Raw genomic sequence first — 72,089 nt, forward strand, 5'->3', positions numbered from 1 at the left:
TTTTTTCTATGAATTTTGGAAGTTAAAAGATCATACGAGAAAGTGGGATTTTATTGCTCGTCATGTGAGACAGGTTGCCAAAAAACAAGTAACTATTACTGCAGAACAACGGTCTCGAAGAAATTACTCTCGAGAATATTACTTCTACATTCGCAATGAAAAACAACGTGTTTGCAAAACTATGTTTTTGCAAACCCTTAACGTTTCAGAAACTTGGATCACTACAGCATTAAGGAAACTGAAAGATGATGGATTATTAGAGGAAGATAAACGTGGAAAGCACACTAACAGACCACATAAACTATCACCAGAACTTATAGACAACGTAAAAAATCACATAAATCAGTTTCCTGTAGTACCTTCCCATTATACCCGTAAGAATACGATGAAGATGGACCTTGAAGAAGGGCTAACTATCCAGAAAATGTACCGATTGTACAACGAGCATTGCGAAAAAAATAACATCACTACAGCTGCCACGTCACGCCAGTATAGAGATATTTTTAATGAACAGTTCAATATTGGGTTCTTTAAACCAAAAAAGGACCAGTGTACTGTTTTTTCTGTTTTTAATATGGCTAGTGATGCTGAAAAAGCAAAATTGCTCGAACAATATGAGTCCCGTATGAAAAACAAAGAAGTTATCAGAAACTTAAAAGACATAGACAAACCGCTTGCACTAGATGATAAGAGCTTGTGTGTGGCTTGCTTTGACCTTCAAAAGGTTTTAGCTACCCCTTTGTCTAACGTAAGTGATTTTTACTACAAAAGCAAATACTCTACATATAACTTTACAGTTTATGATGTTGGAAATAATCAGGGTTACTGCTATGTATGGCACGAGCAGGTGGCTAAAAGAGGTCCTAATGAAATTGCCAGTTGCCTCTGGAAATTTTTAGATCTCAAGGCAAAATAAAGTGTTAAAACGATAATATTCTACTCAGACAACTGTGGGGGACAAAATAGGAATCGTTTTGTGTTTTCGATGTTTGCTTTTGCTGCTGCTCATTTTCATATTGATATTGTTCACAGATTTCTGGAAAAAGGCCACACTCAGAACGAGGGTGACAGTATGCATGCTGTTATCGAAAATGCAAAGAAACGGCAATCGGTTGTATATGTGCCAGAACAGTGGGTTACATTAATTAGAATGGCTAAAACTACAGGAAGAGTTTATGATGTTACGGAAATGTCCCAAGATAATTTTTTTAATTTTAAAAAACTGACTGATACCGAGAATTGGAAACTTGACAACGAAAAGAAATCAATAAAAGTTAGCAAAATACGAGAAATAAAATTTTCGCATGAACACCAAAATTCTATAATGTTTAAATACGAATTCGATGATGATTTTAGACGTTGTGACATAAAATATTAAATCGAAAATGCAGAGGACGGCCTTCCACTACTATCAAATTTCCACCGAAACTGTATGATGCACCATTACCAATTGAAGAAAAAAAGCTAAAAGGATTACTGTGGCTGTGTAATACCGGCAAAATACCCACAATGTACCATGGATTTTATAAAAATCTTAATTCAAAGAGTTATGTACCTCCTAAAGTCGAGCTCGAAGTTGATTCAGTTGAGAGCGAAGAAGAGTCGAATGAGGAAAATTGAATTAAAATATAAAACTGCAAATTATATCAGTAGCTTCTTCAAAATGTAGCATTTTATATAAATAAAGTTAAGAAACAAATAATTCTGGTATTTATTACTTTAAAAATATCTCCATCGAAAACTATAGTAACTCATTCAAAAGTCACTTATGACCATTTCTGTCTTAAATCTGTTTTACTCTTGTAAGATCATTATTAAAAGTATCACTTAATGCTATAAAAACATCCATTTAATAGATTAATGAATTTTGGTAACAGTGTAAATACATTTTTATAATTATCTCAATTACATAAAAAATGAGTTACTACAGTCTTCGTTGGACCAGTCGAATTATAATGTGAGTTTCGTAAATAGGAATTTTCATTTAATGAAAATCAAAACCAGTAAACAACAAATCCTGAAGATATATTGTTAAAAATCGAACTGATATATATATATATATATATATATATATATATATATATATATATATATATATATATATATATATATGTATATATATATATATATATATATATATATATATATATATATATATATATACTCTTTGAGTGGACAGCACAACTGTTATCTTCTAATAACTCTTTTTGATCACAAAAAAAACGAACAGAAATCTCATTCCCTACAACAGATTTATTTCCCGGATTAGATTTTTCTCCGGTTCATCAACGACTTTCTATTGTTTTAGAGGTCGGTTTGTTCTATCCACATCCACGGCCAACTGACGTGATAAATGTCTTTTTAATTGTCTTCTCCTGCCATTCCCGCACGCCAAAATAGCTTTCTGGTAGCCGTTAAAACGTTTACTGGTCCTCCCTTACAATTTACACCGCAATAAATTTTTACGGCAACAAAAATTTGTGTAGTTTTCTACAGTTGAAATTGCAGTGAAAATTATATATATTTAAAAAAGGAACTAAAGATAAATAAACGATTGTTTCTGAGCTACGAAATAGCGGTATAGAGTAAATAAATTATAGCAAGTATGGTAAAATATAAAAAAATTAATAGTATCATTCGAAATATAAATAGTCAGATATATCGCAGGTAAAACTCTACGGGACAGATACCATAATCAAGTAAAAATTCTTTTCGAGGCCTATTTTTTAGTTTAATAATTTTTATTTTTCTTTTTTGCACGCCCCTTCACAAAACTTAGTTTGGTCTATTGCTTGTTCAGTTTTTTCTAGTTTGTAGTTTCTTTTGTCTTTTCTTATTGCCTTTGTCATTGTTTTATTTAGCGTTTCTTTGCTAATACTGTTATCTCCTTTCATCTATCGACTTAGATTTTCATTCGTTTTTTTTGTTGAACCGTATTTAGTTTAAGCCTGTTGCATTGTCTTGACTATATGTTTGTTAAATATATTGATGTCCGTTGTTGTTGTGTCTTTCCATCAATTTATAAATATATTTTTCAAACTCCTGAATATTAAGGAAAAAGACAGTTATGATTTGATTTCACGAACAGTGTGTCTGTGTATCCGCCTTATACGTATTTCGCCCTAATAGGGTTCATCAGAGACGACTATTCACAGTCGCTCTGAGCGTGAAAATAAATCTTTTCTGTCTTAGGAAGCAACTCTAACATGGCTTCGTATAGACGCAAATAGCGACACCTGATATTAAAATCCGTAAACTAATTTTCGAAACCAAATTCAGATTTTTGCTTTAATCTGTGCCTTCTAAGAATTGCAAGGCAAAACAGACGTTGATAAAGATGTTATTAGAGATATGGGGAATCTAAAAATTGCATTCCACAACATATCTCCTTAACTAAGCAAAAATCCTTAACGAATTGGTTTCTTGTACTCGTACAGAGTATATCGGAATAAAAAGGAAAAAGACAGTTAAGATTTGATTTCACGTACAGTGCGTCTGGGTATCCCACCTTATACGTATTTCGCCCTAATAGGGTTCATCAGAGACGGATATTCACAGTCGCTCTAAGCGTAAAAATAAATATTTTCTGTCTTATTTTCAAATCAAATCTTATTTTTAAATAGCGTCTCTCTAGACGCTATTTGCGTCTATACGAAGCCATGTTAGAGTTGCTTCCTAAGACAAAAAAGATTTATTTTCACGCTCAGAGCGACTGTAAATTGCTGTCTCTGATGAACCCTATTAGGGCGAAATACGTATAAGGTGGATACACAGACGTACTGTACGTGAAATCAAATCTTAACTGTCTTTTTCCTTTTTATTCCGATATACTCTGTACGGGTACAAGAAACCAATTCGTTAAGGATTTTTGCTTAGTTGAGGAGATATGTTGTGGAATGCAATTTTTAGATTCCCCATTTCTCTCATAACATCTTTATCAACGTCTGTTTTGCCTTGCAGTTCTTAGAAGGCACAGATTAAAGCAAAATTCTGAATTTGGTTTCGAAAATTAGTTCCTGAATATTAGTTTGTTGTATTCAGTTTTTGGTTGTTGGTTATATCCATTGCTGGTTTTTTTTTGTTGCATCTGCAGCTATCTTATCCGCTCTAGTAATTCTATTGTTATCTGGCGCGAGTGCATATTTATAAGAACTTGACACTATAAATATTCCAATTTCTATGTAAGTGCTCACTTACCTTACTCAGTCATCTCACCCACTCACCAAGCTCACTTACCTTACTCACTCACCCCACTCACTAACTCACCTCAATCAGTCACCTCAATCAGCCACCTCACTCTCTCACATCACTCACTCAACTTACTCACTTCTAAATGCCTATAACTCCATCAATTTTACTCCGATAATTCTGAAATTTTAACTGGATACTTTTGAAGAGTTAGACTATCGATTAAAAAATTTAAACAATGCAAAAAATTACTCTACATTCCCTTAACACATTCGCTGCCACCTATTTATTAGTTACTCACTATCGGTGCCATATACATATTCAGTAACCTTAGTAGGAAGCCAGTACGAAATTTAAAGTCTGTATATTACAAAAGGTAAAAGAAATAATAAATTAGACTTACTCACAATCAATTTAATTTAACTAATCAGACGACCGGTTTCGCTTTCTACAATATGCAAAGCATCTTCAGGTCACGATACAAAGTTAAATAAATGCTGAAAATAATAAACCTATATTAGGGTGTTGTCTAATAAAGATAAAATAAAGATAGATGATATAAATTATATAAATTACAGTAATTATGCCAATATTACATGTCTGTGGTTTTTCAAAATGAATAAGATGTTTAAGCAGACAAGGTAAGACCCACAAATTCCTAAAATAGTCTATTAAACTGTTATGAATTAATAAATAAACAAATAAATAAAACATTACTTACATGCCGGTACTCTATTAATTGATGGTTGAAAGAACATGGTTCAAACTATCTTGTATTGTTGATTGGAGAACTCAAGTCAACTATTGTAATTGTTTAACAGTAAACAGGGAAGTTCTTGACGAGACAGATTTTATCCAATGAAGTAGAGATAGGTGAAATGTAATTGTTTGTTTGATGAAAGTAATGTTCTATACCATTAAGTTCTTTAAAGTTATTTATATTTATTCTGGAGATATATGTGTGGGTGTGCAATTAGATTAGCTTGTAATTATCAAATTTCTTTGATAGAGTTATCTTATAATATGTGGCAAATGGATGTAAAGTTCACTATATAAAGTTAAAAATTAAAATTGAGACACTTTAAAACACACAGAAACACACACAAAAAACCCTTAAAAAACGGGGGGACGAAACAGACATTAAATTTAAAAAAGGGGGAGGATTTGGAAGAACTACATCTCTTACTTTGAGACAATGAGTTTTTTTATGTTATATATATTAGATTTTAGAGGTAAACTTGACAAATGTAGGTTAAAGTGTGACAGTTCTTCTTCTATTTTAAATGCTGTAAGTTAAGCTGTAAGTTATCTAGTTTTATGAAATAAGCTGATATTAATAAATGTATAAAAATTTTTAAATTTTAATTTTAGATATCAAAGTTATTTGATGTGTTAATTAACACTGGTTTCGCCTTTAACTAGTATTTCTTATGTAATATATTTTGGATAATTGTTTCTATTAAGTGTTAGAGTGCCTGTACAATGGGTCTAAGCATCCAGAAGATTTTTTGCCAATTCGAAAGAATTGTAGAAATTGTCCATGTAAACAGCGTGTTCAAAATTTAGTTTTTTCTGTAATAAACGCAATTCTAGATTCTTGTTCCCATTCCTTCCGCAAAAAGATAGATATTGCATATTCTTTGGATTGGTTTTAAACTTGTGAAAATTCATCAGTTGGTAACCATCTAAAATAGTCTAAGGTTTTATTACTAGGCAAAGACACCAGTAACTCTTGATTTTTTGTAAAGGCAATATTCTTAATAGTTGTTGGATTATTTCCCCATTCAGAATTGGCTATTTTCTTTGTACGTGCATATAATCCATATTTTATATTTTTTAGTAGAGGAAATACATGTCAATACTGTCTACTTAGCAGTAAACTAAAAACTATGAAATCGTAGTATTTAACATAATGAAACACTGTTGTGTTCTGCAATTTTTTGGAAGAATATTGGCATAGGAAATGAAGGACTTTAGATAAAAAACCAGACTCAAAAATGTATGAATTGAACCTTATCCTAGGAGCCTGCAAAATAAGAAGTAATTATGCGTAAAGCTGACTGGCAAAAAAACCTATTTATTTCCACAATTTGTGAACGCAAGAAGGCGACAGTGGCACCTCACTGAAGTACGGCAAAATGTTATTTGGTGACAGTGGCAGCTGATTCACGGACGCAAAACGCTTCTTGGCGACAGCTGGCAGCGAATGTGTTGGTTTACCGCATTTACATCTTTATTTATTTAAAAGTAACTGTTCATTTGATAGAGATTGTTTTCCAAAAGAATAGTTAACTGTTAGTTGTTGGCCTTTATCATTTCTGCCTTTGCTTCCAAAATTTCGCAATATTACTTGTAAGGAGTCTCATTCGAAAAATAAATATTCACCTATTTATTAAGAAGTGGCGAGGATATTCCTTGATTGAACATGTAATTTAATTATAGAATATTTGGACTTCTTTGTCTGGATGTCCTGTAGTAGAAACATAAACTACAATGATCTTTAGGATATATCTTGCGCTTATTTTGATGTTTAAATAGACCATCCTTTTGAGATTTTGTTTACTGTAATTCTTTTGTGAATAAAGAAACCGACGACTCCGACGGTTCATTCATTTTCTCCTTTGTAGTACCATAGATAGTCTGATTCTAGCATAACAATACACACAAAACTAAGGCTGGTAAGGGCACTCATGTTTCCCATACCCACATATGCATCCGAAACGTGGACCTTAAAGAAAGCTGATAAAAATAAACTAGACGCTTTTGAAATGTGGGTATACCGCCGCAAGTTGATCCTCCTGGATTGATCATCGCATAACTAATCGATATTAGAACAACTTAAAGTATAGGATAGATTGCTTAAACAAATACAACAGAGATATTTCCAGTATTTTGGACACATTGCTAGAAGAACAGGTACGATGGAAAAACTGATAGTCGAGGGTAGAGTTAAAGAAAAGAGACCTAGGGGAAGATCTCCAAGCCGTTGGGTAGATCAAACAAAAAGATTGATTAACCAAGGGTTACATGAAGCCGAACAACTAGCCCAGGTCAGGGAAGGATGGAGGGAAATCGTGAAAAACTGTAAAGGCTTGATGGTGTCACCACATCCCAAAAGGGATTAGGGCTGAGGGGAGGAGGAAATGGCCTGATGGGAGTGTGATAGGACTCTCTCCGTTTTTTCCAATTTTTTCTCAAAAAAAAGATATGTATCAAGTTAACCTATATAGAAGGATTAAAATTTTATTAAAACATCTGTTTGCTTTTAGGAACGTAATATATTTGTCAAATTAAATAATTACTTTAGTCAGTCATAATAACAACGTACAAACTATTTATCTTACAAATCTAATATATTCACAATTCATTATACAATTTTTAATTTTTCTGCTAAGTATTAATTCTGGAGTAATATCAACGAAATGAGTTCACTTTTATAGTCACAGCGCAATTTACGTGTTAAGTTTATAAACAAAACTATGTACAAAAATTTTTGTGTACCTCTAATAATGATGTATCATCAAGAATAAAAAAATAAATATTAAAATAAAGTAGTTATAACTATATAAATTATATATTATTGCTAAGGAAATACTAGAAATTGTACAAGTACCGTACAGTAACCTTGCTCAACACAAGTCCTAAATGAGATGTACTCTCGATATTTATTTAAAAATTTTAAAAAGGCTTAACAAAGCTATATTTGGTCGGTGTTGTTACATAGCACCGAGACATAAACTCTGAAGGCTGATACAATTAATTGCCTAGAGGCGTTTGAGATGTGGTTGCATACAAGAATGCTCCGAATAACCTGGACAGCAATCCAGACCAAAGAAGCTGTATTAAATAAAGCAAATGCCATTCGTGAGTTATCGAAAACTATCATAATAAGAGAAAAATCATACATACGGCATGTTCTTAGAAGAGATCGGTACAGAATCTTTCAGCTTATCATGATAGGTGAAATCAGTCAGATCAATTCACGATTGAACAGGAATACGCAGTAACGAAAAACTATTCTGGTTGATTGTAGACCGTGAACAACTCCAATATAATTGCTAACATTAGAGTGACCTGATATGGCACCAAAAAAAAAAGAAGAAATAGGCTTATGATTCAATTAACCATCTAGCACTATTGCACAGAAAGATTGAGATGGTATACCTAAAAAAAACAGTTGATATTCGCTGTTCCCATTATTACAACATAGTATTGGAATATACCATGAGAAAATCACTTTTCGAAAATTAAATCCGACATCCCTACTAGGGAGGCAAATATTGCTCTCGATTTTTTCTAAATCAAGTATACTTTTTAGGAAATTTTATGATTTCATTAGTAATTTTTTTTTGCAAAATTCACCCCTTATATTTACGATTTTTACACTTTCAAAAATCTGTATCCTTATCACATTACTTAATAAGCCTTTTTCATATAAAATACATCAATTTTGGTTTTTAATTTTATTTAAATACCCATTTACAGTTGTCGCCAAATTATTGTAGAATTTAGTATCTGCATGTCATTATAAAGTCGTTTTTATTTGATGCGATTACTAACAAAAACAGATAGCAATAGCATTGTGTTCATCTGTAACTGGACTATTTGTTTATGGTAGATACCTCTCGAAATTTAACGACAACATTCAAATACAAATGGCTTTGTAATAAGCTCAAGATAATGTTTTCTGCAATAATTTGTTGGCAATTATAATTCATCTGCTTTTACATGATTTTTAATGAATCGTAATTTAATTTCTGAGTTGACCGTGCAAGAATTATCGCTTTAGTTAAAGAAGGCCATTTACAGAGGTTTGTGGTGGAAAGTGTGGGTGTTTCTCAGAGTGATGTCTCACGTACTTATATGGAATAGGCTTCTGAAGAAAAACTCAATACAGAATAAAGCTCGCCCTGGTAGACCCCGAGTTACCAATACGCAACAGAATATATCAGAATTTCTATTCGAAGAAATTTTTTTAAGTAAAAAGACTTCAGGCATGCTGCAGAAGTTAGAGTGTAGTTGACTACAATAAGAAAAATTTTGGAGTTTGCTTTGCGAGTCGTCGACCAATAAAAGTTCCTCAGCTGCAACCAAGATATATTTTGTAATGCCTTCAGTGGGCTCAAAAACATATACAGCTCCTCAACAGATTTGGAATGATGTGCTTTTTAGACGAGATCAGAACCTGTTAAGGCAAAAGCCATTAAGAGCTGCACAACTAGCATATTCCCGTCCCATATTTTCTTTTCTGCAAGTATTATGACAGGTGGACGCACGGAATTGGTGGTTATTGACGGGACTTTAACAGGACACAGCACATTACTCGGATTTTAGAACTTTATATGATATTATGGCGAGGAGCTGTGAGTGAAAATTTTGTATTTATGAATGATAACGCCCGCCCACGTAGGACACAAGCGGTTATTGACTATCCTGAGGCAGCTTTTCATCATTTGGAGTGGCCTGCGATGCCGACAGACATAAATCCTATTGAAAATTTATGGGATGTACTCTCCAGAGCTGCTAACGCCCGAAGGAATCCTCCTTGAACCATTTAAGATTTTACAATTGCCTGTACAGAAAAATGGAAAAATCTGTCACAGGAAACGATTGATCGACTTGTTATCAGTACTAAAGCTTAGATCCAGGCTTGCATCGATGCCCGTGGTGGAAATACAAGATAGTGAAATTGTTAAATACATTTTAATTAGAAATAAATTTTCTAGTTTTTAATTTTTATTTATTATAAGAAAACAGTATCTCTTTTGAACAAAACATATCTGTCAACGGTATATTTTTTTATAAATGATCTATAATAGTAGTTAATATAGCGAAAATTTTGGGTGATGCATAACTTTTGAAACCATGTGTATATCGTAGGTTACTGTAATTGTAAGGTAAGATTTATTATATTATTATTATTATTATATTTTAAAGGTACTATACCGTTTCTGCCTCATTTACTATGTAAAATCTCATAAGAAAATCCATTGTGGTGAGGGTTAAATAGCTCATCGAATCGTGACGTTTCATAAATCACTGAAAAAAAGAGGGGTAGTAAATATTTTGAGACAAAAAAATACACCGGGTGGCATTGCCAAAAGGGCATTCCATCATTTTTCCGTTATTATTGGTCCAATTTGAGGGTGTGATGCGTTAAATGAAAAGTAAGGATATAACAAATATACCAAGAAAGAAAAAACAAACAAAGCGACTACCAAAAGGGCACTACATAGCATCTTCATTAATAATAAACGTATAGCGACATATGAGATATCACATGACACTATGAATGGTAATAGGCACAATATAAGGTAAATATTCCTTTATTGGGCTAAAGAAGGTCTGTTCTGACTGAGTAAAAAATAAATAACTAGCCGACAAGTAAAATCACTAGTTTTACCATAAATGGCCATAACTTCGAGGTGATCAAAGAATTCTAATAGATAGACGCTACAACCACTAACGACAAGAATGTAGAACGAAAAGTTAAAATGCGAATAATCGCAGGCAAATATATATTTCTTTGCAATTCAAAGTCTAATGAGCTCAAAACTTCACTCAGAAGGTACCAAAATAAAAATATAGTAAAATTACTATAGGATGGCATATAAAAAAGAAATATGCAGTGAAAGAGGATCTGTAGAAAATGAGGGTGAGACAGTGACTGCAGTACCACAGAACCCACAAGAGTAGAAGGCGATGGAACATAAAGGGAAACTTTTGGTGACGTGTTAAAAACATATTGTAAATCTTTGAAAAATAGATTAACAAACTTATTGGTGAATACATACAGTTATTCTTTTAACGAAAGGTACAAATCCCTTAACATGTGTCTTTTAAATGGCTGGTATTTCTTGATTTCCCTAAGATACGCTTTATTATCGTCATCAAAGTGGTTCAGGTCGACATACTTAAGTATTTTGGGCTTACCTTTATGAAAAATGTTTACTTGATTAATAATTCGTTTAACAAAATCCATGTACTTAAAAGTATGCAATCGTTTTGCAAACGTGTTCGTACTTTTAATAAAACTAACAAGTTTGATTTGTTTGTGCAACCTACTTGTCTTCTGTATCTTATCCATATCGGCCACTATTAACCCCACCAGGAGATTGTTCAAGATAATCGTCATAGCAATGATAAAAATTGTCATGATGATTCTGCCAAAAATTGGATAATCAATAGGTTCTAGAACATTTTCGTGAAATTCCCCTGTAAAGAAAATTAATGTGTAAAACAGACTTTTAAACATGCCACCCCAATCTGGAGATTTATCTTTACTGTCTTCAAAAGGTGCAACAATGTAAAAGCAGAGAGCAAAACATACGAATAATATAAAATAAAATCCAGTATACTGAAAGAAATATTTTATAGAACTGAATATGATGGTGTATTTGGTAAAGAAAGGAAGCTGTCCTAGCATAACAAAAAATATGAACGTTGAAAAAAGCATCGCAAGAATGGACGTGTAAATGTTGGGATACATAATGGTCCATAAGCAGCTGATAATAGTAGTAACTTCTAGAATATTTGAAAGATCCAAGAAATACTTCCACCTATACAAAAAAAATAGTTGTAAACCTTCTTTTATGACATGAAACCCGATTGAAAAATAATAGAACCAGTTTAAAAAAGTGTAGAAATAGTTAAAACGTAAAGATATCATGTAAGCATAAATATTTATAAGAAGAAGAGCGTAAAATATTAAGTCGGCATAAAAGAACCACCGAACCTTATACCATTTATTTTTAACTAACTGTATTAGTAAGGGATGGCAAAGTAAATGTTTTTTATGTTCGTCTTTTGCCAAAAAATGTAGTGTTCGATTTTCATTATAAACTACCTCATCATCTTGTATAATGGTGTCGTACTTAAATTTTCTTCCATTTATGGAATCGTCAAGATGCATTTTTAAAATATGTTGATTTATTCGTTCTATCGCCATTTTATTTTCTTTGATTGTAATGTTATTAGATTCCTTGTTGAACGTAACATTGATCCCATTAGATACATCATGATTATGATTCTTCGTTTCATCGATCGAAGTCAAACTCGCACCCAAGTGTAATACTTGACAAATTATTTCGGAATCGTCCACCCTCTTGTCATTGGCTTCAAGATTCAAATGATGAAGAAGCTTATTTAATATTGCACGTCGTTTGGCTGTTAACGTTTCCTGGTTTAGTCTAACCAGATATACTAACCTATTTAGAAGTAAATATAAAACGCAATATCTATAAAAGTCGTAGTTATTCAAGGGCATTTTGTATTTATTGTACATTTTGGAGAGAACCGGGAATATTCCGTTAGAGTTGATCTTGCTGTATTTATGTTGCATAAGAACGGCAACGAATGGATAATATCCCCGTAACGAAGCATACTCCAGAAGATTTGTTGGAAATTTTCTCGATGTTTTGAACGGATCGGCACCATTATCCAACAAATATATAATGCACCTAAAAAACAAACATGTATTTATTAAAAATGTTACAAAATATGTGACCAATTTTGTGGCCTGATATGTATTAACTATTTAAAATATTACAAGATAGTATATATGCAACCTATATCCTGGCGCAACCCATAAATTGCAACCACTTCCTGTGGTTGCATGACGCATTGACGAGAAAATGTGACGTTTTGACGTCAAGTATGACATTTTGACGTGAAAACGTCACGCGTAACATTGGAAATTTACGACCACGAAGAGGATGCGATTTAGACGTTATGCCATTATATAGGTTGTATATCTATTGAATATATTATATACAACCCATAAAAATTTTAAAATAGGTTAACCTTTAAACAATTAATATTAAACTGACTAAATTTTTTAAAGAAGAAGAGATACGATATAAAACAAAAAAAAAAGAAAAGAAAAAGACAAAGCCAACTTATAAGTTATAGTTACGGTAACGTATATTGTATAATGCTTTAAATGCGGAGGCGTTTGATCCCTTGTGTTTTACAACCGACCAGATACCTTTACGAAGCGATTTAGTTGGGAAGCAGTTCGTTGGTAGAGTGTGGATTGATGTTTGCTGAAATTTAATTATTTTGAATAGGTAGTGATATGGCGTCCGTGGAACAATGTGGTTAAAAATGTTGCGTACGATAATGACATTGATTTTGTAGAAAGTTCCAGAATATAATTTCCGGAAAAAAAGTACCTGTAAAAAAGAACCGAATGAATTTAAATGCTGAATCACAGCAAGAATATTTCAATGTGTACAAAAATGGACATAAGAAATTCGGCTTCGATGAAAAACTGTTGACACGAGCAACTTTTCATTTAGCAGAAATTTCACTTTCAACTGTATACAAAATAGTTCAAAAGGAACCAAGAATTTTATGGTCACATTAAACGTAGCGATATATATTCAAGACCTAAAGATGTTTCACTAATAAAACTATTGACAACCACAATATACGATTACCATAGAAGCAATAAAATACCTACAATAGAAATATTAACCCTCCACAGTCCTTAGTTCTGACTATGAAGTGAATTATCTTATACTAGGCCGAATTTCAAAAAAGCGCTTCGTGCATTTATATACATGTACATCTAAACTTAATTTTTCAAAAACTACCAACCCTTTTTTCTCGTTCGTCCATGTACCTTCTGTAAATGTTAATTGATTTATTCATACCAAGCGTCAGTCGCATCCTATTCGTTGATGTGTATGAGGCCAGCGTATGAGAACAAAAAACTAGTGGACGAATGCCTTCGAGTCGATAACGAGAATGAAAATATTGAGTAAGACGATGACGAAGAAGAAGACGAAGAAGAAAATAACAGAACAAAAATGGATGAAAACAGTGATACAGATCAAGAAATTTCTGACACGTAAAGTGCTGAATTGATGGTTTGTGCTGGGCCTTTCTTTCTTGGTAAAGACACAACTACTAAATGGATGAAACCTATTCCTTCAAGAAATTGTTAGAACACGTTACATAAACATTATTTTTGAATGTACAAACAAACATATTCGACACACCCAAAAAACTATAATCGAGAGAGAAACGCAAAAGAAACAGATGTTTTAAAAATTCGTGCTTTTATTGGTTTACTCTATTTGGCAGGTGTTTTGAAAAGTGGCAGGTTAAGCACAGACGAACTTTGGAATAAACACGGTACAGGAATTGAGATGTTTCGACTAACAATGTCCAGGTACCGATTTAAATTTTTACTACAACACCTAAGGTTTGATGATATAGGTTCACGTGAAGAAAGAAAATTATTAGATAAATTTTTCCCATACGAGAGATTTTTGAAATGTTTACTTTTAATTTCAAAAACGGTTATACGTCGTTTGAATATGTAACCTATATACCTAATCAACCAAATAAATATGGATTAAAAATATTTGCACTTCCAAGCAGATTCAATGGCCTTTTATACTTGCAATTTGGAGCCATATTTGAGGCAACAACCACCAGGTCCTTTTGTTGTAAGTAATTCTCCATCGGAAGTGGTAAAGAGATTATGTAAGCCTCTAAGAGGAACAAAACGGAACATTACTGCGGACAATTGGTTTCGGTATTCTAAAGTATTGGGACAAATTATATATTTGCAATTTGCTTAAAAATAGAAAGATACCTTAGTTATTATAAAAAAAAACTTGAAATGAACCTGGCATGAAATCCGCAATTCCACAAAATATCGTCAACTTGACATATTTCACTGAAACATTAGCTTCCTGTGCCTGAAACATGTCAAGCTGATGATACTTTCTGGAAGTTAAAAACCAGTGTATGGTTTGTTTTGTTTGGTTGTGTTATTAAACCCAAATGTCGATTAAGAAACCACCAATTCTATAACTATAGCTAGATATACTTGTAATTATAAATAAATATTTATTTTCTTACTTTAAGTAACCTTTTGATTTGAAAATTGTAAGCATTGGAGTATCGTTTATGTCATAATTAGTCAGCCGCTTGAGTTTACTGCGTTCATCGTGTAAATATTCCAGAAAACCTTTTCGCATACAAAGCTGTAGCATATTTCCACAGGTTGTGTAATCATCATAACCATCGAAATAGTTTGTATTGTTCATTATACTTTCTGCATTATACTGTATAAATCTTTCTACATCACCTGCCTTCAAAAGATTAAATTTGATGACTGTGGGATCCTCTTGAACATATGACTGAGGTAGATCGGTAAACAAGTTGAGTTTCAGGTATTCTCGAATAGTTTTTCCTGATTCTGTACATGTGTCTATATCTAGATAATCTATTTTTAGTAGCAGCTGTACTAACTGAGTATATCTATATCTTACAGCCAAACAGATTGGAGTTTCATTCCAAAAGTTGGTGTGATTAACATCTGCACCACTAGTAATAAGGAGATCGGCACAAGTTACTATATCTTTTGGTTCCGGACCGATAATTGTAGTTAGTTTAGGCTCAATACCGTTATGTAATATGACCTCAAAAGGCGAAACCGACTTTTTATATTGTAATAAGATATGTAATGGATTTTCGGAGAAGTACGTTAAAGAATTAGTAGATTCTGGTATTTGCTTTAAAATAACTTCGAGTTTTTCTACATCTGCACATTTGGCTACATAATGTATTGGCTCCCACCCGTAATAAAGGTCATCTATATAATCAATTTTATTGTATCTAGCCTTTATCGCAGAACATAATACGTCCAGAGTTTCCGGAGTAACATTTTTTTCGGTGCATGCTATAATCAAAATTGTTTTTTTACTGTGTGTTTTATATCTGTATTTCATTAATCCATCTTCAGGATGATTTTCCAAATCTTCGGTGTAATACTTGACTATTTCTTCTATTTCTTCTTTAGCGTTGTTTAGGACTTTTTCCAATATTTGCGCCTTAAAGTCAATAATGCTGCTTCTTGCATGGTGAAAGTGCTTGATCATCTTTTGTCTCTCCTCAGGAATTCCATCCACTTCTATTACTGCGTCTCCCATATCTTAACCTAAAAACATAATATACAAGCTAGTGAAAGATGCAAACTATTTATATCATTAAGAGAGTAGGCGCAAAATTTCGGGCCAATGCTGTTTAAATGCATTCATTTTTTTTCGAATCCTGAGAAAACTAATAAATATTTTTGAAAAATTTAAACGTACAATAAAATTTATCTAAATGAGATATTTGAAATATATTTGAAACTAAAAATCACACTTAATGTTCTCTTCTTTTTCACCCCTCTAACTTACTAAAATAAACATACAATAAACATAAAACAAACAAAAAAAATACTTATTAGTTTTTCCGGGATTCAAAAAAAATAAGTGCATTTAAAAAGCATTGGTCCGAAATTTTGCTCCTACACTCTTAAGAGAATACATAATATCAAAACGCCTGACAAAGAGTGCACATTCGGCTGGCAAAGTGATGGCGACTGATTTCTGGGATGCAAAGGGCATCATCCACATCGACTAATTGGAAAAAGGAAAAACAATCAATGGTGAGTACTATGCAGCATTAATGGATCGATTCGATGCCGAATTGTGTCGAAAACGCCCCGGTTTGAAACGCAAAAAAGTGCTCTTTCACTAAGACAATGCACCGGCTCACCGATCAGCCGTCGCCATGGCAAAATTACACGAATTGTGCTATAAATTGGTTGAACATTCACCGTATTCCCCAGATTTTGCGCCAGCGATTTTTTCCTGTTCCCAAACCTAAAAAATGGCTCGGAGGACGCCGTTTCGCAACAAATGATGAAGTCGTCGCTGAAACTTCGGCCTATTTTGAAGATCTCGAGTAAAAGTACTATTCGGATGAGATAAAAAAATTGGAACATCGTCTAAAAAGTGTATCAAGCTAAAAGGGGACTGTGTTGAGAAATAAATCGATTTAATTCCAAAAAACTTGTTTTTTCTATCAAAGGCTAGTTTTAATCAATCCACCCTTGTAGATAGGTATAATTATGGCGAGCTGGTAAACGAGTGGGAACAATTACTGCAAAACGAGATTGCTGCTTTGATCTAGTTCTGTTCAAGCTCGAAAAAAATACTTGATTTTAATATTTATATTTTAGAATTATTTTATGATTTCGATTTGGGAAATATCTTACTTTAGAATAAAAAAATGTTTCTTTGAGCAGTATTCGTTTTTATGATTGGTGGGTTAATAATCTTGCCAATCCATCCCGTCATTACCTCAAGCAGTGCCAATACATGTTAGGAAAAAATGTCAATGTATAACAGAACAGATTGTAACAGCAAGGATAAAAATAGAGAAGAAATATAATTAAGTACATTTATAGAAAATAATAAGTCTCAAACAACAAGGGAAACGTTTTATGACGAAATACAACAAGTAGTAGATCAAGTTGGAGAGAAAATGATAATATTGAGGATTTTAACGCTCGAAAAGGCAATCAAGTAATACCCAAAATTTAGGAAAAACGCAACAAGAATGTTAAAAACGAAAACGTAGAACTGATGATTAACTTACTTAATAAAACAGCGATATAACGAAAATATCAGAAATGAAAACGGGGACATTCTGACGCACCTCTGCAGCATAAACTAGATACGTGTTAATAATACGTTTTCCCTAACAAAGAACTATAAAAATACACTTTTGAAAACAGTAGAGGACAAAGATCTATGATAGACTATATTCTGTCGAATGGAGAGTTACAACCCTCTCAAATCTTGGATGTAAGAGCACTAACATCAGCAGAAATAGGAAGCGATCATAAATTGGTATTGTGCAAAATTCAAATGAAAACACATATATGTGATAACAAAATACCAGAATACACCACAAAGATAAAAGTCGAAAGCTTACAGGATGACTCCACAAGAGACCTATTCCAAAAAAGAATAACCGAAAAAAGCAGAAACACAAATCACAAAGTGATGAAGTCGAAGAAAGCAGGTCTAATATCTTAGCCTCGGCCAAGGAAGTTCTTGGTGAAAGAAATATAAATAAAAATAAATCGTTCCCAAGTCGAAGAACTCAATGGTTTTGTACAGAAGTGAAGGAAAAATGTAAAGAAAAGAAAAAAGCTTACCTGAAATACATGTCAACCAAAACACAAGAGACCTACCATAATTACAAAACAATTAGAAACGAAACACGTGCACTTGTAAGAAAAATAAAAAATGATCACTGGAAATGCTTTTCGAAAGAAATGGAACATGATTTTTGCGGTCAGCAAAAGGAAATATAAGAGGTCAAATAACAAAGGTAAAGGAACTAATAGAACCAAAACTCATAGAAAAGGATAAGTGGATTGACTACCTAAAAAAGCTAAATGCAGAGAAGAACAAATGACGCTAAAACCGAAAAAATCACAAAAACTACCACAAATGAAGAACTTAATATAAATGTACAGGAACTTCGGAAAATACTTGAAAACCTGAAGAACAGAAAAGACTGGATAGAAGATAGACATATTTAAAAGAGGGGAATTACACCGTTTAGCTATGAAGACCTGGACAAAGAAGTGAGAGATCAAGTAGAATAAGCAAATAGAGTGGCAGGATGCCTTAATAACACATATGGCGAAACAGAGAGATGAAGTCAAAAATTTATAAACCCAGTGTAAGACCAATAATGACATATGCCTCAGAAACAAGACGACACAGCCACAACACAAAGGCTACTGGAAACTGTAGAGATAAGAAAAATTAATTAAAATCCTTTGTAAAAGGTATATATTCTTTTTCGGAATTCATCATTCCATCATCGGTGTCCTAGAAAATATGTAACCACTTAATTAAAAAGAACATGAAGTTTAAATTTTGACCAAGGTTAAAGAAAAGTGTGGTTAATACTTACTAGGAGTACATGAATGTAGCCACTAAATTTATGGGTAAAAACCCGTTAACAAATAATTAGTTACATTTGTTCGACATTATATCTTATAAATAATTAGGATGTTAAAGTTACCGTTGGATTAGGTAACATGGCGATATATGACTCCACGTTGAAGTTGCAAGTCCTGAGACGGTGTGTCTACGAGGACTTTATGGAAGCAACTGATTGAAATGACAATGTTGACAAGTTAGAACGGAAGTCGTAACAGAGTAGTCAATATAACTGTATGTGTCTACTTAAGACAAAAGCCAACGTTATTTAAAATTGTTAGAGTAAAAAATTTTAAATTAATATAACAGTATCAATCATCAATGTTGTTATTTTTAAAAATTATGTATATGAGATGAAATGTGGAGAGAAGATTATGTGGTTATAGTTAGGCAACCAACTATACATGTGTATGGTAGTGTAGTGAAATAGAGATTTTAATATATTAAATAAATACTATATATAATAAATACTATATAATATATTAAAATAGATTTTAAAATATTAAAATCTCTATTTCACTACACTACCACACACATGTATAGTTGGTTGCCTAACTATAACCACATAATCTTCTCTCCACATTTCATCTCATATACATAATTTTTAAAAATAACAAAATTGATGGTTGATACTGTTATTTTAATTTAAAATTTTTTACTCTAACAATTTTAAGTAACGTTGGCTTTTGTCTTAAGTAGACACATACAGTTATATTGACTACTCTGTTACGACTTCCGTCCTAACTTGTCAACATTGTCATTTCAATCAGTTGCTTCCATAAAGTCCTCGTAGACACACCGTCTCAGGACTTGCAACTTCAACGTGGAGTCATATATCGCCATGTTACCTAATCCAACGGTAACTTTAACATCCTAATTATTTATAAGATATAATGTCAAACAAATGTAACTAATTATTTGTTAACGGGTTTTTACCCATATATTTAGTGGCTACATTCATGTACTCCTAGTAAGTATTAACCACACTTTACATTAACCTTGGTCAAAATTTAAACTTCATGTTCTTTTTAATTAAGTGGTTACATATTTTCTAGGACACCGATGATGGAATGATGGATTCCGAAAACGTTTTGTCTAACACAGCCCGTTTGGGTTTTTAAATATATACCTTTTACAAATGATTTTAATTAATTTTTTAATATATGGTATAGAGCCAAATACAGGAACGTAGATTCTGTATTCAGAATCACTTCATCACTTCATCTTCTGTAGAAGATGAAGTGAATTCCTTCCATAGATGTATTAATCCGCCATTGAACAAGCAAAATTGCTTATAAAGAGGAAGAAAAAGAAGACGAAGAACAACAATAATAGACTAAAACACGACCTGACACAGAGGACCAAAAGAAAGTTGAGAACGACGTAGAAGCAAAGTTGAGAATATCAAGGACTGCTTAAGAAATAGAAGAGTAGAATGGAACGATCATATAAGCCGAATGACAACAAATAGAGTAGTAAAGAGGGCTAGAGACGGTTCCCCAATAGGAAAACGATCAGTAGGAAGACCAAGAAAACGATGGAACGACAACTTACTGGAGGCACATTGAAAAACAGACAGAGTCATGTCTACATCAAAAGAAAAAAAGAAGAATAAAAAAATTTAATTTGTACTTCGTTGATTTTTTAGGAAAACATATAATAAAAAATAGTGTAATTTTTAAGTTTCTGTAATGCTTTTTAATCTTAATTAAAGTAAACTTTGTGTCCGGTTAATTTTGTGGGGCAGTGTATTTTATAATGTATATAAAGTGTATAAATTCTTATTATAAGTGAGGCAGATAAAACTAAATATTAAAAGACATGGCATATATCCTACATAACAGAAACAACAGTGTTAATTAATTTTTAAAATATTTGAAAGCAGCGTCCGATCTAGAGGCATTTCATAAAATAGTTTCACTTTTGAAATGCTAGTTTCCTACCTGTCAAAGATATAGAAAATACACATTTTACTGCTTTTATTTTAGTATCAAAAAAATATTAATATCAATTTATGAGTGTCGAATCAGTTATAATAATCAAAAATAAAAAGAGTTAAAGCTATTATTGATAACATAAGATTTCATATAAGAAATACACTAGTTTGCGCAAATAAAATACCAGACGACTTGACCTTAACACTTGCAACACTGTATCGTCGAATGGATATAAAAATAAACCGTTTATATACAACAACCAACAACACAATAGTAGTTTCTTGCGATTCTATAAACTGGTTCACACGAGATGAAATAAAAACAACGATAAGAGCTAGTGAATCACCAGCAAGAGTGAATTATTTTAAAACATTAAAGTGTGGTGTAATGTGTAATTCAAAACATTACTATATTGAAGAAATCGTGCTTACTATTTGATTAAACACCTTCACAACACAACCCACAGCACTGCTAAATGTAACGTAAAACTTTTCGAGCATTCCCGCACATAACCAACAAAGATAAATATGAATAAAGTGTTTTCTTTTATTATAAGATAAGATTAGTCAGTCAAATCCATAGCGCGGAATTATGAAGGTTGTTTGGTTTTTATATCGATAAACAATTATTTCATTTATGGCCACTTGTAGTTTAATCAAAATTGTTAAAATATGGTGGACGTGAGTGTTTGTGCCGACCCGAGCTTGCGGGCAACTGGTAAGTCATTTTAGAATAACAAACATGCTGTGGGAATTCCGTTTATCTTACTAATCAAGTCGCGAAAGGTCAATGTGATTGTTGCATGAATCTGTTGTTTTCAAGGGTATTTAAAAATATCAGTTTTATGCATTAAATAATAAAGGAAGTTACTTATTTTAAGCATTTAAAAGTACTTTGGCAGTAATTCTAATTTTTCTCTACTCATTATGACGGCCTCATGCAATTCGTTGGTTTCTGAATAATGCTGGCTTTTGTTTTAAATATTATTCTTTTTTTGTGCCGTCTTCTTGACAGAAAGTTAGCTACAATTTCGACAAATATTTCCCTATTTGAGCGAACCTTAAACATGATTATAAATGTAAGCCGGCCCAGTCTATTACAATTTCAATCTTAATAAAAATATGCAGGCAAGATATTAACAAAAATAGCCAAACACATAAAAATGAAAGGTCAATGTTCCTCCACTAAGTTGTCGTTCCATCGTTTTCGTGGTCTTGCTACTGAACGATTTCCTATTGGGGGATATTCCTATTCCACCTTATATGGTGGTTCCATTCCATGCATTTACGTCGTATATCAATCAGTACGTCTAGCATTCATTAAAGTCATTGCATTACTTTATGAATATCATTGTTGTTACACGTCATTATTATTGTATCATCTGCAAAGGGCAAGTTATTCAAAACTTCTATATATTTGTAAGATATACCTTAAATCTGAGAGCGCTTCTTAAAATACCGCTTTACTGTAGACATTGAAGAGTAGTGGTGACAGCACGCAACCCTGGCGGACTCCTGTCTGTATTTTGATATCTAGTGTGTTCTGGTTGTCAACTATTACCTTACCAGTTTGATTCCAAGATAGATTAGATATAATTTTTTTATCACGACTGTCAATATTTTTGCTTTTTAATATTTCTACTATTTTTTTATGTTTAACCTTATCAAATGCCTTTTCAAAATCTACAAAACCTAAGTAGAGATAGTGCAAGCACTCCTGACCACGGCGCAGTAGACGAAATTTGGTTTAGTCCCCACTTCCATGCGAAACGCATTGTACTATGCACTGTATAATTCCACTTACAATAGAACCTTTCTGCCTTTACGTGAATTTGACTCCGCCTTCGCGCAGCTCCATGGTCAGGAGTGTTTGAACTATCTCTACATATTCTGATTTATATGCATGCATCTCCGACCAGCACATTAAGCCAAAAAAAGCGTCTCTTGTGCCCATACCATTTCTAAAGCCAAATTGTTTGTCACTAATTTCATATTATTCAAGAGTTTTAACAATCCTTTTGTGTAATATTTTTAAAAATGTTTTAAGTGTGTGACTCAATAAAGCTATTGTTCTGTGATCTGAGCAGGATATTGCACTTAACTTTTTGGATATTGCTACAAAGGTCGATTGCAGCCATTGTCTGGGGATTGTGGAAGTCTGATATATTCGATTTAAAGAGTTAACCCATTATATGAATAACATCTTCATCAATGAGTTTTAATAATTCGATGGGCATCATCTGGTCCGGTAGATTTGCCCTCTTTTGTGTTTTTTATGGCATAGATGACTTCTTTCCGTAATATTGGTGGTCCGGTATCCACTGTGGTTTCTAATGATAGTTCTTCGCTTTCATGATTAAATAGCTTTTGGATGTAATTGGTCCAGTGACACAATCTTTCCTTCATTTCAGTAATAATATCTCCTTTATTATTTTTAAGGATATTCGTTCCTGTGCTTTTTCTAGAACCTGTCATTTATTTGATTTTTTTGTGTAAATTGAAGTTAGAAGACCACGAAAACGATGGAATGACGACTTACTGGAGGCACATTGAAAAAAAGACACAGTCGTGTCTATACAAAAAGAAGAAGAAGAAGGTCTTTTGCTTTATGTTTTCTGTTCTTCCATCAGTATTATTAATATTAGTATAAGAATCTATGGAAATTAAAAAATTTAAAAATACAGACATAATTCTGAACTTAAAACAATCAGACGACGGGTTTCGCTTTCTACATATTGTAGAATATTGCATATTGTAGAAAGCGAAACCGGTCGTCTGATAGTTAAGTTAAGTTAAGTTAAGTTAAAATTAAATTGATTGTGAGTAAGTCTAATTTATTATTTCTTTTACCTTTTGAAATGGACTCACACAAGCAACACATTCATGATTTAAAACAATCAGTTCTCCCCTCCGCAACTTATTTAGTTAAAGAATATAAAATGTAAACGCATGCCAAAAATAGATCACGTGAGAAATCACTCTGTTCTGTTATGTTTTATTGTTAGATAATTCTTCTGTTAGATAAGTCTTTACAATTTTAACAGTCTCTTGTGTTTCCCTTCTTGTCTATTGGTACAATTATCACATTTGACCATTTTCTCGGTATTTCTTTTCTCTTCCATTTTAAATTGTATAATTATAATAGTTATTTTTTTTGCTTTTTTTTTTTTCTATATATTTCAGCATTTCAGGACTTGCTTCATCGATCGTTAAAAACTTATTTTACCATAACAATATATGATTCATTTACCATTTCCGTTATTCTTTAAATTGATAATGTTATCTTCAAACTATGTTTGTATAAACTTCTCAATTTATATTTAAAATAATTTATCTAAACCTTTGTGTTTAATCGATAGTTTGAAGATAAGAAGTTGATTTAAAGATTTCTTAGTTCTATTATTATGAATTAAGGTTTGTACTTACGACAAACAAACAAAATACTCGATATTTTGTGTATTCTTAGAACAGTCAGTGGTGTAGCAAAAAAAAATATTTTTTGGTTAACTGTATGTCTAAAAGGTGCTGTAGATAATTTTAAAAAATTATATTTCATCATATAGAACCTTGTTTTGAATCCACTGCTGGACATAGGCCACCACTAAACTGCTCCACTTAGCTCTTGTAATCTATTGTCCCCATACTCATTTTACATCGTCGCTCCTGTTGTGTTGGCGGTAGACATCTGCTTTTTTTTTATGTTTATGTTTTCTTTATTTTCAAAATAGATAAAACAAAAAAAATATATCTACTAGTTAAGAGTTAGACTGAAATATTTCGGGAACGTAGTTAAATACTGATTATATTTAACCAGATTACTAGATTAAAGGAGTACCGGTACGGAACGAATATCTATATACGTTAAGCTTTACAGACGATCAAGTAGTGATTACACAAGACTAAGGCGACCTCAGCTACATAATGAACAAACTACAAGAAGAATATACCAAGGATTGCCTAGATATTAACCTAGCGAAAACAGGAAATTAACAAAGATTAGGACAAACAAGAACAGCAATCCGACAACTGAACTCAGTATGGTGGGATAAAATCCTAAATATGAAGACAAAAATACAGATTTATAAAACATTAGTGCGAAGTATTATGACATATGGGGTTGAAAATTGGATCATAAACAAGAAAAAAAGCAGTAAGATAGTAGCAACAGAGATGAAATGGCTGCGAAGATGCTGCAGAGTAACAAGAATGGATAGGAGAAGTAATGACGAAATAAAGCAAAGAACATCAATAGAAACAGACATACTAACAAAGACTAAAGTGGTATGGACATGTAAGAAGAAGTAGCGACAGACGAAATTCTGTCCTAGAACTCAAAAAGAAGAGAAGATTAGCCAAAATTCCAAGCAACTAATGAAGATAAGAAGAGAAATAAGAAGCGAGGCGGAAAATAAAGCCGACGAACTACAAAAATTAAATAAAGAAATATCCAAAGCTGTTAGAAAAGACACTCGAAAGTACAACCAAGAACAAATCGAAGATACCATTGAGAACAATAGAAGTATAAAAGTATTGAGAAAAAGACTAAGAACGGGGACAAGGCAGATAATAAAGATTAAAGATAGAAGTTGTTATCTTACAACCAACAGAGAGGAAATCCATAAAATAGTTGAATACTTCTACAAATTTCTGTACACAAGCCAACACAAAGCAAATAGCAGAGAAGATCAAGTACCAGAAATATTAATAAGGAAAAAGGGCATTATCAACCAAGAATCAGAACTGCTACCGGAAATCACAATAGACGAAATCTCCAGGCGAAGATTGTGCAGTTACTGACGCAATCAAAATCGAAGGCACTTGCCTACTTAAGAAAATAAAAAACCTTTTTAACATGTGTCTTTTGGACAGTAATATACCCGACAAATGGCATAATGCTGAAGTAAAGTTTGTTTCACGAAAAATGGTTGAGTGCTTAATGGTTACCTGAGTTGATCCTATTGTGTATACAAGAGTCTCTCAATAAACTACCGAAGTACACAAGGTCGCACTTCAGAAAGTTTGTTAGTTAATATATTTCATTGGTAGCTGTGTAATACACGATTATAAAAATTTATTAAATTATTTCATATGGTATTTTCAGGTTGTTCAAGTGAATATATTTGATAATTGAACAATTTTTAACATGAAGAAAGTAGTTTTTTTGTTCTACGTGAATAATGTTAGTATATGGATCTAAATTTAGAAAGGTACTTTCCTTCACACTTTTTACTCTTCCTAATCGGATATCGTTAAAAATGTACAGTAATAATAGTTCTATTTACAGTATATACATACAAACAAATACATAATATACAAAAAATAGATGAATTGAAAAAAATATAGAAAAATATATACAAGTTAATATTTACAAAAATAATACCCAAAATAACCAAAATATATTTTTGAATTCCTAAATACCTAATTCTGTTTCGCTGTCGGTATCCTCTTCAAGATTAATAACAATTGGTTTAATTATGTGATTCAAAGTAACATATGAATTTTCTACGTTCATTACACATGGTACTGAATTTTTCCAACTTTCTGGGGAGATATCATCAACACATTTCCTTATTAATTCGACTACACTACCACTTAAAGTCGGAGAAACATTTTGTGACCTAAAATTTGACTTTAGTTGGTGCCACATATGCTCTATGGGATTAAATCAACAATAGTAGGGCGGAAGCCGTAACACTGTATGTCCCATGTCCTCGGCCAATGCGTCACAAACATATACTTTTTTAATAGAAAATGATTTTAACACTTCTAACAGTTTATTTTTTAAATAACTTTCTTCGAAATATATATCGTTTTCTAACAGATAGTTTTGAATTTCAATTTTTGTGTTATTTGCACTTGGAGACTTATGTAATTGACGACTGTGGTAACTTGCATTGTCCATTACTATCACACTATTTTGAGGAAGGTTAGGTATAAGACAATTCTTAAACCATTGCTCAAAAAGCTCTGCCGTTGTATACTCATGGTAGGCTACGCAGGAGTCTTTAATGTTCTTTGCAGAAAGCCATAAGGCATTTGGACCCAACCATTTTCTGATCCTGCATGTAAAATTGGTATTCTTTTCCCCCTGTTTGATGGAGCTTTTGTTTGACACCTGTTGGAAGAATCGGACCATCCTTTGGATGGTGTTTCATAAGTGTCAAACCATGTCTCGTCCAGATAAATTATTGGTCGATCTCGAAGTTATATATTCAGTACGCCACTTTTGTAAATGATGGGACTCTATAAGCACTTGCCTTTTGTCAATTGTACGATATCTGAAGCCCATTTTAGACAATATCCTCCAAAGACTAGTGCGGCTACATTTATTTGTGTATTATCATTAGTAAGATGTTGTTTTAAAGCATCTAATGTATTTATCCGTTGCTCTTCGTACAATGTGTAAGTTTTTCGTCTTATTAAGTCCTTATCACTTTCGTCAATACATTTGGTAGAACCGGCATCCTTACGCTTCCTTCTTGACTTAATGGGATTTGATGTAATTCTTTTCACTGTGGTTAGAGGTATTTTCGTTAAATCAGATATTTCACTGGCAGTATTAGCAGTAAGTCCTCTTGTAAGTAAAGAACTATATATTACAAAGCACGTGGTGTTCGTGTGTATTAAGGTATAAAAAATGCTTATTAAAAGCTTAAAATTTTTATTTTAAAGAAGATCTTTTCGGAATTGAATCATTCCATCATCAGTTTAATAAAAAGTTGTTAAAAATATTGTATGCCTACAGAAAACATTGGAAGGACATCAGTATTAAAAAACAATCCTCATGATATTTACAAAGGTAAATGCAATGGACTGTTAACTTCTTTAATTAATAAAAACTGAAGGTTTTATCGACTTACATTACCTCTAATCTGTGCTGGAGTCTAGAGTCTAGGGCTAACTGACTCAGTTATTGTGGTCATTAAAAGATCAACCATTGATAGTGAAACTCACTGTTAAAATGTTTACAACTTTATGAAATAAAATGTATTATAATCGTTTTTATAATTTTATACGATTTTTTAATCGTTTTTATATTACCAGGAATTTATTATACAAACAAGATAACGACACTCCACAGTAGCTTTAATTTTACCTGAATACTTACCTGCTCAACTAATGGTGACTAAGCTGGGGTACTTGCGGTCGGGTTTTATTGCAATCATTAAGCACTCAACCATTTTTCGTGAAATAAACTATACTTCTATTATACAAAAAAGGAGATTCCCATGAATTAGAAAACTACAGACCTATAAGTCTTCTTAGTCACCTATACGAACTCCTTACAAGAATAATAAGGAAGTCTATAATTTATACGAAAATAAATAATTGAACGGAAAAAATAAACAATCTACTGCTAACTTTCACTACCGTGTACGTTCTTTACGGACCTTAATTGTATCATTTAATCTATACAGTCCTATTTATGGATACATGAACATAATCAAATTTTCAATGCATATTGGGCCATGTCTTCAAATATTACTTGAAGGTTACATTTGAATCCGATCTCTAAGTGTATTAATTATAAAAAAATTATTATCAGCAGCACTTATTTCCCTTTGTATTCTAGACATGGCCCGCCATTGGTATTCTAAATATAGTAGGCACATAAATGACTGCCACAATCAATTATTACTGATATTACAATTAGTATTTAAAACCAGTCAAGTGTATTTAGAAGTAGAAGTAGGCATGAAGAAAATAACTACCACAAGACAAGTGGAGCAGGCAGAAATTATTGTTCATAAGCAATTCTATTCTTCACTTTCTACAAAAACTGTCTACATTTCTTCTTTTCGAGGTAGTAGATCTCTTATCAAAATTTTAGATATCTCACTTATATTTTATCTACCTTAAATATGATGCAACTATTCATTCAACTGGTGCTTGAGAGATAAGCTATTTCGTACAAGATATTTACTTTTGCCTAGATCAACAAACTTGGTTTTTTGGCAGGCTAGATCGACGGGAGAGGTCTGGCCCATCCGGATAGTTTGGTTAAAAATACGCTTCTTCTTTATTTCAATGCTATTTCTTATATAACATTCTTTATATGTTACTATTTCATATATTTTGTATATGTATAAATATGTTTCTAGATGATCCTGACAGACGAAATTGTGACCTTTGTGGTATAAAATATATACATGTAAATGACTTGGAGAAACATATCAAGAGTAGAAAGCATAAACTTAACCAAAGGAAATTAACTGAGCCGGAGGGTAAGTATTTTTTTAGATAATATAGAAATGTACTGCTAACCAAAAAAAAAATGGAATATGTTACTTTAAAACCAATAATATTTAAATATAAATTAAAAGTTCATATTGAGTAGGTCAACGTTGTTTCTGAATGCTTCTCTAAAAAATACTTCCGTTGCTTTTCTCGCTGAACTGTTGAAAGTGTACAATTTAATATCTACAGAAATTTTAATTTTTGCCAATTTAAGGGCAAGATATATCCAAAGGGTTTGTGATAGATAAAGGACTCAAACAAGGATGCTGTCTGTCCCCGACTTTGTTTAAGATCTACTTAAAGCAAGCGCTGAAAACGTGGAAAAGAAAATGTAGTGTCATCTAAACGACACCACATTGTACACACTATACCTTGCATATGAACAAATGGTCTTAGCGCAGTACTACGAAGATCTAGAATATATGACATGCAAACTTATTCAGGAATATCTAAAATGGGGCTTAGAAGTAAATATAGAAAAAAACAGAATACATGTGTATAATATAATATAGAAAACAACAAAATCTATATTTAAAAGAGCAACACCAATAAATAAATCACTGTACAATGTATAAATATCTAGGAATTCACATAACCAATGACAGTAATTTAGATAAAGAGATTAAACACTGAAATAACCAGGAAAGAGAAGGAAATTGATCAGCATATTGTGGAATAAAACAATTTCGAGAGAAAGTAAACACTTAATCTACAATAGCATTGTCAACAGTTTGGAATCGGAATATGGCCATTGCGGAAGAAAGCCATAAAGACTTTGAAAGCAACAGAAATAGATTATTGGAGGAGAGTGTTTGGTAAATCAAGAATAAACAGAGTAAGAAACGAGAGAATTCAAGAGATCATGGTAGTTAAACTTAGAATGGAAGCATTTGAGATGTGGCTATATCGGAGAATGCTTAAGATCCCGTGGACTGACCGAGTCACAAATGAAGAGGTCCTCAGAAGAATGAATAAGAACCGAGAGGTACTGACCACCATCAAATCTCGCAAGTTAAAATTCTCATTGCTAATCGCCAACATTCGTAACGGATAGGCTAGATCAAGAAGAAGAAGCTAAGAATAACAAAGAATATCAGAATTAAACTAGAAATAAACAAAAAAGTTTTAACTGGACACCTCAGGAAAGACGAAAGAAGAACAGACCGACATTAAGTTGGAGGGAAGGACTTGACAGGGATATAAAAGCGAGAAGAATAGTAGAGTAGCATCTGAATGGCCGAGAACAATGAAAACTGAAAATAAATGTTAATTTTGATTTTCTTGTTCTTATGGTTTCTGTCATTACCGGTAAGTAATCATTTAACGACATTCAGATACATTAGTGATATGGCGAATAAAGGTGCTACAAAAAAGTGGCACCTTTAAATTAAGCAAAGTGCAAAGACTTGCTTTCCTTAAAATTCCAAAGGCTGTGAGGATCTGGATTACTACATGACGCAAAAGATTACCAGGTCATGGTTACTTCTACTATCTACTTTTTTAAATTCAGAAGGGCACAGTTCGAATAGTGTCTTTACTGTGACTGACACTATAATACATAGGATGTTGGAAACCAAGCGCTAGCTGAAGGGAAGTATGAGAAGATGTACAGTTTGTCAAAACTAGGAACGACTTTGACAATTCTAGAATTGACATGCCCACTTGATGCGCATCAAAATTATGGAAAATTATCTTAGTAAGAGAAGTAAAACAAACACAAACAATGATTTATAGAACCACAAACAATGATGATAGAAAAAACTTAATCAAGAAAAATAAATGGACGATAGACGGCATCATGAAATTAATGGAACAATATATACTGATAAAATATAATGAAACAGAATATCGATACCTGTAGAGAAGAATGAAAAAGGAGATCAAATTAGCCAAAGAAAAATGTAATATCTAAACACGACTTATTTAATGTGCACAAAAAAATAAAAGAAATGAGTAATATTTTTAAAACACGAGTTAACTCTGTACTCGTTGACAATAATAACAAAATTATTGTAAATGAGCACGAAATGAGAAAAGAATAGCAGCTGTATATATCAGAGTTGTTTGAAGATGATAGAAATAATATTGCCGAATTCTACCAAAACTGTACTGACGGCCCAGAAATTATGAAATGCGGTAGAACACGCTATAAATAATGCTAAAATTAGAAAAGCTTGTGGTCCAAATGATACACCAACTGAGTTGCTAAAACTAATAGAGGATGATAAAGGTGGTAGTTAGACTTTTTAATTCAATATATAACACCGGAGTGATTCCTACAGATTGGCTCAAATCCATTACCTAAAAAACACAATGCAAGAAAATGCTCAGAATATCGATTAATTAGCCTAATAAGCCACACTCTTCAAATTTTCCCAAGAATACTTCATAACAGAATTAAACGCAAATGCGAAGAAGATCTCGAGTATAACCAATTTGGTTTCAGATATGCTATCGGAACCAGGGAGGCACTTTTTGCGCTTAACATTCTATTACAAAAATGCCGTGACCAACCAAAAGATGTAGTTACGTGTTTCGTGGACTTTATAAAGGCATTCGATAAAGTACAGCATGTAAAATTAATGCAAATACTGAAAAATATCGGAATAGATGACAAGGATATTCGTGTCATTAAAAACTTGTACTGGAATCAAACTGCTATCGTAAAAATTGGAGATAACTACACCGATGAAATATCCATACAACGAGGAGTCAGACAAGGTTGCATTTTGTGACCCACATTGTTCAATGCTTACTCGGACCAGTTATTTAAAAAGACCCTTGAGAGACAACCATATGGAATAAAAAGGGGCAACTACTTAATGTGATATGCAGACGATACAGTAATTCTGTCAGACAATATTAAAAGTCTCCAAATTTTGCTTGATCGTATTCACGAGGTAGGAGAGGAAATGGGCATTAAAATAAACTCAAAAAAAACCAAATTTTTAGTGTTGTAGTGTAGTAGTGACCCACATTCCGATGCAAAGCTTCAATTAAATGGAGTCCAAATTGAGAAAGTTCACAAAATGACATATTTGGGAGCTTTGATAATGGACCAACTAGATTCAGACATAGAAATAAAAGCAATGACTAAAACTAGTTTTATGAAAATGTAGTCATTTCTTTACAATATGTATCTTAGTTTATAACTAAGACAAAGAATGGTTAAGTGCTATGTTTGGTCCGTACTTTTGTATAGTGCAGAAGTGTGAACGCTAAAAGTATCGATCATAAACAAAATTAAAACATTAGAAATGTGGGTTCATAGACGAATGCTGAATATACCTTGGACAGCAAGGAAAACTAATAATACTAAGGAGCGTCAACAAAGATAGAGAAGGGGAAGTCGATATAAAATATTACAACTGATCCTTAAAGGCAAAATAGAGGGCCGTAGAGGTGTAGGAAGGAAACGGATTTCTTGGTTGAGGAACATTAGTGAATGGACTGGGATATCAAATGCGGGACAATTATTTCATATTGCAGAAGATCGAGAAGCCTTCGCAATGTTAATCGCTAACGTCAGATAATTATGATACGGCACGCGAAGAAGAAAAAGAGAAGTAAACTCGAGCTGAAAAGTACGTTTAAAAATCAGGTAGACGAGACTCGGCGATCATTAATTTCATTCTTTCTGAATAATCTTTTTGCGGAGATAAGCGAAATTTAGAAAGTCTTTCCAAGCCTTGTCGAATAATAACAGCATAATGTTTTAATCTGTGAGAGAAATTGTGGAGAGAATACTTCCGGTTAGTTTAGACTGTATTGTTTTCCTTCTTTTGATTATATGTTCCTAGTTAATGCTTATTCCACTAAAAGCTAGAACTCAAAATTAAGCCTTGCAAGCCGGAATAGAAAAGAAGGCGAAAGAGATCTAGGTGTCGCCTGAATTTGAGCCGTCCTAAGTTTACAACCGATCCTACTCATATCAAAGATTTAGTGACAATCAACACTACAAAACCTCGCGGATCTAGAAAAAGCATATTTCGGTAATACATATATCACAATCATTAAATATAAATTATTTTAACTAATTACACGGTAGTGTAGGGTTTTGATGTCTAAGAACAAAAGTATTTTTCTAGAGTATTTTTTGGCGCTAGATTCAAATCCGTTGAGAATTTTTTCCTATCACGTACAGTTTTTTTGCTAAACATACTGCATAAATAGCTCATACATTTAGAAATGATGTGCAAATGTGTGCATCAAAGGATGCTGCAGAAATTCTTGGATTCAGATTGAAATCAAAAAATCGTCCTTGCGACGAGTGTCACTTTTTCTTGGTATCGTCATCGTGAACGAGAACTTGCTTCTTACTTTTAAGAAAGAAATTCAATGGTTTTCTGTAATAACATTTAATCAGTGATGAAATATTTTTAAATTGACTATAAACCTACTAAATGGAGACTCATTCATGTGAAGCTAGGTTTAAAGCTGCACTTTTACAAAATGGAAACAAATATGCTTCAATTTCAATAGCTCACTCCGTTCATTGAAAAGAAACTTACAACAATATGAAATAGACTGGGTTTAATGAAAAAAATCGTGAAAGCGTTGAATCAAGATAACCTATGTTAAAAATATTTGGGTAAACAGTCTTCTAAGATAACTTCTGATAAAATAAAAGATGGAATTTTTGTGGGTCCTCAAATTCGCCAACTAATGATAGATATTGACTGTGAAAAAATCATAGATACTAAGGAGAAAATTTAAATCAGTTGTAAAGGAGTTTCTTGAAAACCAACAAAATTAAAATTACAAACAAGAAATAATGGCTTGTTAAGAAATTTCCGTAACCTTGGTTGTCTTATTGCTGTAAAACTTGTTATGATCGCTGACTACCTCTGGAACCTCAAGAGAGACTGTAATTCAGAGGAATCTACATCTAAAAACCCTTAAAGAGGAAGGTTCTTTTGACTTTTTGAGGTTTTGAAGTAACATTCTATTAATTTGTGTATTGGTTATAGAGAAATAAAATAGAGTCAGTTAATTATTATTTTCATTTAATAAGCACAGCCACTATAACAGACCTGTCTTTTCGTACAAAAGTTAGATGGCGGTTTGTGAAAAATCTGTACGTGATAGGGAAAATCCGATAGCAGATTGAAAATGAACATAACAAACGAGTTCCAATCAATTGTTTTTTAAATTGCAGCACTGTTTAATCGATGGGGAAATTAAAGACAAACGTAATTAAAATAAAGGTCCGTTTTTTTGTGGTCAACAGTGTACACTTAAGTGATTTTTTATTAAGCAGGTACTAAATATCGTGAAATATTATTTTTTTTATATTTTTAGCCCAGAACGAATACAATTGTAAGGACTGCAACAAGACCTTGACCAGTGAAGAATTCTTGCGAAGACATGTTGAAAGTAAATCACACAAAAAGGAAGTCGAAAAACATTTACACAAAATCGAAGGTTGGTAGCACTTATATATTTCATTTTATTTGTAAATAATAATTTAATAATTACGTTAAAATAGGTCAACTTATCAAACTCTTTCTGAGAGAATTCTTGAAAATCCCATTACGAGATGAGATTTTTAAGAACCTTAAAGAGGCACATTTTAAATATGGGTTTATTATCAAGCACTCAAACAGATTTGTTATCTAACATAAAGTTAAGTTTATTTCGTTCTGGTTACTTAGCATATAATAGAAAGTATTAACATTATATATACATATATATATATATATATATATATATATATATATATATATATATATATATATATATATATATATATGTATATATCCATATAAATTAATGAAACAATTAAACAAGTAGTGGTACTTTCTAAAACCTTGACCATAGCTCTGAGGATGGCTTTGCAAGCCGAAAGCGCTTAGCTAAGAAACAAACTTTACACACTTTAAAAATGCTTTTCTTTTTCATTCTTTGCTTTAGATTATATTTTATTTAGTTTTACTAAATAGGTAAATAAATGTCTGCTAGTAAAGTTATTGGCTGAGCCTAATCAGTGTATTGTTCGGTTCGGATCGAATTCTTATCCTAGTAGTAGTGTAGTAGTAAAATAGTGCAAAATGGTTGATTATGAAAACTACAAGAACTTATGGGTGATATATTGTTAGATGAAGAGATTTTTGAAAATTAATTGGAGAGCTATTTCGAAAGTAGTGATTATTTCAATTACTATTTAAATTTGAATAAGCCACAATTAAAGGTTAAAATACGTTTATTGACGTTTCAATTTCCACTTCGGAAATCGTTCTCAAAATACAAACATTAGTAAATTAAACAAATTTTGTTTTTTGTTACTTAGTGAAAAATTCTTCTAATAATTTAATTTTATCTGACTCATCTATATTGACAATTCAGACATACATTATATATTTTAAAGTAGACGACTTTAAAATGATTGCCAATATTGTTGAGTTGCGTTCCTGGGACGATTTACTTATAAGATAGTTCATTCGATTACACGAAATCAACTTTAACTTGAGAATATCCGTCAGAAAAGATCATAACATGTAATTCGTCTTTAAAAAGACAAATACATGCCATGATGACAGTAAAATTCTCCTGTTAGTGATTCCATAGTAAATTGTGAGGGAAAAACCAGAAAAAAACCTCATAATACTATCCCGACATAATAAGTATTTGATCGTGCATTTAGTTTACCTTCAATAAACACCAAATTTCGATTTTATATGTTTGTTATTTAAAAAACATAAAGATGTATTCTCTATATGTTACTGACTTACCAATACTGGTATTTTCCTTTTAATAACTTCCTCTTTCAATATGGGTAACCAGATTCTACTACATTCTGCCGAGGAATTCGAGACACAATTGGTCTCATTTAACATAATTAGAGCCGCTTCTTTGATTTTTTTCTTTTAACCATCCGTTTCTTTTAGGACTATATTTGAATCATTCCATTGAACCCTATGTTCATTATCCCATGCGTGTTTACATATTTGAGATCTATCAAATTCTCTATTTTTAATATAGGATTGATGTTCACTTATTCTAACATTTAATGGCCTTGATGTTTCACCTAAATAAAACTGATCGCATTCACAACATATTTTATAAATGCAATTCCTTGTCCTTTCTTGTTCATTGTTAGGTTTGGTTTTGGACAAAATAGATCTCAACGTGTTTGTTGTTTTGAATGTTGTTGAAATGTTGAATTTATTTCCTATCCTTTTAAGCTTTTCTGATAATCCTTTTTTGTATGGTATTGTCCTTCTCGTTCTAAGTTGTTTTGTTCTATTCGATCGATTGTTGAAAATTCCTTATTTATAAACGATAAAGGATAATCATTTTTTAATAAAACAGATGTTAACAAATGTTTTTCCTCCAAGAACGAATTTTCGTTAGAACAAGTAATTTTGTCTCTATCGTATAAGGATTTAATGATTCCCTTTTTAATATTAATATTGTGATTTGATTTGAAATTTAAATATCTGTTGGTGTGTGTTGGTTTTCTATACACCTGAGTTTCGTATCCAGTATCGTTCTTAGAGATTAAAACATCCAGAAAAGGTAATGTGTTATTATATTCCTTTTCCATGGTAAATGTTATTGTCTCTTCTTTATCGTAAATATTGTATTATTTATGAAAATACCAGTATTGGTAAGTCAGTAACATATAGAGAATACATCATTTATGTTTTTTAAATAACAAACATATAAAATCAGAATTTGGTGTTTATTGAAGGTAAACTAAATGCACGATCAAATACTTACCATATCGGGATAGTATTATGAGGTTTTTTCCTGGTTTTTCCCTCATAATTTACTATGGAATCACTAACAGGAGAATTTTACTGTCATCATGGTATGTATTTGTCTTTTTAAAGACGAATTACATGTTATGATCTTTTCTGACGGATATTCTCAAGTTAAAGTTGATTTCATGTAATCGAATGAACTATCTTATAAGTAAAGTCGCCCCAGGAACGCAATTCAACAATATTGGCAATATCATTTTAAAGTCGTCTACTTTAAAATGTATAATGTATGTCTGAATTGTCAATATAGATGAGTCAGATAAAATTAAATTATTAGAAGAATTTTTCACTAAGTAACAAAAAACAAAATTTGTTTAATTTACTAATGTTTGTATTTTGAGAACGATTTCCGAAGTGGAAATTGAAACGTCAATAAACGTATTTTAACCTTTAATTGTGGCTTATTTCCATTTAAATAGTAATTAATTTAAAATGCCACAAGAAAATAGCTTCAGAACAATATTAATGATTATTTCGAGTCATATAATTATTTTTTTATCTTCTGTTCAAAAAAAGAGAAAAAAAGATACTCAAGGCTTCTCTGATTTAGACAAGTCAATATTGAATCCTTTGTTAATCCTCAAAATAAGCTTTAAATTATAAAAATTTCATTTAGAAAATTCCTTTATAAAAGGTATAATATTATAAACCTTATCGGGCTACATCACAGAACGTTTTCAGAATAACTATTCCATCATCACCGCTATCCTATAGAGTATAACCACTTTAATTATATCAAACGTGAAAGTTTAACTTTGACCAAGGTTATTACAAAAAGTGTGGTTAATACTTACTGCATGTACATGTTTGAGTAAATATGTGAGTAAAATCCTTTAAATGTAGTTTGAATAATAATTTTAAGTTACAAGGAATTATTCACATGGCAACGTGAGAATCCACTGGGGTAACTAGTCCAGTTTTTTTTCTCATCTTACATTAACAATAAAACATCACATATTATAATTTTTCATATTCCAGGTACCAAATGTTGAAAAAATATATAGTCTTCTAGTCAAAAGTCTTTTATAAATAAAAATAAAATCTTTCGTTCTCTACCATTGAATTGAGATATCTGCCTACCTATATTCATAATTTTTATCAACCTTTAGCTCACTTAAACAATATCCAATTTACAAATCTTCCAACAAAATTTCAGGATAAATCATACTCTAAATTATAACAAATTGATCGTTGCTACAGTTAATCAAATCTTAACATATTTAATTATACGTATTGCTATCTACTGTCACATTTAGACACATACCTCTGATTACATTGACTGCTTTGTTCAGACTTCCGTCCTAACATGTCATTATTGTCATTTTAATCAGTTGCTATCAAAAAGTCCTCACATACACTTCGTCTAAGGACAAGCAACCCCAGTTGATTCTTACGTTGCCATGTAATTAATTCCATTTGTAACTCAAACATTATAGTTTTTATTTATCAAAGATGTAACTTAAAGTTAATCAAACTACATTTATAATTATATTGATAGAAGGCAACCGTATATACGTATTTCTGACTATTGGTCGTCTTCAGTACGGTGCAACCAATTAAGAAAGGAGTATGTTAACTTGGGAAAAGATTACTACAGAAGCAGTGCGACCAATTTGTGGTATAAGAGTTAGAAGACCCTGATGATTTCCAGGGCAACAACTAACAATAACCACGGAGGACGCTACAGCTACCAGCTACCAGAATTGCTGGTTTAGTGATCCTTTCGCAAATTAAAATGCTCCGTTCTTAATTGGCTGCACTGTACTGAAAATGATCAATAGTCAGACATACGGTTGCTTTCCATCGATATATCTATTTTGTTTTTTGTTTTCCTCTTTTGCAAGACATGCTATTACATTTTAAATTACATTAGATTACATTACATTACATTACATTTGTTTTCAGAAGATAAGAAGAAAGATAAATCAAAATGGCAGCTACGGTCAATGTCAATTATTGACTCTACTATTTTCCCTTCCGAACTTGATGGTAAGAAAATATTTATATGTTTTACTTGAAAAATAAATTTCTTCGGTCTAAAAGTTAAGTTATAACATTTTAAAATACAGAACTTAAAAAAGTAAAATCATTGTGTTTTGTTAAATTAAATTATAGGCTCTTAATTAGATTTTACAATTTTACACGATATTTCAATGTAACAGATAAATTGCTAAACATTAGTTCTTCCACAATTTATCTGGTCAAAAGTCAATAGAGAAGTCACAAAGGCCCATTTATTAAAACCTAATATGACGCCATCTCCACTAGGTATTGAGAAGGAAATCATAGCTCTACATATTCGCCAATATACAGAGGTAACCTAAAAACTTAACTGCTAAGATAGTAAGGAACTCTAGAAAGCTTTCAAAGTTCTAACGAAAGAGGAACTCTAAAAATCTAATAGTTTATCGCATTTTTGAACCCAAAAGAGAAAAAAATGATGTCACTTATTGTTCGTCTCCAAAGATCTCCATATCTGGTCATTTCTTTTCTCATTCATTACTATTCCTGTAATTTGGTCAATCCATCTTATTGTGGACGTTCTTCATGATATTTAGCCTTCTACATTTTCTTGGATAAGTCTCTTCATGTTTTTTGTGTCTGTTCTCACAACATATCCAGAGAATTGTAATTGTTAAAGATTGACTTTGCTGAAGAGCTGTTTGCTGACCTCTAGCTCATTTAAAATTGAATTATCTTTCCTGTGGTCGGTTAACGGAATCCTTAACATTCTTCTCCAATAAAACACTTCAGTGGCATCTATCTTTCTTCTTTCCGCTTATCTTATTCTCAATAGTTAACATCCGTATGTCAGTATTCGAAATATTAAGCAGTTAATCAGCTTCATTTTTACTTGTAAAATTTGAGGACCCTTTCATATTTTTTCCACCTCTTCTACGGCGATTTTTGCTAGATCACGACGTTTTATTTATTCCTGTAGTGACCCTGTGTTTGTGATCAAAGATCCTAGATGATTGTTATATCGTCTATCCACTATCATGATTTTTGTCTTTGATATATTTAACTTCAGACCAAATATGTGATATTCGTTTTCAACCAGTCGTGTGAGATCAATTAACTCTTCTTGACTATTTGCTAGAAAGACTGTGTTATCTGCAAAAGGTAGATTGTTTATTTTTCGGTCATTCATTAAGAGGCCCTTTTCTCATCAGTGTGTCAAGAACTCTAACTGTTCCAGTAGTGTATTCGCACAGATCAGTACGAAAGCTTTGCGATAACCTATAAAACAAATGTTTTGTGGGATATTGAATTCCCTAGATTGTTCTATTATTTGTCTTACGTTCACAAGGTGTTGTCGGTACCTCTACCTTTCGTAAACCTAGTTTGTTTTTTGGGTATTTCCATTTGTAGGAAAGTTTTTAGTCTCTCATTGATTATGTGTAGCATTATTTTGCTGACATATGAGATGAGAGAGAAGCTGTCTTTTTTATGTATCCTAAGAGACCTAGTTTGATGAATAAATATATCAAACAGTACAAAGGCTCTGTGACAAGAAACATTGGTGAGTCCTTAGGGTATTCTTTAGGGAGAAGCGAGTTTGATTGTGTAAAGGATAACTTCAGCAGACATCAGAGTAGAACAATTGAAAACTTCTAAGATGAAGCTCCAAGCGAAAAACGTTACGTGAGCCTATAGAACTTTACCTGCTTAAAAAATTTAATTTGGGTAATTTAATTTTTTTCATTAAGATTAACTGGACACTTTATCAGCGTAATAGTTAATATTTTAAAGTAAATCGATGAATTATTGAGAAATATAATTTATAAGGGTGGAGAAGTGGTCTCAACCATAAAAATGGTCTGTATATAGATATGTAAATATACCATGAAAGTGCTGTATATAGATATTATATTATACCAAAAGTAATGGACTAAAATTTTATGAGGATTCTATGTACAAAGACGTAACATTGGCGCCCCTTATTCTAGTAGAATTCTTCTATAATTCCGAAGTAAATACTCATTTTGAAGTAGAACTACTGTTTGATTTATTTATGCTTATATTTATTAATTATATTGATTGCATCACCTAATTATGCCACGGTTTAACTAGTTATTTATTTAATTGCTCGTCATTAAAAAAATAATAAATAAAAGTCGTAGTGTCTGGAAAATGATTTCGATATTAAAATATCAATGCCATTTTATACAAATTATATTTTTATGTCGAACATGTATTTCAACATAACAAGAGTCTATAAACATTACGTAGAAATAAAACATTTAATTTTCATATTTATTGATAAAGTACAATTAATTGATACGTAATACGATAACAACATCTATTTCTGTAAAAATATATCTGATAACGTTAAAATGAAAATCCAGTTGATCGTTAAAAAATAATAACACATTTTGCACAACTCCTCGTTCTGGGAATTATTACAGACGATTTCAGTAAATTACCAGATACAAGGAAAAAAGTAAATATATGAATTCACAAGGCTAGAATATAATTATTACAACCATGCATGATAAACCGGTAATTGTTTATGTTGTATACTTGTATAGTAGAAGTATATTGCAATGTTGTCACACTTTCTATTTGAATCGAAGTTTCTGGTATTCGTTAGAATGGCAAATTAATTATCCCTTGAGCATTCTCTAATTGTGATACGTGTGCAAATGTTGATAACCAGAAGAACATAAAACATTAGGTGTGCTGTGAGAAAAAAATATTTTTGGAGGTGTGGCTTGTACTTGTAATTTTATAAATAATTATTAATATGATTAACAAACTCAAGCGTTATTAAAGGAACAATGTATTACTAAAAAAACATTTTTAGAAGTTCAAATGTTCGTAATTAGTAGATTAGTAATCCTCTCCTGGAGGCTTATCATCATTGGTAACAGGCCATAACATCAACTCGTTATAAAAAACTATTTTGTCTACTGATATATACTGCACAAGTTTCTTCAAATTGTTTATTCTTTATAATTGATACAGATTTTTCCCGTAAAAGCAGGCTTTGTTAGTAGAATTGTAGTAGGCTTTGTTCTAGATTAGGACAAGCACCAGGTAGATTTCCGAAAAAAATTCGTAGAAAATAAGTCCATCTAGAAAAGGACGTATTTTAACAACCCAGGTGTGTTACAATCATATCCGAACTCAATATACTGAGAAATTTTAAAAGTCGTTCTTTGGTCTTTTGCTTTTTTTCCATATGAGTCAAGGAGCCATATGGTTTTCTTGTAGTACTTTAGCCAGCAACTCTTAAAATTTAAGATGTTCTCATTTTTCGCCTTTTGTAGACCAGAGAAAAGACCTTCGTTAGGGGATTTTTCTAATAGGTCGTAATATTCTTCAGGAAGAAAAATTCGGTCATACTTACGAATAAGCCTTTTAATTACACCAAAATCTCTGTCGCATGGGATGCAAGGAATGAGTGCCCTATTATAAAAAATAGTGCAAAATTTGTCTGAACTTCTCTAAGGATCCAAGGGATAAAAGAAAACGAATTACCGTGTGATTTTTATTTTGGCCTGTACAAAAATTAAAAAGTATATGAACTTCTTTTACATTATCAGAGATCAGAACCGAAACTCTAGTTTAATGCATGATTTTTAACGTAAAATTTAAGAGTTTTTTTTATCGGCCAAAGAGAATCAAATGCATCTAAAATCTAGGAATTTGCAGGACCCTTAAGCTAGCGGGGACACATGAGCGGAATCCAATTTAACCTACGTAATATTTTTTCACCCATTTTTCACTAATTTATTACCACCCTAATAATTTTTCACCACCAAACCAACCTTAAGGGGAGCGATTCTGCTGGCTTAAGATTCAAGCTAGCAGAATTCAAAAAAGAAACTTTTTGTTGATGGCATATTTTTTCACCCATTTTTCACTAATTTATTACCACCCTAATAATTTTTCACCACCAAACCACCCTTAACGGGAGCGATTCTGCTGGCTTAAGGTTCAAGCTAGCAGAATAATAAAATAAAAAATCTTTTTGTTGATGGCATATTTTTTCACCAATTTTTCACTAATTTATTACCACCCTAATAATTTTTCACCGCCAAACCCCCCTTAATGGGAGCGATTCTGCTGGCTTAAGGTTCAAGCTAGCAGAATTTAAAAAAAAAACTTTTTGTTGATGACATATTTTTTTACCCATTTTTCACTAATTTATTACCACCCTAATAATTTTTCACCACCAAACCACCCTTAATGGGAGCGGTTCTTCTGGCTGAAGGTTCAAGATGGCAGAATTAAAAAAAAAACTTATATTACCACCCTAATATTGTTTCATCATTATACCACCCTTAAGGGGAGCCATTCTGCTGGCTTGCGGTTCAAGCTAGCAGAATTAAAAAAACATATTTATAATATACCACAGTGTTTTGCTAGGTTTTTACTCCTAGTAATTTTTCACCCCTTAACTACCCCTTGTGAAAAGTCAATAATTGTGTTAGATTAAAATTTAAGGAGAAATTTTTTTTTCAAATTTACTGTTCACTACTTATAACTGAAATAAAAAAATGTTTTGTTAAGTTTATACTAAACTTTGACCAACCTGATAATTTTGCTCCCATAAACCTATTCGAAAACTTTCCTACTAGCTGAATATTTGAACCAGCAAAATAAGAAAAAAACGTATTTTTGAAATACCTCAGTATTCTGCTAAGTTTTTACTAATTTATTACCACCATAGTAATTTTTCACACCTACACTACTCCTTGTGATAAGTCAATAATTCTGTTAGGTTAAAATTTAACGTGAAAAAAATCTTTTTTTACAATTTTACTATCCTCTACTTATAACTGACATAAAAAAGTATTTTTACCCTGATAAGTTTCCATCTCTAAACCAATCTTATTTGGAAACGTTTCTGCTAGCTTAATATTCGAGCCAGCGTAATTAAAAAAAATTATTTATGATATACCACAGTGTTTTGCTAAGTTTTTATGAATTTATTACCAACTTAGTAATTTTTTATCCCTCGACTAACCCTTAGTGGAAGTCAATAGTTCTGCTACGTTTAAAGTAAAGGTGAAAAAGTTTTGTTTTATAATTTTACTAAATACTATTTATAAATAAAATAAGAAACTCTCTGGTTACTTTTTACTAAATGTTAACCAACTTCACCAATTCCACCATCTACACATTTACGCTGGTTGAATGCAAAGCAAATCTTTTCGGAAATATGAGATACTACAGTATTATGCTAGATTTGTACTAATACATTACCATCCTAGTAATTTTTCACCCTTCAACTACCCTCTATGAGGAGTCAATAATTATACTACGTTAAAATTTAAGGTGATAAAAAATCTATTTTGATAATTTTACTATATTCTACTTGTAACTGAAAATATAAATTGCTTGCCTGGGTTTTTCTAAATTTGATCCACCCTTATAATTTTTGACCCCCTAAGCCTCAGTTAATGGGAAACATTCAACAAGATACACATTGACTAGGTGAATAAAATATCTTTTTGAAAACACAAGAGTGCTCTGCTAGAATTTTACTATATTTTTACCAGCCTAGTCATGTTTTTCTCAACTACCCTAATTGAAAAACATTTTCAAATGTTATTCTATACTAACTAATATTTATTTTTTCAATGTTTAAATATTAAAAATATGAAAACACTTACACATTCCAAAAACTATAAATTTTACCTGTTTTAAAAAATTGACTCTGATTCGAGTCGTATTACATGGCTAAGCGAAATCGAATCGTTAGTCCCTTTTATGAATATAAAATAACTGAAATCAAGTTGAGTTTTAGTAAATACAACGGAATTTTTATATTTCACAGAATAAATTACCAGGTAAGAAATATTCAAATTGAAATAATTTTATTACGTCTATTACATTATTTATCTGATTGTAAAGGAGGGTCGTCGGGACCGTACGCACCTATTGTTAAAAGATTTGTATTCATTAGGTAGATGAAAATTTGAAAAATAATTTAGGTATTTAATATTTTAATATTATTTAAATAAGAAGAGTATTAACGATTGATCAAAACATAATTTTAAGATTAGGTGTATAACATAAAGAATTTATATTGGAAAACATTTTAGGATATAAATATTTTAAGTAGGTATATTCAAATGAGACCGAAATTACCGGTTGGTCAGAACAGCTGATATAGATTATTTGCGTGGTAAAATAAATTTATATTAGCAGCATTTTAAAAATTTAAAGATATTTGTATTTTAATTCTTCGTCGATTTTTCATTCATTGTTAGTTGAATATAGGTAAAAATTAAAGGTTATTACAAAAAAATATTAACTTATTTATTTTGTTTATGGAAATGTTTGAAAGAATCGCCCACGGAGAGATCTGGTTTCTCGGCACAATCCACACACTCATAAATTGGGTTTTTTCTTATTTTTAGGATAGGACATACTCTGCATCTTTTCGTTTTCGTTTCGCGTTTGTCCGATTTATTAGCAATTATTTATAGGTAAATGTTCGCGTGCGATATTCCGTCTTTCTTTGCTTTTTTATAAATTAATTTACGAATTAATTCTAACCTTGATATTGTCTTTTATGTCTTTTGTTTAGTATATTGTTTAAAACTAAGTCTAACTTTCCACGTTAATATCGATTCATCTAGCGATAATTCTTTTACTGGATAACGCAGAGCAGTCATTTTATTATTAAAAAGTCTATAACTGTTCTTATTCTATAAAACCGATCTTCAGGAATAACATTCGGTCCCATTGGATTATGGATGAAGATTAAGCACCTTAAAATTATAAGACAAAGATCTCTTCCGATGTTCTGCAAAAAAGATTTTAAGTTAAATAGTGGATCTGTTTTCCAATAACCCTCCAATCTTGAAATCCGTATGTGTCAGTGTGGAAGATAATTCCCATAAATATTAGAAATTCAAATAAGGAAAGTAGTTTACATCTTTAAATGCTAGAATTTACACAAACACCAACTTCACCAACTTTTTTATATGCTAAACATTGCAATATTGTTGTTTTGTACATTGCCTACTTTTTAACAAAATTTTACAAATTAAAAAGGGATCATTCCCGTGAGTTGGCTGTATATAGTTAAAAAACTCGAACATTGAAGTAAAACACTGTTGTGATTGGTATATTTAATTAAATTTTAAAAATCCTAAAGGATTAAGTTCAAAACGTTTTCGGACGTATCAGTCCATCTTCAGTGAAATTTGTAGTACTTTTAGTAAGTAATTAATAATAGGTAAGTAGTAATTTTTAATTAAATATACCAGTTATTACAACAGAAGTGTTTTTCACACACACACACACTCGCAAATTTATTTAATTTTTGTTAAAGGGGTAATAAGGGGAGAAAAATTACTAAAGTCATAATAAATTCGTAAAAACCTAGCAGAACACTGTAGTATATCATAAATATTTTTTTTAATTCTGCTAGCTTGAACCGTAAGGCAGCAGAATCGCTCCCCTTAAGGGTGGTTTGATGGTGAAAACATATTAGGGTGGTAATAAATTAGTGAAAAATGGGTGAAAAATATGCCGTCAACAAAAAGTTTTTTTTTTGAATTCTGCTAGCTTAAACCTTAAGCCAGCAGAATCGCTCCCATTAATGGTGGTTTGGTGGTGAAAAATTATTAGGGTGGTAATAAATTAGTGAAAAATTAGTGAAAAAATATGCCATCAACCAAAAAGTTTTTTTCTGAATTCTGCTAGCTTGAACCTTAAGCCAGCAGAATCGCTCCCATTAAGGGCGGTTTGGTGGTGAAAAATTATTAGGGTGGTAATAAATTAGTGAAAAATTGGTGAAAAAATATTACGTAGGTTAAATTGGATTCCGCTCATGTGTCCCCGCTAGCTTAAGGGACCTGGAATTTGCTTCAAAAGAAGCAGACCGGTTGCCCCAAAGTCAAGAGTATTTTTCCTTACAAAAAAAGAAAAGTTTTTGTCAGATTCTACGTCATCTTCTTCAAGGGTGACCGCACAGACCGACCGATGTATATGAAGACAACACTATTTTAATAAGGTCCTGTCACAATAACTAAATCGGTAATGTATTCTTATTATTAAATCTTTACGAAGTCGTTGTATTTGTGCCAAATATATGAAGCTTACTTTATGCTAACGTCAAGTCGGGACTTTTTCCTATCTACAAATTTAAAAAGATAGATTTGTCAGTGGATGGATTTTCAATGTTCAAAATCCTGTCTTGCTTCTTCTTCCTATGCCGTCCCCATTAACGGAGTTTGGCGACCATATTTTTAAAAGCTTCTCTGTCTTTTGCAACGTGGAATAATTCGTCTACAGTCATGTTTGTCCAGTCTCGAATATTTCGCAGCCATGACTTCCTCTTTCTACCTATTCCCTTTTTGCCATCGACTCTACCCTGCATGATGACCTGCAGAAGACTATATTTATTATTTCTTAGTATGTGTCCAAGGTATGCAGTCTTGCGTACTTTTATCGTTCTCAACAATTTTTTGTTTCGACCCATCCTTCTCAGCACTTCCTCATTGGTGACCCTGGCAGTCCATGGAATTCTTAACATTCTCCGGTATATCCAAAGTTCAAAGGCTTCAATCTTTTTAACTATTTGCGCTTTTAGTGTCCATGTTTCTACCCCGTACAATAGTTGCGACCAGACGTAACATTCAACAAACCTCAGTCTCAGCGCAGTATTCAGATTTTTGTCACAGAACAATTGTTTGAATTTTAAGAACGCTGCCCTTGCCATTTCTATTCGTACCCGGATCTCTTGGTCTGGATCTAATTCTGTGTTGATGTAAGCTCCCAGATATTTATATTTTGTCACTCTCTCTATTTGCTGTCCACCAAGAGTTAGTTGTTTATTATTTATTGGACTCCTTGATACTATCATAAATTTGGTCTTATCTATGTTGATGTCAAGTCCCATTTGAATGCATTCACTATTTATTGCATCTAGTAAAGTTTGTAGTTCTTCCATACTCTCAGCCATAATTACCGTGTCATCTGCAAATCTGATGGTGTTTATGATTTCTCCACCAATTCTTATTCCCTCTTTTCTTTCCCAGAAGGCTTTTCTGAATATGACCTGTGAGTACACGTTGAAAAGCGTCGGAGACAAGACGCATCCTTGCCTAACCCCTCTCGCAATCGGTATATTATTTGTTTCTATATCGTTCACCTTTACTACTGCTTTCTGGTTCCAGTATATAGCCTTAATAAACTCAATGTCTTTTTTGTCTAAATTGATGTTTTTTAATTCATCTATTAACTTCATATGCTGCATTCGGTCAAAGGCCTTCCTAAAGTCTATGAAGCATACATATGCACTCTTGTTATATTCCCGACATTTCTGCAAGAGTACCGTCAACGCAAATAATGCTTCTCTTGTACCCATGCCTCCTCTGAAGCCAAACTGAGTTTCATCTATCTGCTCCTCACATTTCTTATAAATTCGGTTTTGAACAATTTTCAAGAGAATCTTTAAAGGGTGGCACATTAGGCTTATCAATCTATAGTCATTACATGATTTGGGATTGTTGTTTTTTGGTAGAGGTAAAAATATCGATTTAAGCCATTCTTCCGGGATGTTGCCCTCTACATATATGTGCTTGAGAATTCGGATGAGTCTCTTTATATTATCAATATTATCTCTTGCTTACAAAAGAAAAACTAAAAGCTCTAAGAGTATAGTAATTCCCAGCGATTCTTTTGATATCGTCTGTCCATCGTGTAGGTGGTCTACATCTGCCTCTTTCATCTGCTTATGGTGTACATACTGTAATTTTTTAGGTCCACCTCCCGTCATTCATTCTGACCATATGACCTGCCCAGTTCTACTTTAACCATGCTATGTGCTCTATAACATCTGTGACGCATATCCTCCCTCTTATTTTTTAATTTCTAACCCTGTCTCTAAGAGATAGTCCAACTAGCGAGAGTTCCATTCGTCTTTGGATTACTCTGAGTTTGGTTGCTGTGGCCTAGGTAAAGGAAATTGTTTCGCGCCGTAACTCGTGACTGAAAGCACATATTAGTCAAGCGTTTTCTTTTTTAAATAATTTAGCATGTTGCTCTTGAAGATGTGTGATAGAGCTCTATATGCGGTCCATGCTAAAGTGATTCTTCACTGCTATTTAGCAGGTTAGTTGTCCCTGGCAATTTGGATTTCATGACCTATTTTTGATCCTTTTATAAGGGGGTCTACAATCTTCAAAATAAATCTTAGTAGAGGATGCCGCCATGACCTTTCAGACTCTCCTCTGTCATCTAGCAATCCGAAAGCGGAATCCCTTGTACGTGAAAGGCCCTCATTGCAATACTCCTAGATGCCAGTACGGCATTACTCCCAGACGGGCATTTTTTCCTTTCCCACAGTCTGATTCACACAATCTAACTCATACAGTCTGACTCACTTTTCTATCTTTAACTTTCAGCTTCTTTCCCTATTACCTTTGCCGTTGGTACAGCTATCTTTCTTCCTCTTTTATTTTTCTTGATCACTGCACGGATATAGTTGTGTACACTAGTCCAACCTGCTTTATTTTCAATCATTATTTTAATCATTTCTCTCACTGTAACAAAGTGCACATGTCTCTGTTTCTATTCTGTTCTTTTCTACTATCCGTGTATTGCGCTCTCGTAACATCGTATGTATTACAGTGTCTGAGTGATCTCAGTATAGGCATTCATCTGTGCCAGCCTTTCTGAACCAAGAGAGGTAGGCCCTAAAACACTCGAGTCACCCAATCTTTTATGCCCGGGATCAGCATTTTTGTCCACTGTGTCACATTATCCGTACTGTTCCATTCTTCTTGTCATCTTTCAATGGACCTTTCCCTTTCTTGTCTTCTCTCGGTGGTTAGCAAGGTTTAGGTCTCTTCTCTCATATAACTCTTTTCTTTCCACAGCCAAAACATGCAATTGAACACATCCAGTAATAGTCCACAAAGCTGCTGCAGATACATTCCTGTAGGCGCGTATCACTCGTAACAGACTTGTTCTGCCCACTCGTGTCAACCAGTAGGCCGTTATCTCTACCGCCTTACTCCAGACCGGATTTGATGATCTAAATATTTATATTTATTAACTAATCCTATTTTGTAGGTCTGTACTTTTGTATGGATGTGAAACTTGGACTTTAAACGCCGATATCATAAATAAAATCGAGGCGTTTGAGATGTGGTTGTATCGAAGGATACTAAAAATTCCATGGACTAGCAGAACCAGAAACGAAGAAGTTCTTCGAAGAATGGGACATAAAAGAACTATATTAAATATTATTAAGAGGCGTAAACTAGAATATTTTGGACATATAATCAGAGGACCAAGATATGAGTTCCTTCTGCTAATTCTCAACGGTAAAATCGAAGGAAAGAAATGGATAGGACGGAAGAAACTCTCTTGGTTGAGGAATTTGCGGCAGTGGACAGGTTTGACAGCGGACCAATTGCTACACGTAGCGCAAGACCGAAATCAGTATAAAAATATTATAAGCATGGTAGTCGCCGACGTTCCGTAGGGATATGGCACTCTAAGAAGAAGAATCCTATTTTACTACAGTCGACTTTTTGATTTTCGCTGCGTACCAGATTTGTTTTCCCAGATTTTGTATTGTGTCTTTTCAAAATTTGTGGAAACAAACAAAAAAAAAACAGAGCAAATTTGTGTTTGAAACCAACTTCATTACAGGCGGCATCTAACTCCGTAAGCATAGTTCTAATCTCTTGTAAGTTTTTTGTTATCGGAACAATGTCGTCCGCAAATCGTAGGTGAAAGAGCATATCGCCGTTGACATTGATTCCTTTGGTTTCCCAATCCAATTTTTTGAAAGCACGCTCCGGAACTGTGATCCAAAGTTTTTCCTAAAACCTGATTGTTCTCTAGGTTGGTAAAAATTTGTTATTATTTTTGTGAATATCTTGTAGAAGTGGTTTATGGGTCGGTAATTGTCAAGATCTTTTAGAGCACTTTTTTGTGTAATAAAATAGTACTTCTACTTTGCACTGTACAATATTATATGGGGTAATATGGGGTAATACAGTATCGATAAAAGCCTTTCCAGTGACATAACAGATCTTAGCAAACTTGGTTTAAAATGGCTACAAAAAAATCCTTTAAGTTCAACAGTAAAAAATCTGCAGGATTTCGTCAAGCGGATAGGTTTATTAAAATTTAATAAAGCTATAAGGCGTAATAAAATATTACTACGACCAAAAGCTAAAGACATGCATGTTTTGGTTGAGAACAGGTAAGATGCTCTTCCCTAGAAAGATATGGATCACTAGAGTTTTTTTAACAAAAGATGTGAATTTAGATAAAAACATTACAAGAGTGTTGTTAAAATATTTGTTAGAAACGTAAACAAACAATTTAGATTTTCTATTTAAAATTTTTACAAATTTTAAAATTATTTATGTAATTTGTAAAATGCTAAAGCAGCAATTTTTTCAGCAGAATTTCAGAATAGGTTTTAAATTTCAAAATAATCTAAGGTAGAAATATGAAAATGTTTAAAAGTTTTGTCCAGTACTTTAGTTAAAAATACGTTTCTATTAAAACTTACAACTAGACTATGTTAAATACGAAATATTCACATTATTTAAAAAGGTATCAAGCATATATAAAAACTCTCAGCATCCCTTAGTTCAAGAAATCCATAGGACACACAATGCACTCGCTTTTCAAGGTGTAGATGTCACGATCATCTGGCTACCATCCCATGTCGGCATCCCCGGTAATGAAAAAACAGACCAAACAGCCAAGCAAGCTTCTTGTGTAAACAGTCAATCCTCAAAAGCCCAACTTATTCAAATCTGTAATGACCTAAAGCAAATTTTCAAGCAACAACAATATCATGCATTACATGAGATCCGGCAGACTGTTGAAAAATTTGAACTTCCAAATATGTCTAGAAACGAAAAAGCTGTCATCCGAAGATTAAGAATAGGACATACCCGATTCACACATGAATATTTAATGAAATCCGAGCCGAAGCCCAATTGCCAAATCTGCTAAAATGTATTAACCGTGAAACATATTCTGATCGAGTGTCCCCGGTACGCAAAACACAGAGTGCAACATAAACTTAAGTCAAATATCAAAGATGTTTTAAACTCGCCCGATCAAGTCTTTAACCTAATTGGTTTCTTGAAAGACATTCAGTTGTTCAACAAATTATGACCCCTTGTTTTCCATGTATTTTACCTTTAACTTATATCTTAGTGATAAAACTGTATTATTTAGTCATAGGCTCTCTCAATATTGTTTGTGTCAACGGCCATTGCAGCCAAGACACATTAATTTAAATAAAAAAAAAAATTAAAAAAAAAAAAAAAAAAAAAAAAACGTATCGTAGAGTTTAAGATAATAGATGGAATTAACGTTATTTTTTAATTAAATTTTTAGATGCGATCGCTACCATACATGAACCAGAGAAAGAAGAATTTTGTAGAAAGGTGAGGATAATTTAATTGTATAAAACCAACCTTTAATTGTATTTTCACGCAGAACGGTAGCTGTTAAAGTTTCTAGTATATATTTCCGGTCAATAATAAAACATGTATAGTGCCCATCAAGCATTCGGTGCAAGAATGGACAAAGAATTCATCCTTTCTAGTGTGGTTTACGTTGAACTTTTATAAAAGAAACCTACTGGAATGTAAAATATAGAGATACTAAATTTATTATTAAAAGTTTAAAAATGACGTGACAAATACAATTTTTAAAATTAAACTCTCTTTTAACAGCAAACAAATCACTTTTGCTTAATAACTATTATTTTTGATATTTATTTTACTTAAAATTTACAAACAGTTTTAAATACTTAATGACCATTTTTTTTTTCAGAAATATAAAGTTCGCAGTGACAACTTGGCATTTGACAGACTTGAATCATACGTTTATTCCTTGGTGTCATACTTAAGTTTAAAGTTAGCTTTAGACGCAAATACAACAGATTTCAACATATCAGTCAACAACAAAAACTGGCCGACATTTGGAGATATAATAATAGAACAAAATGTTAGTGATAAACGTGTGGTTTTTGCTATTAGATGCAAAAATATATCTGAAACACCCCAAACTATTGATAATTTAAAAGATGCAAAAATATTTTTGGAAAAGGAGTATACTTATGTTACTCAAAACAAAAATAGTTCATCAACGCATTTTTTGATATTTACGACGTGCAATACAAGCTCGAAGTTTCCAGAACAAGTGGAAATTAAACCAGAATTAATTAAACATTTTACAAAACCTTCGGAGCCAACACCACTACCTATTAAAGTAAAAATATTTCCAATGACAAAGAAAAATTACATCTTGAATGTGTCTACTGATAACGATAACGTATTTTTACTGTCGCCTGAACACAGCAGCGGCTTACCTCCAATTTATCTTTACACTAATCAAAGAGCCTATCCGCATTCAACTAATGATTTAATCAAAAAACTGTTCCCTAAGTTTAAACCTGAATTTGCTAAAAATTACAAAAATTATATTGAAAATTGGGCTGAAGGTAAATTAGGAGGAAACTACATGTTATCCAAGAAAGATGTTATTCTGAAAATTGGTGAACTATTGCTGAGCCCATACATCATTTTGCCAAAGCTAATCAACTTCAAATCTGGTAACTTTGACATTTGGAACAAGGTTATTGATAACACTGATGTAGTTATTATAAAAAATGAACCGTTTATTTTAAGCAAACTCTGTGAACCTTTTAATCAGCTAATCGAGAATTCGCTATCAACCGCAGATGAAAAATTTAAAATAGATCCCCTAACAAAAATTGTTACTATGTCTGATGCAGCTTTCAACAACATATCTGATCACCAAATTAAGGCTTACCTTTTGGAAGAAGGTTTTTGCAGGGATTTTCATCTTACAACACTGTATAAAGTATTTTGGAAAGCAGGAAAAATATCGCTTTTAATTTCGCTAGAAGATAACGAAGATTGTAAAGAGTATATTTTAGATATTATTTCTTATATGAAGCAGGAAGGTGTAATAAAAAAGTTCATGTTAAAAACAGAGACTCCTTTTGAATTTACCACAATTCCAAAGAACCTAAAAGTTTTTTCATGCCTTAACGATGTCAAGGAACTAGTTAATTTAGACCTTTTGAAAATCTGGGTGGATAGGAAATACAGTCTATCTGCAAAAGATATTTGTAAAATAGATCCATTCTTTTTAAAATGGGTAACACCCAGCGCTTTTTTCGATATGATTATGGAAAGAATTACTATGATAAAAGAGGAGGCTAAAAAAAATTACGTGCAGACTGATTTTAAGATTATTTTAGATGACACTGAGAGAATCAAAATAAAGAGTTCTCTTTATGGTTCAGAGTCGATTCCAGAGAGTTGGGATAGATTGGCGGGAATTGATCCGGTATTATTTTAGACTAATCATAAGTAGTTTTGGGTATTTTTGTTTTTATATTTTAATATAATAAATACTTTACCAAATCATTGTGTTTCTGTATAGTCCAGACGATATCTTTTTAAAATAACGATTTTTGGGTGTGAAGCATATAAAGGCAGTTGTTTGCATAAATCGCTCCAAAATATGATTACAGATAATAATATCGCTATGCGTGAGTTGTAAAATGTGTGCTTAACTTATTATTAGACAAAATATGAAAAGAATTTAAAAAATTCGATATTTTTTTCCACTTTTTTCGCATATATCTCAAGAACTATTGGTTTTAGAATAATTTTGTATGGAAATAAAAGTTTTGTAATTAAATTTTACATAAGAAAATAAAATACAAAAAATTATTATTGTTAAAAAAACTAAAGAAAACACAAAAAAGAATAAAAAAAAAGGTTTTTTGTATAAAGAAGTTTTTTTCCTATACTACTACTTTGGAAGTTTCCATGATGGCATCCGATAGTCAAGTTGCAGATTTAACAGCGGAACTAAATAAGTTAAAAAAGCAGGAATTAATTCACATAATAGTGAATTTTAAGTTACCACTGTCCGGTTCTAATCCTTGCCAGATCAGCATTTATACGAATGAAGCCACTCCTAACGTGCAAAATCTAAATTTGGAGATCAGACTACGTACCATTCGCTGTTATATATTTTCAATATTATTATATGGAGCTGAGACTTGGACATTAAAAAAATGCAATTTAAAAAGAATCAAGGCTTTCGAACTCTGGTTATACCACAGAGTATTAAAAATATCATGGACTGATAGAATTGCAAATAAAGAAGTACTGTAGAGGGTTCGTAAAGAAACAGAACTAATCACCACTATACAAACCAGAAAACTGGAATATCTAGGCCACGTGATGAGGGGGCCAAAATATGAAATTTTGAGACTCATAATACAGGGAAAGATTCAAGAAAGAAGATCTGTTGGCCGAAGGCAGAACTCATGGTTGCAGAATATACGTGATTGGTATCAATGCAGATCGATTGATTTGTTTAGAGCAACAAGTTCCAAAATAAATATAGCCATTATGATTGCCAACCTCCGTAGGGAGACGGCACTCTAAGAAGAAGGTTCTAATCCTAAGTTATCAGACCTAGACGTTATTGTGTGTGATTAGTCTATTCGCTCCGTGCGTGACTGACGCGACACCTACCGCCTTCATCTGACAGTTTTGGACCTACCAATTTTCAGGTTAAACATATGACATTAATGACATATGTTTGACATTGTTAAATACAGGCGAAATTGACAATTATTAATAATTAACTTTTTAATTATATTTTTTCAGTTTATGTACAAAATAAATGTAGTATTAAAAACTGGGTTTCTTAAAATTCATCATAATATATCTTTTTAAGCCCAAACGGAAAAGAAAAGTTAAAAATCTAGTACTGGCAAATCAAGTTTTTCACGCGAAAGAGCATATAATTAAAAACAGTAATAGTAAAAGTTATGATATAAAAGCTAAAGTCATCAGGCACTCTGCAGTTAGATTGAAGCCTTATAAAATATCATTTATAAGGTAAATTATTTAAATATTTCAATTGCATAAAAATGAGGTTACGTGATATTTCCTTTTTCATATTAATAGCACGGATCCATCTTTTTCTTTTCTCTAATTTATATGTAATCTTTGGGAACCTATAAAAACTACACTTACTATTTTTGCTATTATTAGCACAACTAAATACGCAACGTGTATTTGCACACATTTTTGATAAAATTTATGCTTAAAAAGATAGTGTCCAATTTTGTCATATTTCGCCGCTACGCACGCTGGCATCGTTTCAAGGTACCCCTACCATGGTCACGCGCGGAGCGAATAAAGATAAGCAATGAACTAAGTAAAATGAAAAGTGAACTTGTAGCAGTAAGTAAACTATCATTCCATTTAAAAAAACGTACGGAGGAGCAACAAGATTTAAAATCCACGGGGAAACTAAGTTCCTGTAGCTGGCTGTATACCATGTATCACAAAAAAAAATTTTTATTTCAAAATTTTTAGTAAACGGTATAAATAAAACACCCAAACAGGCTATATCACAAATACAGAACGTTTTCGGAATGTAAATTCCATCATCAGTGTAACCTGAAAGTAATAGATGGTTAATACTGTTATATTATTACAATTGTAATTTATTCAATTTTAAATAATGCTGGCTTCTGTCATTTTAGACAACTACCGTAAGTTGCACTGACTGACTTGTTCCGACATCTGTCCTAACTTGCCAATATTGTCATTTTTATCCGTTGTTATCAACAGGTCCTCGAAGACACTTTGTCTCAGGACCAACTAACCGATGTAGAGCCATACGTTGCCATGTTACCACTTCCAACGGTAACTTAGACATCTTAATTTTTAATAGTATATAATGTAACATATTTGTAAATTTATACCATTTAAAGGGTTTTTACCCATATATTTTAGTGGCTTACAGCATGTGCACTTTGTAAGTATTAACCACATTTTGCATAACCGTAGTCAACATTTTAAACCTTACGTTCTTTTTAATTAAAGTGGTTAATTACTTTCAGGTTACACTGATGATTGAATTTACATTCCGATAACGTTCTATATTTGTGATATAGCCCGTTTGGGTGTTTTATTTATAACTTTTACTAAAAATTTTGAAATAAATTTTTTTTTCAACAAGATTTAATTTCTTTATTAAAAGATAAATATAAAAATTCTAACGTCATCTAGCGAAAAAACGTAATCTGTAAATAAAGCTGCCCCGAGCAACTCAGGTTCTACCAGTCAAGAACCCATTAAATCGTCATAAAATAAAAACACAAGTCGGCCTCATTCATACATGAGTGATAAAAAATAAGAAAATAAAAACATTCTAAAAACAGGATACTCATCTTGGAATACCCAATCAAAAAAAGAAAACAAATACAAACCGGTTATTGGAAGCAACGAATCGTCTACTGTAAACACAATTCCTAGACAAGGTCATATACATGTATCCCAGATAGGTATTGATATGAAAGCCGATTCTTCTTCTTTCAGTGCCTATTCGTTCCGAATATTGGCAATCATTCTGGCTATAATTATTTTATTGACTGATGCTTTAAATAGATTCGTTGTTGTTGTGGAGAACCATTTCCTCAGGTTCTTCAACCATGATATTCTCCTTCTCCCAATTCCTCGCTTTCCGAATACTTTACCCTGTAGGATTACCTTCAGTAATCTGTATTTAGTGCTGTTTCTCATTATATGTCCGAGATATTCCAACTTTCTCCTTTTAATGGTATACATCACCTCTCTTTCTTTGCCCACTCTTCGTAATACGGTCTCGTTGGTTATCTTGTCTGTCCATGATATCCTTAGAATTCGCCTGTATAGCCACATCTCGAAGGCTTCAAGTTTTTTCTCCATTGCTTCAGTTAGTGTCCAGGATTCAACTCCGTAATACAATATTGAGAAGATATAACATCGTAGGAGCCTTACTTTTATCTCCAGATTAAGATTGTGGCTTTTAAAGAGTTTGGCCATGTTATTGAATGCACTCCTAGCCTTCTCTATTCTACATTTTATTTCCTGTGAGTGATCCCATTGTTCATTTACTGTTGTTCCAAGATAGTTATACTGTTTTACTCGGTCCACTGGTGTATTATTGATAAGTAGTTGAGCGTCTCTAACTTTATTTTTGCTGATGATCATAAATTTAGTTTTTGTTATATTTACTTGAAGTCCAAATCTTTCACTTACTTCATTTACTTTGTTTATTAGTTGCTGTAAACTGTTCAAACTGTCTGCAAAAATAACGGTGTCGTCTGCATAACGGATGTTGTTTAGGCGTTCTCCATTTAGAAGTATTCCATGTTCGCATTTTTCCAAGGCTTCACTAAATATTTTCTCTGAATATAGATTAAATAATATAGGTGAAAGTATACAACCTTGTCTAACGCCTCGTAGAATCTGGATCATTTCCGTTGGTTCACCTCCAAAATTCGTTCTTATTGTGGCTGATTGGTTCCAGTATAAATTTTGTATTATACGCCGATCTTTATCATCTATTTGGGCTTTTGTTAGAATATCCATCATTTTTTGGTGTTGAACTGTATCAAATGCTTTTTGGTAGTCCACAAAGCAGGTGTAAATATCGCAAGTCATATCTCTGCATCTTTGAAATAATACTTGTAGACTAAACAGTGCATCTCTTGTACCTACGCCTTTCATGAATGAAAGCCGATGATCTTCTAAAATTCTTGGGTGAGGCGGTAAACGATATTACTTTTAACTGCATGGAATGACATGGAACTGACAAATACTCTACATATAAGGTATCTTTCATTTCGATAAAATTAACGAAGTCTACAGACCTAATATTTGGCCCAAAGAAGCCGTAGTTGGGAGATTTAACTTTAAAAGAAATTTTCAGCACACAAAGAAGACGGAGGAAGAAACCTAGAAGCTTCTACAAACTTTTATCAAACTAAACTAATTCGACAAGGTACAGTAAGCATGTTACATGTTAATTTGCAGTGTATTTTAAATAATGTCGATATGATCAATGCTTTTCTTACAGATCAAAATTTATATGATGTCATATGTTTTTCGGAGCACTGGCAAATTAAAGAAAATTTTGAATTAATTAGTATCTCTGGCTTTTCATTAGCTAATTTCTTTTGTAGGGTAAAAAAAAAGAGTTGCAATTTATGTAAAAGATAATTTTATGTATTCTTCTCTTAATTTAAATGAATATAATATAGAGCAAAGTTCAGAGTTTTGTGCCATTTATGTACTTTCAATAAAAACCAATATTTTAACTGTATACAGATCGGGTAAAGGTGACTTTGACCTATATTTGGTGAATTTTGATAATGTCCTAACGTCCCTGCTTAGCACAGCAGACAAACTGATCACACTTGGTGATTTTAATATAAATTTTAAAACTAAATCTGACCCTTCTTTTGATGTTCAAAATTTATTGACATTTTTAGTCTAAAAGTAGCTATAAACGATTATACTACAAAGAATCACATCCCAGTCCAGTAGTGGCATCGACAACATTATGACAAATTTTACTAAACATATCTACAGAGTGGGCTCAATTTTTATTTATTGACTCTGAGCATAAGTTGTTGACAGAAATCAAACAATAAACACGGTTTATTTCTTCTTTTGGTTTACAGAAGCTTAAACGTGCGCTAGCTTGTATAAAGATTGACTTTTTCTATTATATTAATAATGATCCTGATTTTTTGACAGTCTTTCTTAGCGAAACTTATAACAACTTCATATTAAAGCATTTTTCACTAAAAAAAGTACGACCAACTGCTGAAAAACACCCGTGCAATGGTTTAATAATAAATTAAGGTCTTATAGATCTAATCGTTCTCTTATTAAACATATTGAAAATCCCACTAAGGATCCTGATTTGTTCAAAGTGTATAACCAACAAAAATTTGAATATATTCGGCAATTACAAAATGCCAAAAAGTCAGCTTACTGTGATTTTATTACTAATTCTAATAATAAACCTAGAGATTACTGGAAAATAGTAAATTTAGAAAGAAACAATACAAGATTCAGTTCGATACAACAATCTACCTCCAGACGAAATAAATCAATTTTTTACTACAATTTCAGAGTATAAAATTACATCTCTTCCCACTATTAATGTCGATGTCCCCTTTAATTATATAAATTATCCTTCTCCGATAAGTCCTTTTTTTTTCATCCCTTTGTGAAAGAAGAAGTCTCTCAAATAATAAAGTCTTTTAGCAATTCTTATCGTAGGGACGTTCACGAAATTAATAGCAAAATTTTAATAGAAACTTACCAAATAGTTTTAACATCTTTCACTCATTTTATTAATTTAATTCTATTAACTGGAGTATTTCCGGAAGTAACTACTAAAATACTGAAAAGTACTGCCAATCTACAAAATAGGTTCTCCTTCTTCTTATTTTTCAAATATTTTTCCTTGCTGGATGACTTGAAGGAGAGCATATCTGGATTTATTTCGCATAATAGGTCCGAAGATCTGTAACTTTCGAGATTTGATGGTGGTCAGTACCTCTGGATTCTTATTCATTCTTCTGAGGACCCCCTCATTTGTGACTCGGCCAGTCCACGAGATCTTAAGCATTCTCCGATATAGTCACATCTCAAATGCTTCGAGTTTTCTGCACATATCTTCGTTCAAGGTCCACGATTCAACACCATAAAAAAGAACAGAGAAGACGAATCAGAGCAGCATTCTTACTTTTGTATCAAGAGAGAGGTTGTGACTCTTGAAGAAGGCCCCCATCCGATTGAAGGTCAATCTAGCTTTTTCGATGCGCGCTCTAATCTCCTGGTTGTTTATCAGAATTTTCAGAATTTTCAATGTATTAATAACTACTATTGTAAAACTTTATCTGCAAATTCAAAAAATGTAGACTCGGAAGCGTAAAAGATATAAGATCTGCGCCTATTTGAACCTAATATCATCTATACTTTTCAACAACTTTTTCTAGATTTTGAAAATAAAGATATGTTTTTGAAATATGATTTTTAAAAGAAAAAAATAATTTGTCAAATTTTTCTTATTTTCCCTGACAGTTAGGCCAATTTTAACACCGGGATCGTGTTTAGTGAAAAATTGCATCGACTATTTGACTAGACTATTTTTAGCTGATAAAACGTCATAGCAACGCCACGTTTCCTACTGACAAAACCCTTCCTGTCCTTGATTACTCAGCAACAAAATTATGACAGATCCATCACGAAGGTGTCTGGTAATTTTATTGTTGTCAGTTTCACAAATGTCATTGAGGCGTCATCAATTTTGGAGATATATAATGAATCCAGACGAAAATTCAAGATTTGGATGCCAGTCAGTTGAAGAAATCAAACATTGGTTTCGAAAAATGTCCCATTATACACGCAGAAGTCCAGAAGCCCTATTTGGACCCAATTTTCGGAGTTCCTATAAGTAGTAAGAGAAATTTTACATAGGTAAAAGAAATAAATTAGACTTACTCACAATCAATTTAATTTTACTACCCGAAACGACCGGTTTGGCTTACTAAAATTTGCAAAGCATCTTCAGGTCAAACGGTACAAAGTAAATTAAATGCTGAAATTATAACAAGCCCATATTAGGGTGCTGTCTTATAAAGATATAGATTAAAAAAGTTATAGTAATTATGCCAATATTACATGTCTGTGTTTATTAATATGCATAAATTTGATTTAGCAGACAAAGTAAAAAACCCGCAAATTGGTAAGAGATAATCTATTGAATTGTAATAAATTAGAAATAAACAAAATACTACTTACATTCCGGTACAAGAATTTTTATATAATGATTGGTGATACATAGTTCAAACTATCCTGTATTGCTGATAATGGGTGATCTTCAGTCAATGTTGTAATCGAAGATCACCCATTATCAGCAATACAGGATAGTTTGAACTATGTATCACGAATCAATATATAAAAATTCTTGTACCGGAATGTAAGTAGTATTTTGTTTATTTCTAATTTATTACAATTCAATAGATATGTGTTTTCAATAAATAGTAGATACGGTATGTGTTTTCATCTTCACACAGACTGTTGTAGCTTGTATGTGCTCAGTTGCATATTTTAATTCCTCATGATGCAAGATGTTATCTTTAATTATGATACCGCTTCCTGCTTTAGCTGAATTATCTAGGTGTATAGTAGAATATACTCTATACCCTCTAAATTTTACATATGACTGTTTAGTGAAGTGTGTTTCAGAAACGAGACACAGATCAATTTTCTTAATATCTAGTACTGCTTGCAACTCGATCTGATGTTGTAACAGTCCATTTGCGTTCCACGCCATTATTCGGAGGTCTTTAGCCATTTCTGATTTTCGAAATAGCTCCTTTAGCGCTTTGCTCTAGTCGGATAACTCTGATATCGATTTGAGTTATTTTGTCATCAATCTTGGCGAGCTTTTCCAATATTATTTTTAATGTAATATCAGTTTCTTTTTCTTGTTGCGATGATGCATGTCTCCTTGCATTCTTTGTTACATCACTGTAACTTCTATTTTCATTGACTACTGCCGTTTTTAGTATTTTGCTTTCAAATAATTGATGGATTCGACCGTTACTTGATGGAAATTCATTTTATGTAACAATAAAACACTGAAAACTTTGTTATCAAAACTTCCACAAAATTTTGTGGAAGTTTTGAAAACAAAGTTTTCAGTGTTTTATTGTTATATTTTACTTTCAATAACTCTATGGGGCGCTTTTATAACATTTTCTTTGTTTGTTCTCTCGTTTCTCATTGTTTGTAATTTTTTACCTACATAACATCCGCGGTAGTTTTCAGGATGGTTTTCTCCACAATGAACACATTTTGTTTTATCTTCTGGTGGTTTTTGGCAATCTTTAGTAAGGTGTTTACCAATACATTTTACACATTTTGGCTCCTTTTTACAGTATTTCCACGTTTGTCCGTAAGACTGACATCTTTTACATTGTGGGACTAATCTGGAACTCCTAATGGCTGTAATGTAAACATAGCAAGGAAATAAAGAAGGAAAAATTAAGGGACAATTAGCCTAGTAAAAAGTAATAATTATTTAAGTAATTATTACATATTCCAAATTGATTAAAGAACAAATAAATTCATAGCTAGTAGGTAACATATTAATGTAAACATTTTACATTAAACAAAGATTGAAAACTTGACCCAGTTTAAATGTATTACACGAGTCTCAAATATCTGGCCACCACGGTTGTTTAAATCACGTTTCAAAAACATAGACCTCCGCTGAAATATAACACGGGGACCCAGTCAGCAAAAAAACAATAACGCGACCTTGGTACTACGACTGAAAATTGAGAATACGGGCTGATAAAAAAGCGAACAAGCGGGGCGGGGCCAGCAGGACTAGTGGGAAGTTGGCACTCTAGAGCGCTCCACGCAAGAAGTGCGGAGATCGGACGATACGCAGCCAGTGAGCGCGCTATTTAACTCGACGGGATAGTGTGGCGTATAAGTGCCGGCAACTGGAGATTCGAAAGTTCGCGATTTCGAATCCCTGTAGGACTGGAGGCGTATTCATTAGCTAGAGCCTAAATACGCTAAGGTAACTAAGATCTATATACTAACCCAAGGTATATCTAATGATACGGAATTGTCCGACCTTTAATTCCTTGCTTTGTCTCTTCTCGTCTCCCTTCGCGCCTGATCGAAATACTATTGGTCATAACTGATATTTTGTAGTGTACAGTCTGTTTAATACATTGTAAACTCGAAATTTGTTTTTGTTATTCCTAGCCGTTCCAGGTAGAGACTAGAAGAGATACACATTTCCGCTTATGCAATGCTCCGGCTTCTAACGTAAGCCCATAGCCTCTCACTCTTTGCAGGACCTGAGACCGAGAAGTCCTTAATCCCCTTCCTTCCAAAAAAATCTCCCTACCCTCTTGTAAATCCGCGAGGGCGGAACCAGTCAGTCCAGACTAGTGGAACCAGTAAGCCTTGCCCCGCTCGCAGGGATAAGTATCCCCTAAGAATTGTAGATGCATTGATAAGGATATTGAGACAGACGTCTTCTACAATGGTGACAGCATTTATTAGAGTGGTTTATTAGATTTATATTTACAGTTCCAATCTCTAAATTATTACAGCTAGCCACACTAAATTATTACATGGCTCGATTTCAACTCTCGTACTATGTACATAATAATTGTACATTTAATATTGTTAACAAATAAATAAAGATTATGTTTCGGTGATATGATGCATTAATTGTCTCGTGAAATAGTCTTGTCGAATATCATTCGAGAGAAAATTATTTACTGGCAAAATATCCTTCTGATTTTATTCAAGTTTTTTGCTTTTTGTAATTTTCACTTATGAAATTTTGACAAAATCACTTAACTGACGTGTCTTGATTTAACTGTCAAAATTTAATTCGCAAAAATTGCCAGGGAACAAACTTTTACACCACTCGAAAATATTGCTGCAAAATTTTCTCTCGTATTATACAGTAGTCTCCCTCTATAACGAGAACTGAAATGGCAGACTAATTACCTCGTTATAAGCCGATCTCGTTATATCAAACAACAATAACACTGTGCATACATATGAATATGTAGTTTGCTAAAACATTAACTCCCTTTAGTGAAGCCATTCGGAGCAATATAAGATGCTAAATATTGTTTGAATGGCGTTTTTGAAAAAAGTCGTTTACTCTTATTGTCAATGAAATACATTAAAACAAAAAGAGTTGTTTACTTTTATTGTCAATGATATACGTTAAAACAAAAAATCTGTAATCTGTAAATCTTTATAAAGCGTATTTTCAAGGATAACATAAACTATTGCTTCTGAAATTGGAACAAGTCTGTCATTTTTGACTGCTTTAAATTGTTCTCCAGTATCATTCTATTATATTTTCTAAAGACGTAAAACAGTTGTATGCTTCTTTATTTGCGTTTTGTCTTTGGATAAAGTTTCTTACACTTACAACGTTTAAAGCACTTTCCACATCTTGTCTGTAAGGACCTTCTTATTAGGTGCGAATGGTCAATCCCTTACATTGACTTGTAAATCATAAATTTGAAATTTCCTACAACACAATATGGGTCGGTAGATTAACAGAAGTTTATTACGGGCGGCAGTTAAAAAGGATATTTATTTATAGCCACGCCCCAGCAAAAAACGCAAAAAACACGTTTTTCGATCTTATTTTCTTTCGTTATAACCAAATTTGCCTCGCTATAGAGGGTTATATTTTAATAGAAATTTCACGGGACATCTAATGTACCTCGTTATAAGCGAAACCGTGTAATAATCGTGTTCGTTATAGCGGGAGTATACTGTATTATATACTAAAATGTATTTTTGGATATTTTCTTGAGTTTTTAGAGCCAACTATTCAAGAAAAAAATATAAAAATTAAATTCTCAATATAAAGAGGGGTCACCTGAGCAATTTTGCATAGTTGACGTGGAATCGTAATATTTCGAGTTATAATCTATTACCTACATTTATTCAAACGCATAGGTATATCTTGAAAAATTTCTCTTTAAATGTAAAACAGATATAAATTTAAACAATCTTATCTCTACAAGGGCTAGGGTATATACCCGTATCATAAATCTTAAAGTACCTGTTTAAATCTAAAAGCGATTTTAACTGGTGTTTACTGCAATTTTAACTCATGCTTCATACTCCGCTTCATCCTTCCCACCCTATGCTTTTAGCTGACTCATGCTCCATCTAGTGTAGATAAAACACCCCAACTGCACCGAAGTATTCGTCCAATAAAAACAAAAAGTTAATTGCCGTACGAGTGTATAAATCATATTTTGGTATTTCTCACTTCTGTAAAGTGTCGTTTTTGCACTTTATTCAAGAGAAAAGCAAGTTTGTTCACCCTCTAAAATAATAAATGAAGCGTCACTAACGGCAAAACAATTATTTACTGGATATAATCTATTTAATACAGTTACAATGACTTTTATTTAAACTACAATATATTATTTTTACAAAAATCATACTAGTTTTTCTTATCACCTTAGCTGCTTATGCCATCTAGACTATTTAGCGACATGGCCAACTTCTATTATTTTTGTTGTAATATTTTAAAACCAGCATAAATCACTTTACTTAACTTGAAACTTAAAAATTCAATCGCCTTTATAGAGTTCCTTCTTCTATCGGAGGCTGTTCAACTGTCATAGTTATGTTAACCTTGCAAGGTGCTGATCTTAATAACAGTAATAAGATTTTAGTTCAATAAATCAATATCTAAGATTCCAATGTTAGGAAACTGTATCGTTTTCATACGATTCTTCTTCCCCTTATGTACCTTGCACAATGATTCTGAGCAGTTTATATTTTTCTTCTTCAGTTTTGTAGCCCAGATATTCCAGTTTCCCTACTTTTTACTGTAGAATTACAGTTTCGTCTTAATTTTTTTGGTTCTTCTTCCTCTTCATAAGCAATTATGTTTGTTCATTGGGAATTAATACCTCTATGGAAGGTTGTCACTCCATCTTTTGCGCAGTCATGCGATACTTCTTCTGCCAATTGGTGACTTATCTCTTGCTATTCTCCCATCCAAACAGAATGAGTCTTTCCTCAGTATGTTTATGAGATTATTCCATTTGTTTTTTTTACCATTTTGTGTCCATTCATTTATACACTGTACGTTACATTTTTTTTTTCTAATGTCTTCACTTCTCTTTCGATCTCGTATCGGGCCTTGTTTCTAAGGCATGTGGTATTATCCCTAAAATATTACAATTCATAAAAATATTAAGTTTAAAAGGAACGTGTAACACATTTCGCATTTGTTTATATAAAATATGTTTAATAATTCGAATCGGGGACATTCATAAAAATAGCCTCGATTAGAATGTGTAAGTCAGCAGAATTGTGAATCGCGGACGCAAAGTTGTCGTAGGTTGTGTAGAACAAACTTGACCCACTAATGAATGACTGCTGACTGTAGCAAGGACTATTATAAAAGAGAAAACGACTTTTCTTTTGGAGATCAGAACTAACTTAACGTCAAGATGGCAAGTTGATGTATCGCGTATCAGTAATTATGAAGTAGTCTCATAGCAACGTCAACTAAGTACAAAATACAATTATAATAAGTAATGTTAAGAAAAGAGTGTACAGTTGTGTTCCAAATAAAAGGTCATCAAATATAATAACCCCATTATTTACCACAGGCATGTCATTATTGGTTTTATAAATTCTTGACTTAATCTCAGTGTTAATTTGTCGGTTTCGTTATATAGTGTTATTAAGGCATCCTGCCAGTCTATTTGCTTTTTGTACTTGACCTCTCACTTCTTTGTCCAAGTTTTCATAACTGGACAGCGTAATTCCAAGTTATTTTATTTCCATTACTTGGTGAATGTTGATGTCATCAATTTTTCTTTTATTTATTTATTAATTTTTAAGATACTGTAACGATTTAAAGATATCTAATAAGATTAACAAGGGCATTAAGAATTCTTATGTTCTTACCGATTCTTTTGCTTATGGATATCCATCGCGTCGCTCTAATATCGCTTTCTGAAATATAAGTTCTTCGTCTAATTTCTTTATATAAGCAATTCTGCTTGTTCATTGGCAAATTAATACCTCTATGAAAAATGGTCACTTCATATCTTGCGCGATAGGCCGATACCTCTTCTACAATCTGGTGATTTGCCCTTGATATTTTAACGACTCCGGTGTTATTCTACTTTTGTGATAAATGCATTTTTTTTCTATTTAGTGTCCACCAGTTTACACCCTGGAGAGTACTTGTTGAGAGAGTATTTGTTCTAATCTCGTCAAATGAAACAGAAGAAGCACGAATCTTCAACATGAGATCAAAGATGACCGGCGACCAAGCTTTAATGAATTTATGTCAAATTACGCAGAGAGAAAGAGTGCTAGATTCGGCGTGACCACAGAAATTCAGCAGGATCTTTTTAGGGTTCCGCATAACGTCTCTCTAGCCCACTGTGTTGCCTAAGATCTTGAGATAACTAAGGGAATCTCATCCGTATTTTATAAGAAGTTTGGTCGTTTGGACGAGTTAACAAACCATCAGCCTAAAGTTGGAAGAGTACTGAGATTAGAAGATGGTTCTCGATCTTTGCTGGATATGGTGACCAGGAAGTTATATACAGACAGGGCAAGCTACGAGGATATATGGCGTGCTCTAACTAATCTGAAGAAAATTGTGTGCAATTATGACATCAACAATTTGGTCTTACCCAAGATAGGCCATGCACTAAATAATCTGGATTGAAAGATTGTCAAAAGCATGCTTGAAGTGATCTTCCGAGAAACCGGCGTACGAATTACTGTGTGTTGCATTAATCCGATGAGATCGTGTCCTTCAAAGTCAGTAGACTGTTATTTCTTTCTAAGGCGTTCATGCAGAGCTGGAGAGTCCTGTAAATTCCGCCATCCTTGGCCTACATATAGAGTTGCTGATCGGAACGCTCAGATTTAAGAGGGGAGCAGTTTTACGAACATGCATTCGACGTAGCCCATATAACGGTTGCATCGCGAGACGACGAGAAGCTTCTAGATGAATCAAGCGCGGCAGAGATCGACCCGTCAAACAAACGAATTAGAGGTGGACTACTCCGGAATATTCTAGTACATAATAACTTTTATATATAAGCAGACCTTTTATGAGTTAAGTTAGTGGATAAAATATTTTCGTGCTGTAAACTTTTAAATAAATATATTTATATAAAGTAAGAACCGCTCGTTTTATTTAATCTCGCTACATTATGTTTAATCAAGTGTTGTGATTTTTGATATACCTATTACTTTTTTCAGATCCAGATTGAACAGTATAAAAAAGAGTTTCCCTGTCGCAACTCGGTATGTGTTTTAAAATGTTCAGACAGTTTTCGTTGGATTAGTACTCTACATTCAACTTTTTCTACTGTTATTAAAATCACAATAATAGGATATAAAAATATAGTACCATGAAACTAAGTAGCTTCCAATTATATAATTTATTTTGGATTTAAGATGAATTGGGGTTGGTTTTTATGCTAAAAACATTAACAATAAAAACTTAAAATCGTAACAAGGTGTAACTAATAGCCTTCTGTTTTTAAACGAGCATTTTAAAATTATTGTCTGTTGGATACTTGAGATCATATAATTGCCCATTGTCTTAACCCATTTCTGGCCAAAATAAGAAAAAATCGTTAATTTTTAGTAAAGTTTTATTTTTCTATGTTAATGAGAGCTATTTGTAACAGAAGTATAAAAAAATTTGGAATTTTTTCAAAAATGTTTGAATTATGACATGGTGCGTATACGCACCATTGGCCAAATCTAAGAACATAATTTGTACAAACAAAAAAAACTAATTTAATTTCTATTGTGAAATTTTTCAAAACAATCTGCATGTAAATGTACATTACACTTTATACAAAGGTAAATAGTATGATTTTTACACTCTTTGCACCTTTTTCGAGTCTTATCGGCATGTTTTGTTATTGTATGTCCCATTTTATCAAATCTTACTTCTGATGGAACGGGTTCTCTTGGTGGCCTCCCAATGCTGGTACTTTTTGTAGCGTCGCCTTCACATTTCATCAGACAGACTGCTAAATAAGATTTGAATTCTAATTGAGACATATTTGAACTATTTGCTATTCTATATAATTTCCACGAATTAGTTATGACGCTATCTAATGTATTGATGAAAAGAGGCCACCACCATTTTTTACCTCGTATATTTGTTCTGTAATTAGCAATGGCGTTGTCGTGAAGATCTACTCCGCCCATGTATTTATTATATTGTTTTATGAGGTCAGGTTGTGGGATTTGGATATCTTTACGTTCTTTTCGGTTGTATCTTTTAGCAGTTGTAAGTGGTTGAACAGCAAAATTATTACTAGCGACTGTAACAACTGAATTATCATTCCACCTAACCAGAGTAACTTTGGATTTTTCACTGTAAGCATAGTCATATGCTCCTCTGTCTTTTTTTGTTAATATTTTGACCCCATCTAAAGGAGCTTTATTTGTTCGATTTTCTCGAATGGTACCCGTAGCAAAATAATTCATCTGTTGTAATTTTTCGAAAAGCTTATACGACGAAAAATAATTATCAAAAAAAACTCTGTGGTGCAATGGATTTTCAAGTGCAGATAAAAGGTCAATCACTATTTGGCCACCAAGTCCAAGTGGAGATTTTTCTTTTTCCGTGTTTGCTCCAGCGTACGGTATAAAAGTAAACAAGTACCCATCTGATGAACACAAACACCACAACTTGAAACCAAATCTTACCGGCTTTCCTTTTATAAACATCTTACAGGAATGGCGACCAAAATAGGGTACCATTTGTTCGTCGATCGATAGATTGTGGGCGAATATTCCAAACTGTTTATTCCTAGCGTTTATGGCTTCAAAAAATGGTTGAAGTTTTGCGAATTTATCATTTTGATTGAGATTTGCATTGTTTGATAGATGGATATTTCTTTTGATATTCCTGAACATGTTTCTACTCATACATTTTCTTACAATAGGCAAACCCTTATCTTCGTCCAAACTCCAGTATAAATCTGTTTGCGGTAATATGTGGTAACCCGATAGTATCAAAATACCAAGAAATTTTTTTAAGTCTTTTATGCAAAATTTAAAATCCTGACGATTATTATCACGAGCATATTTTACTGAAAACTCAACTATCATGGTCAAAAGTTCTTCGTCAAAAAACATTAAGAAAATTTCCAATGGTGTTTTGCCCTCCAGTGCGTCTTTTATTTGTTGTAGACTATTATGTTCATTTGAGGTAGGTAAATGGGTATAAACAACTTCTTTTTTTTCCCACTCTATATTTTCCCTCTCTTTTTTACCAGAAAATCGTCTTTTCTTTCCTGGCACAGGTTCTTCAGGCTCATCGCAAATGTCATTATCGATATCAACCTCAATTTCCAAGGTACCAGCTATTTCTTTATCAATTGATTCGTCATTCATAAGTAAATTCTCGTCAATATCCTCTTCATCAGTCAACTCGTCTACATTAGGTGGTATATAGACAGCATCCACAAATCCTATCAAAATTTATGATGTTATTTATACACGAAAAATAAAAAATTATATCAACATACCTCGTTCTATTTCTAAATCATTAACAATTTCTTCTAACGCACTTTCTAGCTCCCTATGGGTCAAAATATGTCTTTTTGGCATAGCTAAATTCAGTAATAAACAGCACGTGTATACTTAGTTCTTGTCGATACGAAATCTACCGCATAACTAACCACTATAACTACTAAAGAATGAGCCGACAAGATCTGTCGAGTTGCTGCGTACTTATTCACAGATTCCGCCAACGGTGCGCTAACGCACCACTATATAATGACAATCTGTTTCTTAGAAAAATAAATATCTTATCACCAAAAATGACTTATACATAGATTTGTTTATCTTTTCAGAACAGTAATAAATAAAAAGCGTCCAAACAAAAATGTATCATATAGTTTATTTTTAAAGTTATGGCTAGGCATTTTTAAAATGGTAAACATGAACTATATTAATAAATTCACAGAAAGCAAGGAAACAATAAAAATAGAAAGATAATATATTGAATTAAATGTTTAAAGGTTGTATATTAAACTACCGCAATGAGGTTTTCTGTTGAAATGCTTTAATAAAAAAAAAAAATCTAAAAGGTAATGGTGCGTATACGCACCATTGGCCGAAAATGGGTTAAATCTTGCTACTTTAAAGGCAATTACTAAATAATAAAACTTGAGATTTTTAGCCCTGTAATTAGGAGAAGTACCGACACAGATGCTCGTGGTACCAACATGGAACCTCGTAATAGTGATTTTTAAGGGTTAACAAGGTAGTCGTTAAGTTTCTTTCGGCTAATGACTGCCTTGTTATTGTTATAATATAGATTAAAGCAGTAAGAATGAAAGTTTGCAAAAAACGGAATCTTCAATTATATACGAGAGCATAAAAATTATTTTTATTGATACATTGATAAAATAATATCGATCAATAAATAGAAAATAGAAAACAGTCTTCAAGAATTATTTAAAAATAATAAACACATTAATAAAATAAACAAATATAGACAAAACAGCTAAGAATGAAATTAGGTGTCACAGAATACTGTCCTCATAATATAGTGATAAGTGCAAAGTTTATTGGTATTGAATTTGTTAGAATTTCTGTCATTCTAGAAATGGGCTAATAAGTAGTATAAGTAAATTCTATCATTAAATTCTAACCAAAATAAATCCCGCTAATCCCACTTAAGAGATGAGATACCAAATCTCCA

General features: G+C 32.4%; 2 protein-coding genes across 2 annotated transcripts; one reads left to right on the forward strand and one right to left on the reverse strand.

The window, feature by feature from the left end:
- Positions 1-7,446: 7,446 nt before the first annotated feature.
- Positions 7,447-21,505, reverse strand: LOC140435162 (uncharacterized). Its single transcript, XM_072523915.1, has 3 exons — positions 21,367-21,505; positions 15,064-16,144; positions 7,447-12,647 (listed from the first exon to the last, which is right to left on the reverse strand). Exons 2-3 carry the CDS (start codon positions 16,134-16,136, stop codon positions 10,985-10,987), a joined length of 2,736 nt encoding a protein of 911 aa, XP_072380016.1. The 5' UTR covers positions 16,137-16,144; positions 21,367-21,505; the 3' UTR covers positions 7,447-10,984.
- Positions 21,506-21,511: 6 nt separating this feature from the next.
- LOC140435163 (uncharacterized) lies at positions 21,512-54,347 on the forward strand. The gene is made up of 6 exons (XM_072523916.1): positions 21,512-21,652; positions 29,037-29,159; positions 34,474-34,596; positions 38,844-38,927; positions 52,284-52,333; positions 52,725-54,347. The coding sequence occupies exons 1-6, from the start codon at positions 21,607-21,609 to the stop codon at positions 54,279-54,281; spliced, it is 1,983 nt and encodes a 660-aa protein (XP_072380017.1). The 5' UTR covers positions 21,512-21,606; the 3' UTR covers positions 54,282-54,347.
- The last annotated feature ends 17,742 nt before the right edge of the window (positions 54,348-72,089 follow it).

The sequence above is a fragment of the Diabrotica undecimpunctata genome, chromosome 2 (assembly GCF_040954645.1).
Source record: "Diabrotica undecimpunctata isolate CICGRU chromosome 2, icDiaUnde3, whole genome shotgun sequence".
Taxonomy (NCBI): domain Eukaryota; kingdom Metazoa; phylum Arthropoda; class Insecta; order Coleoptera; family Chrysomelidae; genus Diabrotica; species Diabrotica undecimpunctata.

Bases quoted from the DNA above. Each gene is read 5' to 3' on its own strand.
- LOC140435162 (XM_072523915.1), bottom strand. From the start codon at position 16,136: ATGGGAGACGCAGTAATAGAAGTGGATGGAATTCCTGAGGAGAGACAA. The intron at 12,648-15,063 runs GTAAGAAAATAA...TTTGTTTTTTAG, and splicing joins AAATCAAAAGGTTACTTAAA to GTGCATTATATATTTGTTGG.
- LOC140435163 (XM_072523916.1), top strand. From the start codon at position 21,607: ATGGTGGACGTGAGTGTTTGTGCCGACCCGAGCTTGCGGGCAACTG. The intron at 34,597-38,843 runs GTTGGTAGCACT...ATTTGTTTTCAG, and splicing joins ACATTTACACAAAATCGAAG to AAGATAAGAAGAAAGATAAA. The intron at 38,928-52,283 runs GTAAGAAAATAT...TTAAATTTTTAG, and splicing joins TTTCCCTTCCGAACTTGATG to ATGCGATCGCTACCATACAT.